This window comes from Amphibalanus amphitrite, unplaced genomic scaffold, assembly GCF_019059575.1.
Source record: "Amphibalanus amphitrite isolate SeventyFive unplaced genomic scaffold, NRLGWU_Aamphi_draft 000922F_arrow, whole genome shotgun sequence".
NCBI lineage: Eukaryota > Metazoa > Arthropoda > Thecostraca > Balanomorpha > Balanidae > Amphibalanus > Amphibalanus amphitrite.
Genome location: NW_024882416.1, coordinates 31,019 through 101,826, shown reverse-complemented (window position 1 = coordinate 101,826; position 70,808 = coordinate 31,019). Strand labels below are relative to the sequence as shown.

Sequence of the window (70,808 nt, the reverse complement as noted above, 5' to 3'; positions counted from 1 at the left end):
TTTTTTGTGCTCGTCCGGCTTTGTGCACCTCTTTGCTGATCACTGATCATTGGTAGTCGTAAATAGCCATATCGCTACAAATTACATGTATGTAATATTACATGTACCTAAATTATATACTAGTGCGGTCTGACATTGTTTTTTAGTGGTGCTTTTTAGGCAGCGAAAGTATATTGCGCATTCTGCAGTGCTGTTTAGTGCACAGACACAGTCTGTGCGCTGTTTAGTGTCGACAATTGTTTTTGTACATTCTGAAGATGGCGCAAGCTGAAATGTATTAATGAATAAGTTTAATCATGAATTATCAACAACAAAAAAATTAAAGAATGAGCATAAGGTTATTTTTCCATACTATTTCACAGACACATGGTTCGTTTTGCTCTTTCATCCTCTGTTTACGTTGTCAATTCGACTAGACTTCTCGACACGAACGTGTTGTATTGATTTGGTGTCCTGTCTGACGTCAGCTGATGTAACGTGACGTGATCTGACATGACCTGACGTGACATCACACCAGCTTTATGTGACACCCCCGCCTGCCTACAGCCGGGTCTGGACGAGATCGTTCAGAAATGCCGCGGTGTCAACCTGTTCTTCACCACCGACGTCGTGGCCACCATCCAGGAGTCTGAGGTGCTCTTCATCTCGGTCAACACGCCCACCAAGACCTACGGACACGGAAAGGTGGGTACGCGACCGGCACTGCGCGCCCGACGCCGTCCGTCGCCTTATGCATTTGTGTGTGGGAAGGGGGCTTGGTTCTCTTATACCCTTGAGGGATATGTGAGTATGCTAGCTCCGTAGCTGGGATGACGCAAAATATATTTTTTAAGGCTGCCTGCACCTTAGCCTGAAGCAACAGCAGTGTACAATAAGCTGAAGTGGCGCTGTGTCTGTATCCATGAACAACTGACTATTATTACTGATTCCGATTCATGCCTGGTTTATTGATGTATTTGACGGGAAGCGGTGTTCACTGTACTTAGGGCATCGGTCGTTATCATGATGGTGGCCGTTCGGCGTGATCTGTGGCTCTCCGTAATTTCTAGTCATCTTTGTCGTCAGCGATAGAGCCTGCTATCATAAAGTCTGGTCCGTTTTCAAAGTAGCCAGGGACCATTACCTGAGTGGTAAAGCCTTGCGTTATTGAACTCGTTATTGTAGGGAAGGCGGGTCATCGCTCAAAGCAAAGGCCATTAGTTGCAGCTCAGCTCTTTTGTTAGCTGAATTGTGCCTTATTTAGTGTGGCTTTGCCTTTTTATAGTAATGAAATTTAAAATCACTATGCGGATACTGTACGTTATTGCGGGAAGTCTGAGCCGTCTTTATATTTCATAGGTAGCCAGCCGCCTTATGGTCGGGGGACAATTGCGGAATTAATCAGTTGTAAAAGGTTCAAGATCTAAATACTGATACCTCTGTTGGATATCGGGGACATAAATATCGAGGGCATGCCGCATAGTTATTACAAAAGTTAATCTTTCGTTTTACTGTAATGTAGCTATAATCAGCATTCAGCGCACTACTTTCTGTAGCTAATATTAAATCCCATAATGGAAAAAATTGTGTGCGTAAAAATGACTATATGTGCAGTTCACCAGGATAAATTCTTATGATTTGCTAGCAATAACATTTTCCAGCAAATCTCGGCCGAGGCATTGTGTATAAGGAGGTAGGTATGGCAGCGCCCAGAGTGTGATCGATAAGCTGAACTTCGCTACACTGCGCATTTTATTAACCAACCACTCTGCGCATCTTAAAAACCAACACTCTAACCAACCACTTGAAAAATGTGTGCCGGACACTTTACATCAAGGCAGTGGATCGTATGCCGCAAATTGATCGTATGCCGCAAATTGATGCAAGCATACCACCGCGCCAACAACCGGTCACATTGCTCCGCGCCATGCTATTGTTCTGATACGGCTGCAGCCGTTTAGACACCAGGTGAATCCTGCATAATATTTGGCTGCGATCGGGCGCGTCCCTCGACCCCTCCCGACCGAGGCTGGTCAAGGTGCCTTTGTGGCATCACGGGCCGCGGACTCGCCACCTGCGGTCCCACGCCGGACTGCCCCCGGGGGCCGCAGATGCTGATTGCTGACCAACCGCGTGGAACGGTTACCAGTTGCTTGTACACGTGTGGTCGTGTGTGCAGCTAGGGTAAGAAAGTTTGAGAGCTAGAGGGAGCGTGTTGCACCTAGCTAAGCGGACTGCAGAAAAGGTCCGTGCTGGGTTGATTTGGGCAGATTCGAGATTTGGCTGAAGTTACATGCTCAGCCTTTTTTTTGAAAACAAATATCATCCTCGTTTCTTATTACTCTCATTGAACTGAGTGATCGGAATTCGCACTTTGCGAGGTACGATATTTTTTTTTTTGAACCGCAGTGGTACGCTGAAGGACTGATTGCCTTGGAGTTCAAAGTATAGTTATCGCTCAAATAAATGTTGAGTTGTGGTGACATCCGTTTTTTCTCAGCTAACTCACATCATATACTGTTTGCTTTCTGTTTACACCCATTACCTCGACCAGCAAAGCGTTACAGTTTCAATGCGACCGTCTCGAGTGGTTCTGGAAAAGCTTCTGAATGCCTGAGACACATACAAACACGTCTTGTTTGCTTCAGGCAGGGCTGTCAAGCACAGGATGCGACAGTCGCGAATATCCAATAAAAGTTGCAGAGCTGGGGAAATCAAGGGAGGCTCAGTTTCAGAACAGCCTGTACAGTAGGCAGTGATCACCTTGACCCATTTCTCCTTCAGAAAGGGGAATCATGTGGCGCACCAGGCCGCTGCTCACTGACGTTGCCTGTGTTCAGACCGGCTCCATTCTCAGTCGGCTATTGTTCACATAAAGTACCAAGTGTTGATGACGTGTTGGCGGCGCCAGGCCGCCCCGTCATGCATATGAACGACGCCTGCCATATGCAGTCGCAGAGCAGTATAGCAGCTCTGAATCTCAGTGGGCACTCGCCAACGGTCGCGGCCATGGTCCTCTGTTTGAAATTTAGATGCAAACCTGGAGCGAGAGTGCCCGATCGTAGAATATATTCATTGGTATTAGCGTGCACGTTGACCTGTTCGAGTACAGGGTGTTTCATAAAAAATGTCCTGATTTGTTTTGCTTATAACGAAAAATCTAATAGTCACATATCCATTCACAATGGTTCAAACGATTCCACAAGGAATGGAGATTTATTACATACATATCACGAACATGAATCATGCGTTCAGCGCCGCTCACAGCACGTTCTCGAGATGTCCTCCTTTTCGGAGCAGACATACGTCGGCCCGTTTCGCCACGTGCCCGATAACTCGGGCGCATGTGGCGGGCGTGATCACACGCACCTGGCGTCTGATCGCCCGCTTGAGCTCTCCGAGACTCCCCGGGCTCCCGCTGTACACTCTGGACTTAAGAAAACCCCACAGGTTAAAGTCGAGGGGTGTCAGGTCAGGGGAGTGAGGGGGCCAGGGAGTGTCCGTTCCGCGGCTGATGATCCTCTCTCCGAGACGCTCCTGGAGCCACTGGAGGGCCATCTTCGAGGTGTGCGGGGTGGCCCCGTCCTGTTGGAACCAGATATCGTCACCACCTGAAGTCGAGCCTTCTTGCACTGTGGCCCAGAAGCGTTCCAGGATGCGGACATAGCGTTCCTTGTTCACCGTTTGAGTGCACCCGTTGCCGTCTTCGAAGAAGAATGGCCCGATTATTCCGGTGGAGCTCATTGCGCACCACACAGTCACTCTCGGGCTGTGCAGTGGGACTTCCAGCAACGTTTCGGGTGGTGCCGAGGCCCATATACGGAAGTTCTGGGTGTTCACCTGTCCAGTAAGGTGGAAGTGGGCCTCATCGCTAAACCAGACCCCATCCAAGAAGCCAGGATTAGCGGCAGTCTGGTCCTTGAGCCACTTTACGAAGGCCACTCTCTGATGTTTGTCGTTCTCCGACAGCTTGTGATGCACTGTCACTTTATATGGGAACAGTTCGAGGTCCTTTCTCATTATTCTCCGCACCGTTGAGTGGCTTGTGCCAACTTCTTGGGCGATTTTCCTGATGGACTTCTTGGGGTCCCCATTGACTACGGACTTCACCTTGGCGATGTTTTCGGGGGTCCTTTGTGTCGTTGGCCGTCCACTTTTCCCTTTGTAGCAATTGAGGATAGACCCATCTCTTAGAAACTTTTCTTGCAAACGCAGGATTGTTTTCGGGCACGGTGTGAATCGGGTTTTGAAGTGAGCCCTAAACTGTCGCTGTGTTAGAATGATAGAACGTGACGACCAGTAAAACTGAACCAGTTTTGTTTTTTCTTCCTTGCTCAGATGCTTCATGGTGAGAAGTGAGCTAAGGTGCGTGAGGAAAATTTCCCGTGCACGTGCTTTCGATTGCATTGAAAAAAAACACTTGATTGCAATTAATAGGGCACCCCAAAATGCAATCAAAACCAGGACATTTTTTATGAAACACCCTGTACGAATTGGTTCTAGATGACTTTTAGCATATATTCTCGCTTCTCAGTCGTTTCGATATGTGGGACACATTATCCACCACGATTATAGCTCACGACCGAGCAGAACCATGCTCAACTCGAAAAAAAAAAACATTTCCGTCGTTTGTAAGTCAAACATCACTAAAAGGTAACCGATACACTCGTGACAAATTGTAATGAACCTTTAACCTAATGCGATGAATAATATCCAATGATCCGTGATAGACAACTCGTGATCTGTAATCCATGACATGCGACCCTGTGACCCTCGCCTGATCAGCCTTGATCGATGACCCGTTGACCTGTGACCTTTTTGCCGCCAGGGTCGGGCAGCTAACCTCAAATACGTCGAGTCTGTGGCTCGGGAGATCGCCAAGGTTGCCCGCGGCAACAAGATCGTCGTGGAGAAGAGCACCGTGCCCGTCAAGTCGGCTCAGAGCATCGCCGACATTCTGAAGGCCAACCGGAACAGTCAGAACAAGTTCCAGGTCAGTGACCACCTATGATCTGGGGTGGAATTTGTCATAGTAGGAGCAATAAAGTCTCAGAATGTTATTAAAAGCCTTATGCGTTATTTTTTTTTTTTTAGATTTCTTGGCCCTATGGGACAGTCATGAACGATACGATGCTAACATTGCTACCTATGAAGCGCGATCATATTATTTGTTACCCTGTTCAGTGCGGGAAATTTATTGGATATTGACCACGCTCCTCTAGTCCCAATAAATGGTTATTAAGGACACGGATGTCTCCGCTGGACAAAAAAAAAAACGCAGTAATTTATTGGAACAGGCCAGCTTTCAAATTGCTCATGTGGGTCCCAACTCTGGACGCATAATGATCTTTCTGTCAATGCGCCCTTAGCCCCAGCAATCGGTTTTAATTATTTAATCATTTATCTAAATCTTAGCTTTGGTATAATGTTACCTTTTGCTTTTATCTGTTACCCAGAGTTGTGCACTCTCGCGCTTCTGTTGTGTGCCTCTCTCACGTGCTGGCCCGTCCGTCAGGTGCTGTCCAACCCGGAGTTCCTAGCCGAGGGTACCGCCATTGAGGACCTGCTGAACCCGGATCGGATCCTGATCGGCGGCGAAGACTCCCCCGACGGCTGGAAGGCCATCGAGACGCTGTCATCTGTGTATAAACGCTGGATTCCGGCCGACCGCATCATTACTATGAACACCTGGTCATCGGAACTCTCCAAACTGGTCAGTAGAACAGACAAAACTGAAAGCATGAGCAATACAGTCGGTAGACCAGAGGCAGACACTACAGTAATATAGTCAGTAAAACAGACATTACACCCGACCGCATTATCATCATGAACACCTGGTTATCGGAGCTCTCCAAACTGGTCAGTAGAGCTCTACATACTGGTCAGAGCTTTAATAGCTCGTGAGTGGAGTTATCCAAGCTTTCAAGTCTCTCTCCCCTCTCTTTCTCTCTCCCTCTTGAAGTTTGGGTTCACGAGTGACTTATATTTATCGCAGAGGTCTTAAAAGCACAGTATATGCCAATGCTCATATGAAGTATGCATTATATTATACCAGATAGAGACAGACAACTGACAAAATAACGACAAATAACAGCACTATGCCGCGGCACTTCTGATATCCAAGCTACCTACATCGCCATTTTCCACCAGTGTGCCGGTCAATACTCGCCCATTATCAGCGGCTCGACCTGAATGTCCCACCGACCACCGTGTCGCGACCGTTTTGGATGAGCAGTGTCGTCGTTTTAACACCTTGTCGCACATGCGAGCTGAGTACCTCTATCGTGCGAGCCTCCTCTCTCGTGGTGGACCGGGTTCGGGGAGCCGGGAATGTAGGGGAGCTCTTCCTCTGTCATATAGTATCCCGCTCGGCATCGATGCGTCGCTGAGGTAGCTCTTCGCTAGAGCAGTCCGGTTGGTGTGCATAGCAGTCGTAACTCGCCGGGCCGCCGGGGACGGCTGATGTACGAGGCTCTATCGAACCCATGCGAGGCTCGGTCGGACGGGGACCGGGTTACGTATGGGGTTGTAACGCGGGTGGGCGCCGCCCGGCCGGCCAGCTCCGATAAAACGACATCAGTGCCCATCCCCTTAGGCATAAACTAAGACGTGCGACTGGAAAGAATTGATTTCTGTTTCAGGAATCCAGGTATATCCGCGAATATCGGCGTAGAGTGGGAGGTATGAGAAAATGATTGTTCATGACATTCCGAAATTCGCAATATCTTCTGTTGCGTTTTTTTGTTATTGCTATATAAGTTTGTAATTGTTATTGCGAATATGTTCTGTTATTGCTGCGCGTTTCTGAGAAGGCAGCGGTTCATTTAGGTGTCTCCGGGAGCGCTGCCTCGCCTGACCGGGAGCGATGGTCTCTCATGCAGGCTGGGAGATCAATACACTGTTCGCGGTTTGGAACTGGGTGGAGACCAGTCGGACTGACACGGGCAATATAAAAATCACGATGAAAGGCCGTGGGACGATTGGTCTGACATCCGGTAATGCCGCAGTCGCCACGATAGGGGGTTGGTCGGGTTCTTGATAACACTGTTATAGCAGTAGGATGGTGTTTTCTAACTAAACCTATCACATAAATTTTAACTGAAATAGCGGTGGTGTGATAGCATGTTATAAAGACAGAAATTAATCGCTTCTCAAGTAATCGTTGACTCCAGTCAAATTTAGACAAACTTGTTAATGTTAATTGGTTGGTTCGAAGGCACAGTTTTTTTCGATGACTTGCTCCTGATATCGGTACGTAAATATCTCCTTTTTAGTCACAACCAGGTACATTGTAAGTAGAATATTTTAAAGTAGAAGCAGATAGTTTTAAAGCTTTTAACCTCACCAAAATCTTTCGAAACCGACTCACCGACAGGGATTGGTGCATTACTTTTTACCAGTGGCGTACTCCTTGGAATATCTAATAGAAATGATAGCACTTTGCTAGTTGGACTTCCGAATATACCTACTCAACTCTAAGTTCGATCTTATGTAAGTTCTTCTGAAGGTGTTGAAATCGACAGAAGAGAATCATCAGAATCTATTCATCATCGTCAGATTGTTTTCTGCGAAGAAGGGTTATGGTCTGCTGCCGTTAGGTATACCAGTGCAGTCAGGAATCCTCATCGACAGGCAGACACGTATGTTAAACATATGTTAGAAGTTGCTTTACACGACTCCAGGTTATAAGCCTACCAACAAACTTTGTTGCAAACAAGGCGCCAAACCTTCGGGATTCTCCAAGAGTTTGGTACTTATACCGCCCGCCAACAAGCGAATCGACGAAAAGAACAAATCTAATGGTTAGACTCATCTGAAGAATCAGGGGGGGGGGGGGCAGCGCGCCGTTCGGGGAGGCGCGCTTCAGTGACGCTCCCTCGGCACTGCGCACTTCTTCGCTCGGGGGCTGTGCTCCTTCTGTTACACAATGACGAGCTATTTGTATGACAGCCCGGTGTGGGTTACACTCGCCTTACAGGTAATTCGTAATGAGCCCGGAACTGGACTTTGGGAACTCTTCGAGTGCCGCCGCTTTTTTGAACGGCTCGCTAGTTATGCAATGGTACTCGGATGCATGCAGATGCATTCACAAATAACCTAGCTAAATAACATACTAATTGGACGGAGTGCGCACAATGGTATATGGAGCGGAGTCACGCTGTCCGTTTTCTTTGTAAGTAACAAGATTGCTTTTGTCGGGGTCGTGCTTGGTTGAAAGTCAAGAATGTAGAGTGGAGTGTTCTTTTCAGGTCTTTACTCGCCAGGATGTAGCAAGCTGCACTCATCAGCCTCCCGGATAGCGTGCTGTTATGTTTAACGTGACGTGTTCATCGCAGTGCGAACCGGTACACAGGCCTGCGCACGCTTATTGCACAGGGGATACCATAAATGGTATTTTTGTTTTTTTTAACATGTCATGTAGCATGTTGTTTATATGCTCAAAACAGTTTTCAATTCGTTGGAACTTGAAATTCACACTCATATTTTTAGATCAAAGAGGAACTGTTGTAATAACCAATGGCGTGTTTTATTCCCGACGCCAAGAGTTTCCTGTCGTTGAAATATCAGCTGTGTGGGTATTTTTCGAGACGAATAATAGGGCTGAGTCAGAGAGTCAGTTTGTAATGTTTCCGTTATTTTAAAGAGTTAAGCGTTGTGAGGAAAATCATCATTATGATTATATTATAAGCATATTTAGTGACCGAATCCTCAATAAAATCTGAATAATTGACAAAATAACAAAATTCGGGTATATGTATTTGATTGATCACAGATCTTCGTCAACCCTTAACGAAGATCTGTGATCGAATATACCCGAATTTTGTTATTTTGTCAATTATTCAGATTTTTTTGAGGATTCAGTCACTAAATATGCTTATGTTTCCGTTATGAGTTATGACAGCAATCAACAATATGCCATTATTACATACAATATATTGCTCAAGATTACTGAGCCATTAGCGTGTACTCGTATTAACAACATCAGTGCTGGACGATCCCTAAATATTACCTCCAACCCACGCGTGTTTTTTTTTTATACCATCACGCTCCAGCCTCGTGACCATGTACCAATTTCCCGTGAATCTCCACAGGTGGCTAACGCGTTTCTGGCGCAGCGCATCTCGGCCATTAACGCCGTCTCGGCGGTGTGCGAGGCGACGGGCGCTGACGTCGGTCAGGTCGCGCTGGCTGTCGGAAAGGACAGCCGCATCGGACCCCGCTTTCTGCAGGCCTCAGTTGGTGGGTAGCCAGTACTCAGTAGTGGTTAGTAGCTGTGAGGGTGTTGACGTCAATTGGAGGCTAAACTGTGTATTGGTATCAGAAATGTACCGAATATGTGCGCCTGTGAAAGGTTTGTCGCCAGGGGTTATCGAGGCGTGATCAGTAAAGCCGACAAAAGCTGCACCTCATCGGATGGCACCCGTTCGGCTTTACCCCGCCGTTATGCATGGCTAGCTCCGGTTATAGAGCCAGACCAATGCATTCACATCAGCTTACTTGGCGGGAAAATCCGATTACATTTTACATATGCAACAACGATCGATGTGGGGTCTATGACCTGACCAGGGATCATAAACTGAAAAATGCAATCTACTTTTTATCGAGTCACGCCAAAGAAATATCGCAGCGTGTTTATGAAGATTATTCCCACAAATATCACATATCCTCTTTCTTTCAATCTTACTTTCCAGATCTCACCCGATCCGTCCTCATCTTCTATCGACCAAGCTCTCTCTCTCTCTCTCTCTCTCTCTCTCTCTCTCTCTCTCTCTCTCTCTCTCTCTCTCTCTCTCTCTCTCTCTCTCTCTCTCTCTCTCTCTCTCTCTCTCTCTCTCTCTCTCTCTCTCTCTCTCTCTCCCTTCCTCTTTTACCCCTCCCCTTCTCTCTCCCTCTTTCTCTTCCCTCTTTTCCCATCCCGGGACTTTTCCCGATCTCTTTTTCTCACCTCCTCCTCCCTCCCTCACACCGCCATGCGCGGTCCGGGCCGGTGCCGGGGTGCTGTGCACCGTCCGGCGCTGACCCCAATGCCCCTCTTAGTTTGGCTGACCTCAGCACGTATCGCTGACCGTGCCCGCCTCAGCTGGTCAGTCAGCGCCCTGCTGAGCTGACTCAGCACCGTCCTGCTGAGCTGACGAAGCTCGGGCAGGGTTTGGCGCGGGCTTCGTAGAGTGGGTTGGAACTGGACAAAATAGCCAGGGTAGTATGCTGATTTAGTGGAGTTGGGTCAATATGATGATACATATAGTGGAGTTGAGTGTACAGAGCTTGCAAGGACTTTGTGAGAAGAAAGAGTGAAAGTCGGTATACAAAAGCGTAAGCTGTGTGATGGTTAACTATGATTAATATGTTTTGCCGGATTTTACATCGGGCTTGTAAAAGGCGATCTTTTTTTTCTCATCAACTTGTACGCGGCGCTGATCACGCGACGGATTCTGAAGGCTCTCTCATCTTCAACGACTGTGTACATACGCGAACGGAAGTGATTGATCTCTCTCCACGAATGTCGAGGGAAGAGGGAGTCTGGCTTCCCGGAAATGTTTCCTATGAATGTTAGTCTGTCTTCGCCTGCCGTTTGAACCTCACTTCTTGTCCGGGTCTGGGGTCTGAACTGGGCAGGTCAAATGCTTCAGAGGCTGGCCAATTTCCCTAGTCAGTGGCAGGACGTTTCTTAGAGGGCAGCGTTTATAATTATCGAGTGAGCGTTTGTTATCGAGTGCGCTCGAGTGGGAAAGTTATAGCGACTGACGCCAAGTTCTATGCTTAGTGCTGATTGTGGGGGCTGCTGCTGACATATGCAGACTTTCCCTGTGCTTGCAGTTGTCTTTGATCTTGTCTCTGCTTGGACTGTGCCGGGTGGAAATGCGACGGGGCGTTGACCTTTCGCAAATATATAAATGCTGCCGGTGTATAGCTCGTTTTTAACTTCGACCCTCACTGTAAACATCTTTTTTATCAAAGCACGAGATTTGCTAGCTGAATTACTTAGAAAACTGTTAAGCGCACATTGTACTGGAGATATGAATAATATTTTCCAAATAAGTTGTTGATATACCATTCTGTTAAACGCCGTGCGATTTATTGATTAGTTCAATTATAATTTCTGACAAGTCGTCTTTCCCTGTGGGGCTGTATATATAGGTAAATACGAGCTAGGAGTCTGGGAAGTAAGAGCCAGGAAGAAATGATTTTGAATAAAATTAACCGTCTGTGATATCAATGTGCGCCAGTCAGTTTTCTGAGTAATTCAATTCTCGTGCTGTGTCCAAAGCGTTCAAAGAGACGATTGGAGTGAGGGTCGAACTTAAAAAAACGAACTATAGGTGAAATATTTTCGCATACGGTGCTAAGTGCTAAAATAATCGCTAATGGTAGATAATTGTTGTTTAATGAACGATGGAACTTATTAAGCTACTAAGCGTGTTTTTGTTTCGTTTGTTCACAGGCTTCGGCGGTAGCTGTTTCCAGAAGGATATATTGAATCTGGTCTACATATGTGAGAGCCTCAACCTGCCGGAAGTGGCGGAATTCTGGCTGAACGTAAGCACCTTCCAGGACACTGATACAATGTCGACGAATAATGACTGCATATACGATACCGATAGCACGTCATTAGACCCATATCCTGGTGTGTCCAGTGGTCGTAACCATAGTTACGCGCTATGAAACAAGCTTTTATGTTAATTTAGGTGTATAATTGCCGCAAATTGCTGATCTTTGTTATGATCTCTAGGTTATTTCCCTTATCCCTAGGCATAATTTCGTTATGTTTTTTGTTTGGTAAATTACAAAAGATATAATGATATCGAGTTCTATAGCAAACTGTCTCTAAAATAAAGCAGGACTGGCGTTTCCTAATTATTTGACGTCTGTCGATATTCCGTTACTGGTGGTCGTACAACCGCTGTACCGTTTTGTAGATTTATGATCGTGGGACAGCGCATACAATGAAATCTAAGTAAACGATAGGTGAACTGAGCCATATCACTGAAATGTTATGTAAACGTTGTGATAAACTGATCTTAACCCGCGCGGGGCTGGGGGGGGTAAATTTTACCCCCCCTCGCGAATTTTTGCGATATCTCAAAAACGGCGGCGCGCAGCGCCGCCAAACTTTCAGTACCTTTTCTTACATCAATTTGACACGTTCCCTGAAAATTTGAGCGAAATCCGTCGGAAAATTTTTGAGAAATTGACGTTTTAGTGACGTCATGTTCGCCATTTTCGCCTCAAAAACGGCAAAAGTTCAAACGCCGCTAACATCTTCATTTTTAAAGGAATCAAGACGTAACAAAAAAGGTTATACGTAATTTTACTTTGTCTATCAAATGGCTATCTCGGTTTTTTGAAAATTTTGGATTTTGGCCTAAATTTTTTCAAAAAACTGACTTTTTTGGGAAAATCATTATAAAATCCAAAATTTTGAGTCTATCGAAAAAACCGGAATATATGTCAGAGAAGTGGTCAATGTGCACCTACATACCAAATTTTAGAAGAATCGGTTCAAAAATGTGGGAGTTATTCAAAATTTTATGACGTCACGACACACAAAATTTTTGAAAAATGACTTTTTTGGAAGTTCTAGACCTCGTACGGAAACAAAAATAGCACCATTCGATTCACCGTGAAAAACTGCATCAGATAGACACCTTTTTAGGCCTTAACAACCAACTTCAAAATTTGACCTCACTTGACCTGACCTTGACCTGACCTCGACCTGAAATTCATCCAGAGGTGGTCCATATCACTTATTGAGTGTGCCTATTGAATTCTATGAGTAAAATGACCCATAAAACATGTGTCGCACATGCCCTTTTCTATATTTTGTTTTTTGGTGACCTGACCTGACCTGACCTGACCTTGACCTTGACCTCTGAATGATATTGTATGCAACGAATATTGTCTTGGTAGCCTAAGAACACCTTTTGGGCGATCAGTCTCAGTCCATGACTCCATTCTTCGGCAACTACGGTGCCAGGCCGATACTGTAGAAACTTGCAATTTGTACCCTTGACCTGACCTTGACCTTGACCTCAAACTTTAAATTAAGTACATGTTTTTAGTAGTTCGTGATGAGAGCTTTCGATTGGCGTTTGAATTTTCCAAATCGGACCATTAGTTCGGGAGATAACAGGGGGGGTAAAATTTACCCCCCCCCCCCCAGCCCCGCGCGTTCGGCTGGAGACCCCAGCCCCGCGCGGGTTAACCGACGGTGTACCTAGTTCTGACGTTAACAGATATACTTGTATCATTTAATAACATCCAATGTTTCGTCATCGTCACAAACGTGCCATTATTCATTTTTTAACACTATTTCAATAAAGAACGTCATTCTGTACTTGGGGTTAATAATTTTTCTATATTATAAGGCGCAGTATGTAATTTGCACGTATTTCCGCTGAGTTTAAAAGCAATATCAAGTTCACGGGATTTCCTGCGGACTCACCTGTTTTGTCAGTGAAGAACACTGTAAAACTCCGCCGCTGATGCCTGCTTTAGACTTGTGCATTGTTCTGTGTGCTGTAGGTCGTGTCTATCAACGACTACCAGAAGCAGCGTTTCGCTAAGCGGATAGTCAACTGTCTCTTCAACACGGTGTCCGGCAAGCGGATCGCCATCATGGGGTTCGCCTTCAAGAAGAACACAGGCGACACACGCGAGTCGGCGGCCATCTACGTATCTGCGCACCTGTTGGAGGAGGGCGCCCGACTCGCCGTCTACGACCCCAAGGTGCGTCTCGGGAGAAGGGAGGGACACTGGCCGTGTAGCCTACTTCAGGCACAGCTAAGGCCCGGGTTTTAAGGCTGAAACAGACTTTCCGCAGTCAAAAAATCGCATGCGAGAGCCTATTCAAATGCATTAACTCACGCTTGCATCAATCGTACGCACCTCCCGCATGCGATTGATGCGGAAAGGGTTATAATGTATTTGAATAGGCTCTGGCATGCGATTTTCTAACTGCAGAAAGAGCTGTTTCAGCCTTAAATACAGCATCCAAACATCATTCAAACCACAGTAAGAGCTTTGTTCTGACGGTGCCTTGCCGCCGTCTCGGAACCTCCAAAAATAGTCGCTGACTTTCCGCCGCTCGGCTAATGCGCCATATTTCATTTTGTGGTGACGCCTCGCTATTTGTTAGGCCCGGGCTGCCGCCACGGATGACCGTTTGCTTTGACATATTGTGTCGGCGGGCCGCCTGTGGGCGATATACGATACAGCGGATCACTGGACCTCCCAGTTTACCAAACACCAGCCAGTCCTTATATTCCCGTAATTACTGATAGAGCCTTCTATTTACATGTGTTTCTGGGCAGGAGTTATTTTGCATCGCCAATGCCAAACATCACATTGAGATGGCTAAGGGAAATTTCTTAGTTGCTCTCCTTCGATCCTTTCGTTCCTTTTTAGAATCGTTTCCTGATTTTCTTGTGAGTCTTTTCCGTCAAACTATTTCAGGCGTCTCCGGTGCGGTCAATGCCAAATCAAATAACCTTTTGAATCCGTGTATGCTCTGTGACCATCCACTCTGGGACGATGATTGGAATTGAATGGCGTGGCATTTGTTCTCCAGTTAGGTCTCCTCTCTTGTGTGTATAAATAGCTAGCAAATCAGCTGCTGAATCCGTTTTCGGATCCGGATGACAGGTTGAATCGCCGTTTGGAACTATTCAATGAAACATTCAGCGACTTAAATAAGACACAAATGGCTAGGCCTCAATGGCGACCACATTTTAAGTTCAAGAGTCTAGACATCCACCTGACTATGTTCCTTAGAGCTTAAACTGGAGCCGGTAACTTCTGCACCGCCATCATACCAAATAGTTTTTGCCAAAAAAAATGTGATGGTAGTCCGGTTGTCACTAGCTGGAACCAGATAGTTCCGGCTGCGGCCAGTTTTATGCCTGCTTACCAGTCACCAATAGCAGGCAGCTATTGGTCGATCCACAAGTACTATATGTAGAGAGACAGACAGTTGCCGGACTTACGCAAAGGTGGGAGTCCGGTCGCCTTAGAAGTGGACCAAGTCTACTATTCAAGCTCCAAGAATTCATAAACTTAAATGTCGGCGACTTTACTTCTCGGTTACGCTGGAACTTGGAAACAGGTTTCTGAAGTAATCCACTATCAATTCAATCCGTGTCTTCACGGATGTACCCACTAGAGACTTCAGTAGAAGTTTCTACCAATAGAAAACCAGCATCTAAGCTATGCTGGTCACAGAGTTGATTGTTCTATGAACGTTATACCTCTGGGTCTGAACTTACCCCCTTCTCTCCCTCTCTCCCCCCTCTCTCTCTCTCTCTCTCTCTCTCTCTCCCTCCCTCTCTCGCCCTTCTCAGGTGGAGGCTGACCAGGTGACTCGTGACCTGAACAATGTGACCGGCACGCCGGATGTGGTGCGAGACCAGGTGGAGGTGTGCTCCGACCCGTACGAGGCGGCCCGCGGTGCGCACGCGCTCGTCATCTGCACTGAGTGGGATGTCTTCCAGGTAAGAGAGAGGGACGATCAAACGACCCTTGTAGGAAAGGGTCATGCATCATTTTGTACAGTCAAGTTACTAAAAGCTTGGTTGTGATTTTTTATATTTACATTGCAACTATTTCTGATCAATTATGCTCGTGAAGTAACCCATATTATATCTATGTAGATGCATTTGTTCTGTCCGAGTTTGCGCTCTGAGCCTAGTCTGCAGCCTCCACTCTGAGCCTAGTATGACCCGACACCCGGCCCTGACGTCTTACCCGGCTCCACAGACACTGGACTACGCCAGAATATTCGCCGGCATGCCCAAACCCGCGTACGTGTTCGACGGCAGGAAGATCCTCGACCACGAGAAGCTGACCAAAATCGGTGAGCGTCAGCCGTGTGTGTAAAGGAGCGGAGGAGAAGACTGTGATAGCGGAGACAGTAAAGGCGGAGAATGTTAGTCAGAGACCACATTACTCAGCTGTGACGTTATAGCTGACAGTGTTGCTGCACTTTGGGGACCTGCAACGAACTTTTGTTGTCACCAACTATGGGAAATAGTACTTATTAGAAGTCGTGAATTAGGCCAGACTGGCCAAGTTTGCTGGAACGGAATGGATCTTGGGGTAAAAACAAACAGGAAGGGATGAGTTTTGCCTGCAGTATTTTGATTGGACTGCACATTTTACACCCGGTACATTTTGCAGGTTTGTGTGAGTGAGTGAGTTCTTATTCACCGTTATAAGTTGTTCTTGCGATTGGCACCTGTTTCCCTGTCGTCTACCCCAGACGGAGTATTGCATAGTTCGACCCCTGTTTGTATCCAGTGTATGAATACCTCACTCTTTCTCGCAGGGTTCGAGGTGGAGACGATCGGTAAACGTGTGCGAAACGTCTCCCAGTCCCACCCCGCCGCCATCACCAACGGAGCGGGTAGCGGGGACGGTGCCACCGGACTGGACTCGTGTGAAGACGCCACCGGTCCGGACTCCGAGATGACCTTATAACCGACTCCGCATCTACCACGGGATCACCTAGACGGCGCGAGACTGTGTGCCTTGACACCGGGGGAAGCGCTGCTGGCCCGGGCGCCTCAGCACCAGGGGAAAGGCCGCTGGCCTCTGAACTGGAGGCCTGAGCTCGGTGCTGACCTCGGGAAAGGCAAAAGGGAGGTCAAAGGCAGACACGGGAGCACTAGGCCGCGCAGGAACGGTTGGGTGTTAGTATTACGGCTCACAGAATTTGGTGTGCCTCGTGGTGTGCTAGCCTCAAGCCTGTGTGTTCACGATGAAGGCGGTGCCTTATAGATATAGCTGATGCGCTGCACGGCCCGATGGATCAGGGTGGATTGGCGATTGCACAACAGAGCCATCTATCGACAGCGGTCAGAAACTGCGCTTCTGGCGCCGCTCGAGAAACGATGGAGGGTAATGTGTTCTCTTTGTCCTAAAGTGCACTCTGTTAAGTTAGCTTTACATTCACGGATGGATGGCTGTATGTTAAGGATATATTTATGAACGTGGTTGGGCATTTCGAGAGAGCCTCGCTGGCCTTCGCTGTTCTTCGATCGCTGAGACTGGCCCTCCCGTAGGTGACAACTGGCAGTAGGCAATGGGCATTAAGCACGGGCCTGAGTTGAGCACAGGCACGGGCCAAGAGCGATAGGACGGGCGCGAAGGTGAGAGTGTGAGCGAATGCGTTCGGGCTGTCGGGTTCTCACATACACCAGCACATGTTGTGAAAGCACGGGTGTGCGTTAGTAAAATGTCCCATCATGCCATCGACTCAAGTGCCTTAATTTATCGCGCGCCCTTCGCGTTATTCGTACATTCCTTGAGATTTTGTTAGCCATCATTTTAATTATGTTGCTTCTCTTTATGGCATACCCCTATTTTATATAAATGCTTCTTTTATATGTGTGATAAATAAAAGACATCCGCGGAAGTGCATCTGTTGTTTGTATAGATCAATACTTTTCTATGGCTCTCTGGCCACGTGGAGAAAGTTATTCGTGTCGTTTGGTGGCCGAAAATATGGTGGTGTTACAGTGTCACGTGTTGGGTGTTATGCCTTGGATGCTTCGAATTTAGCCTCCACAAATTTCAACTGTACCACAAACCACAAAATCGTCCTCTCCTGACCAGCGAGTGAGGCTCATAGGAATTAACCATATCCCATACCACAATGAAGCGAGTACCCACAGCACGAACCTTATATAACACGTTTCAAATTTGTTTCAGACGCCGTCCAAGCCTTTCATCATTCACTGGTGCCACAGCTCTTGCGTTCTTGCCCTAAACTGGCTCGCATGGCGTTGGCCGTCCCGCGACAGTCCGTAATGCATCGTTGGTTTTATGTTATGTAAGTAAGCAAAAGGACAAGCGATGTTATATCGGCTGTCTTAAAGGCTCATATGCCGCCATATTGTCCTCATTGACCCTTGAAAGTTGAAGTTTGGCTTACGGACGATGGGACCAAGTATCCGCAGTAGTCGTTATCACTGCTACGTGTCTATAGTGCTCATATGGTACGTGCAAGTACGATTTCGTTTGAGCACGCTCAAAATGTGATATCACATATTTGCGGTTTTACGATGCAGAAAAGTTGCAATGAAAAGACCATAAGTCGTCTGCTGTCTGCCTGAGCACCGGCACCGCTCGCCAATAATCTGACCCGGCTACTGACGAACTGAGGCCGTGACAGTCCGTCTCCGGCCCGTGGCTCCACGGCCACCCACCCACTCTGCGAGCAGTGCCGTTATCTGATACCATTATCATCGCTCGGCTTTTTCCTAGAGGTGCGCGCGCCCGGACAAAGCTCGGCGACTGCCTGATCCGTGCGAGACGAGCGGGGCGGCTGTTCCTGTCGAGTTATGGTCACGGGTGAGAATGCAAACAGACAAGTTGAACGAAAAATAAGTTATCAGTTAGTTAGTTAGTTTATTGACACTTGAAAAAAACATTATACATACAATGAATATGGATAAAACTCAGATGACAGGCGTGTCCACCAAAAACACATGTCATATACTTCTATACGTACTAAAAGGTTGCTTAGAACATAACACAATAAACAAAACGTCATCGATCAAAACACTCGAACCGATCTAAAACCATGTGACAAAACCTTGCTAAATCTAAAACGTTTCCCTCCATAAGCGCTTCTAAATCCCTAAAATTCAGGTTGGGGAAACTGTCCCTAAGAGGCTCTGTTTCTGGGCAAAACAACAACACATGCCGCTCTGTCTGAACCGCGCCACACATACAAAGCCTCTCATCTGCTGGCAAGCGTGCCCACCTTCCCGTTTCAATTCTAAGCCTATGGGAGCCTAAACGAATTCGAGTAAATGCGGTACGCACATACTCGGGAACATTTTTATCATACATTGGGTGTCTCTTGAGGTGGGGATTAAACTGACAGTATGTGACTCTTCTCGAAGATGTCGATCCACAAATCCTGGTCTGAGTACTCGCCAGACTGGCGGCTCGAAAAGACCCAGATTCATATCGCATTACAGCATCAATATACTTCCCGGCCCCTGCGCCTGCTTGTCTCGCTAAATTTAGTGCAAAGAACGCTGAGCTGGTATTAAAGTTTTCACGGGAGGTCAACTTATCGATGAATTTCCTTTGGACTTCCTTGACAATAGCGGTAGTGTCTGGATATTCTATTTCCGCCAGAACTAAGTCCGTACATGTCTGGTTGCGAACCGACAATAGCTGCTTTAGCGCTGACAATATCGGTGAAATAACTGATTTTATGTCGTTGCACAGCCAGCTTTCGCAGCCGTATAACACTGAGCTGCTGAGGGCACTTTTGAAAACTAGCTCTTTGACCGAAAAGGGAGCCTCTGCGTTTTAAAGAACTGAACTTTATCAGATGGCTCCGTTTGAAATCGATATGTGCTTTAACTTGTTTCTGAAGAGAGGCGTTCATGACAGGCGTACCGAGATAAATGTATTCATCGGTATGTTCAATGATGATATGCTGCAGACAGAACGGGTGGATATCCTTCGAGTTAACTACCATGAATTTAGACTTTTGAGGATGGATTTCCATACATATTGATTCAGCTTCTCGGTGAAGCAGTTTTAACTTGTGTTCCAAAGCCTTCCTTGACGTCGCAAGGACAACTGTGTCGTCCATGAAAAGAAGACAATGGAGGTTTTCGAGAAATCCATCTCTTCCATATCTTTTAATCGCCCTCACTGTGCTATTTATGTAGAACGTAAAAAGTGAACAGCTGTTTGTCGCCCCTTGTTTTACCCCTGCCGTTGATGCAAAAATTACATTACCTAGGGAGTTCCTTGTGTTTTTTAGACTGTTTGCTAGAGCTGTCAGATATTTGCCACCGCATCCCTGATCAGCCAGTTTTTGCAAAAGAATATTCCTATTCAGTTTGTCGTATGCCTTGATATAATCTATGAACGCTATAAACAATGTTTGTTTGGTCCTCTGAGCATAATCGATGATTAACCTGAGAATGAACAACTGTTCGGCACAGCCTCTGCCTACTCGACCACCCGCCTGTTCGTCATCTGGTTGAAACCAGAGCTCAAAGCGATTTCTTAAAACACCATCATAAACCTTGGCTAAAGCTCCCTGGATACTAATGCCACGGTAGTTATTGGTGTCGTCCATTCTTCCTTTTTTGAAAATTGTGAATAGTTTTGCAATCGACCATTGGTCCGGATATTCCCCTTCAAAAACCATATTAAATAACTGCGCTAAAACATGTAACCATTCACCATCGAGCATTTTGAGAATTCCAGGCGGTATTCCGTCTATACCTGCAGCTTTATCTCTACGAAAACCTTTAATGACGTTGTTGATTTCCACCACACTGATGGGATCATCCAAAATTGGCATGTATGCACTCGTTTCAGGCACTGACTCTCAGCTCTGTGTCAAGTGATGTAGGGTTTAAGAGTCTCGAAATGGCGGCGGAACACTTCATCGCTTGGTTTACTTTTATCGTTATCTCGGAACTCGATCTTTCCTTTCCAGTTTATCGAATTCCAAATCGCCTTTGCATCATTCTTTTTCAGCAGAAACTGCCAGCGAGATTGAGCATCGTGGGTCATCCCACCTGACTCATTGTGAGTGCGTTGGTCACTTCGTTTAGCGGTCAAGCAGGCGCTATACAGTGTGTCTGTCAGCCTCTCACAGACCCTATCTACCGTCATTGGCTGGTCTGCTTCGGTGTCGTGCAGCTGTCGCCACCAAAGAGCGGGTTCCGGGAGAGCTGCACTGAAACCTTCTCCGCTGATGGAGTTAATTGGCACCGCTTTACGTGCCACACCGTGTCCTCTCCGTTCCGGATATGTGCCTAACAGAGCTGCTCTCTCTAGCGTGGCGTCTGGGGACGGGGGAGGACGCCATAACCTCACGGACAAAGCGGCGTGGTCGCTCAGAAAGGGCGCTCTCTGGTCCACGACAAAGTTTTCGATCAGATGCATGAGCGACGGTGAGACAAGTAGCCAATCCAATTGCGAGATCCATTTTTCTCGCTTTCTGAACGTTAGATTTCCATCAAAACACTTTCGTCTATGCCTTAAATGATTAACAGGGTAAATATCTAAATTCGAACACATGTTTAGCAGTTCGCGACCATGGGCATTTTCCCCTAGATCAACATTTTGAGAATACGAAATATCTTTTGCGATATCATCTAGCTTGCACAGCGATGGCATTCTACTATTGAAATCACCAATGGCTATTATACTACATTTACTGTCTAATATTTGATTCTGAACGTCAGCGAAAGAAGCAGGACTAAAATACGGTGAGTCGGCTGGTGGAATATAACAGGCACCGATATGTACAGTCTGTCTTAAAAGTACCGCGCAAAGTGGCGGTGGATCCATCAAGCCTGACCGAGAAAGGGCCTGTTTTAATTTAAAAGTCACCGACCAATTGACCTAGGGAATGGATAAGGATGTCAGTTGCTTCAGTGACCCAAATTTAGCAGGCCCTTGCTCAGTCAGGCTCGATGGATCCACCGTCACTTTGCGCGGTACTTTTAAGACAGACTGTACAGTATATCTAAAAAGTATGTCCCCTGGTTTGGCTCTCCCACAGGAGGCGAATCGGTAACTTGGCTGAATCCCAGTTGCGGCACCCGGCCGCCAGGGTCGCTGCCGCGCGAGCGGCCTTGACCGCTCGCATGTCATTGGCAGTTCGGTCCCTCCCCATCTATACCGAGGTGGGGAGGGGAGAAGAGCGGAAGAGAGGGGAGGGAGCGGCTTTCGCTCGGCACTTGGCGATACCTGGCTGACCCCGCGCTCCCTCGCTGACCTTTGTCCTGCCCTCAGGCGAAGACCGACTTCCTGGCCTGTAGCGGCCCAGCGGAAAACCGAGCTCGCGGGGCGCGACTCCATTGGCCCAATCTTATAAATGGAATGCTGTCGTATTCACGGCATTAGATTATATTAATAGTGATACCAGCAGTGGATGTGGTAAAATACAGTCCAAAATAAACGAAAGCACACGATTCGTGCATAATGCGCCCTCCCCTTCAAATAAGCCCGCCCACTTCGATAGATGGTGTAGTTTCTTAGGGCGTAAAAGATGCAAAACACTACCTATTTTTTTTAGCTCGGCCACTGGGACCGACAATATACAATTGACTGAAATGCATGAAAACCATTTTGCATTTAGGTAATAGCCGTTTTCTGCACCCAAACTTTAGCCAGTGACACCCTGTCCATTCTAAAGCGTTTATAAGATTGGTCCCAGCACCCGATTTTATATGAGGAAGTCGTTTAAAAAGTATCTTATTTCTAACGAATTTATTATTATGGCCACTTTTACAGGACGTCTATAGAGCTTTGACTTTCACGTTTCTTCCTCGTTCAGGAGAAACGTTTTAACCCTCACCGGACCTTCAGGTTTTCTGAATACCGAGGGGACGTTGGGGGTTGGAAGTGAGGAAACAACCCCCTTCGCCGATTCGCCCCTTATTGAGCTAGAGCCTCACGAAAGAAACGATCGTGTGCGTCGTTACGAAATGCAGCGATTGGTCTCCGATTTAAGGACCAGGGTCAGCCGATGACTTCGGAGGTCAGGTCAAGTGGCCCAAGGCACAGGTTCGGTTTTTGGTAAATAACTTCGCTAAAAATGATCGCAGATCCGCGATTTTAGCAGCATCGTGTTTGTCTAGCTCAGGCGTGTCGAATGGTATACTTTTTCTTCGGGTGAGATCAACTTAACCCTCGCCCGTATAGAGGGGGGGGGGGGGGTCGAACGGACCCCCTCCCTCGGTTTTTCGCGAATAACTCGCGTAAAAAGCGGCCGATCGCGACGAAACTTTCAGTACCCTCGCGTTAATCAATTTTACACCCACCCTGAAATTTTCATGACCCTGACCTTAATGACCTTTGACCTGCGACCTACTTTTCGAGACCATGTTTGGCCGGAATCGCGATTCGGCGTATGTCGGCTCGCATTAGCGGCGCGTTTGCAGTCTTTTCGTGGTTTTAAGCGTTCAAACATGGGATATGATCTTGCTTCCATGCATTAGGGTGGGTGTCAAGGTCACCGGAAAGTCAGGTCAGGTCATTGACCTTTGATGACCTCGGTTCACTTTTTCGAGTTTTACATGTTTCTAGGCCAGTTTTAGGAGCTGAATTCGAATTTAGCAGCCATATGAACATTTACGAAGTAGTTTTGGTGCCCTCGTAACATGTTGCGAAGCTGTCAGAGGCGGTTGCCACCTACTACGAATACCCTTACTGGTTGACCTGACCTGACCTGACCCGACCTGGCCTAAATGCATGAAGACATCATCTGCGATCAAAACTAACATGATATTCGTGATCAGCACCCCGAAAACCCCATAGCAGCCACGCTTTACGACTTTCTAACAGGTCCCGATTTCCCCGACTTTTGGGTCATTGACCTGACCTGGAAAGTCAACCGATGACCTAGAACCTTAAAATTGGGTATCATCGACTTCCTCTCGTCACGGCCAACACGCTCGTTTTTTCCGCGAAGCTCTAGCTCGATCAGGGGCGAAACGGCAAGGGGGGGGGGGTCCAACGGACACTTATACGTTTGAGGCTGGAAAAACACCAATACGGGCGAGAGCTAAGGTGTTAACCTCGGGTCAAGGTCAGGTCACAGCCCGTCAGGTCATGAAGCTGGTCAAAGGAGGTCATGTTGCATATCAATCGATTCGGCAGGTCTTTTCATGTCCATTAGTGGCTTTATCGACTCGGTAGCTTTAGTTGATCGGGAGTTATTGACGAAAAACTGATAGCCTTAGTTACGTGATAAATGACGTCACGCAAGATCAACAAAGCAAAATTGAAGCATCAGACCTTGCAAGGAGCGCATGAAATCACGATTCCGTGTGCTTGATAATTTGAGATAGTTGTATTTAATTTAGGACCAAACTAGCAATTTCCATATTCCCCTGACTTTTAATGGTGAGAGACTGACCTGATCTCAGGCGACCCTTCAGAAAATCCTAGATATGCATTTATACAAGTTGTGAGACCTCTCGATCATACTATAAGATCCTGTAAGTTTCATCTCCCTATGAAAGCTCTGCACTGAGGGTGTTGCGAAGTTGGAACATTTTAGCACAGTCCTAAAATGTTCATTTTAGGACAGTTTAGGACAGTTTCACACAGTTCATATTAGGACTGCTCATTTATGACGTCATAGATCAGTGACCTGACTTGACTTAAAAATGCGGTTGGCGTAAAAAAATCCGACTTATCAAATCCCGACTAAAAAAATCGACTTATAATCCGGTTAATCAAATCCCGACCATGCTTTTACCTGGCCATTAATGTTCTAGCCTTACAGGTGATTGTTTGAACGCGAAAGATGCTGAATCTTGGTTAACCCCATACTTATCGTACGATAAAGAACGTCAGTGTTAGACAGTTAATTAACAATTTTATTTAGGATAGTTTAATTCAAGTGGGTATAATCCGACTTGACAATTTACTAGGAGGGTTTTGCAGCGCTATTAGTTCGGCATTTAATTATAAATCATTGCTAATTTCGATCCGGATATCGTTATTCAATGCTGGCCTTTGCGTCCTCAGAAAAGTTGTTTATAGTCATGAAGGCTTGCATTGACCCATAGGTACTTTCCATTTTTCAGCACCATTATTCGCCGTAGTTGACCAGATGTTTTTCTTCAGCTCTCCCCTGAATCCTTTGGCTTAGACCTGGCCTATCACTCGTGCATCGCAAGACGCACCTACCACACACAAGTTCATGATCCCCACGAACCCACATCAGCGTCCGTTCGCTTGGTGTGTGACCCCTTGACCTTTGGCCGCGACAACTGCCAGCTTGCCGGAGCACCCCTCCCTACACGCGCTGCCCCGCCCGCTCCCCTCCCTCCCCCTCCCCCCGGGGTCGTGTCACGAAGGTTCGGGCTTACGCTACTACCGGCCGCTGCGCAGCTGTCACCTAGCGCTTGGGAATGTGTGGTCTGGTGCGGATTCAGCCAACTACCGGCTCGCGACACCAGCGCCACGTAGTGGCGACGGTACATTCTTTTTAGACACACTGTACATCAGGAATACATGAGAGTTTGAACCAAACTTGATCATGGAGCGACTGCACATCACAAACGCAACACCACAGTTTGTTTTTCACTAGGACAGCGACCCCACCCCTCATGCCACTATTACTACTCCTTAACACACCAAATCCAGCCACCGAAAAAGTGTAACTACACTTTACTTCTATCAATACTACGATGTCGAAACCATTCATATAGCTCAAACACGCTTTATCCTCGAGCTTTGTGAGGTTTCCATTTATGTTCACAGACAGCACGGAAAGTGACTGAGTTTTATCCGCGTTACTTCAGAGACTGACGTTTTGGAAACTGTCGATCACGATATCGTCTACATACACCTTTCTGTCCCTATGATCGTAGCGCACGTTTTTACCTTGATTTTCTGGACGGTCCTTTTCCCTTTTCGCCACGCCTCGCAGCCGATCGAATTCTTTGCGGACAAGCGGATGAATATCCTTCTTCACGTAGATGGATCGGAAGGCGGCGCCACTCGTTTTGAGCCGGCGCGCACTGTCCAGCACATCTTTCCTGTCGTCGAGGTTTTTCAGAATGACTTTTATTGGCCGTCGGTAGGGTCGAGCGCCGCCTGTTGGCGGGCGCCTGTCTTGCTGCTGAGGCTGAGCTCCCAGTCTCACTACGCTCTTCACTTCTACGTTTTGCTGGCCGATGGTAGACAGCACCAGTTTCACCTTGTCGATGTCGGTGGTCGCCGCCTCCAGCTGCTCCTCCGGCACGCCTGTCATGATGACATTGGCCGCTCTCCGTTCAGAATCCATTGATTCCAGCATTCTTTGGTGATGAGACAGCGTTTCAGCCATCTTGTCTCTGTCCTTCTTAAGCTCCTGGATTTGCTTGTTGAGGGCTTCTTTCTCCTTGCCCCACTTTGTCAGCATATCATCCAGTTTTGCTTCAATTCTGCCCATTTGGACCACGCTGGGGCCGGCGGCTGTTTCCTCCGCCGGCTCATTGATGAGAGTCCGCAGAGCGAACTGCAGCTGGTCTTTATTAAGCTTGCGGAGTTCTGCCGGTGTCAGCCTCCGCACATCTTCACTGGTCGAGAGGTCCTTATCAGCCATGGTCGTCCAGTGGTGGCTGATGGGGACAGGTGGCGTCCTCTGCACCTGATGGTTTATATCGTCGCCGCCAGAGCGCTGACCTGTCAGCCGGTCCGACCCGCTCTCTAGCGGGGCGCTCAAACACTTCGACTGATGGGGCTACCAATAGATGGCTCCCTGATCGCCTCTTGTGCAGCCACGTCTGTGTGGCGGGCGATTCAAACAAAGCGAACACGGAGACAAAAGTGGCGCGGGAGCGCCGACTTCTATCGGTGCTCAAAATGAGCTTTGCAAGCACCTTTGGTGCAAAACTTCTTTCGGTGCTAAAAGCAGGCGTACTCACAGAGATATCTGCCACTGGTATGTGTCTGCTCCAAAGCTGAATACAGTGGATTAGACGAAAAACCACGGAGCTCACGAACACTCGACCGCCATGGCCGCGCATGCGCACCCTACAACCTACACAACCTATCACAACCTAACCTATCACATGACGATCCACAGCCTATTTTCATCTCATAAGTAGCAACACAGCTGCGAGCACTGTTCGAAGCTCATATACTCGTACACCCTGGAAGCTACGTAGACCAAGTCTGGAATCATTTGCAATTATTGTCATTATTTTTGTTACAAATAGAAGAACCAGACGGTTCCAGTAATTCCAGTCATTCAATAGGTTCCTCCAACGTCTTCACGGCACTGACAGCGCCTCGCTCAAGCGTAAATTCTGCGCTGCTGGCCGCTGGGGCGCCGTTGTGTCGGGAGTGGGACTACAGACTCTGCGGTCGGACTTTCCAGAGTCTCGATATACGGGGAGTCCCATATCCGTCCTCCACTGGAGTTTGTCCGTGTTCTGTGGTGTACATACCTGGGGGAGAGCCGTCACGCATACTGCTCAGCACAAAGTCTGGTGTCACCTGCTTGACAAACACCGTTGAATTCAGGGGCAGTCCACCGTTCCATGCTTCTATCCTCAGGAAACTGAAATCCTTCTCCTCCACGCCACAACCCCCCTCCGGGCTGGACAGGCAACCTTATCTCATGCGGGCTGCTCCCTTGGAGCGGCACCGCTGCTCCCGAGGGAGCGCACCCCGTAGCCGGGTGCAGTGAGTGCCTTGGGGCTCGGGGTGGCCTGTCTACGGACGGGCTCAGCCCCGGCGACTCACTAGGGTGCCTGCCCAGACCAATGTCTCCCCCAAATTCCTATCATCCTTCCGGCTCTGCAATGGTCTTGTCGACCGAAAGGGCCTAACCCAACAAAACAAACAAACAAACAGGGGCAGTCGTAGCGGACCTTTTACGCTAAGCATGACTTTCCATCAGGGCGCGGGATATCAGCACATAGCATTAGCTCTATGGAAAGTGGAAAAGTACCGGCCTGCTTTTTAGTTTCCACGCTCGCGAATGTAACTCCCTGTCCCAGAGCAACTCATGCGCTACTCATAAGACACTTTCCCTTCCTATCCGGCCGCTATTGGTGAGGCTAACATGAACTCGCCATGAGTCACCGAAACGAGATGAAATTCGGAAACTCAAGTATACCCTCAGCTGACCCCGTTCACCAGCGCACTTCATCACAAGTTTCGCCCCTTCTCTGATCATCAGACGCTCTCTCTCTCTCTCCCACCAACGTCCCCTCCCCTCCCCTGTCGCACCAGTCACCACCCGTCTCCAGACGCCAGGAGCCGGTCAGTGTCGACACTCGAGCGTTTCCAGAGTCACGTCGCCCGGTCAGCTGACTCACAGGGCGTCATCTGAGGTCAGCGCTGAGTCAGCCTGCTGACGTCAGCTGTCTCCAGCCGAGTTGGGGGGGGGGGGGGGGGGGTCCAGCGACGGGTGTCTGGTCGGGCGGAGTGGGTGAGGGGGGAGCAGAACGGCGCGTGCAGCCACCGACTCAGGACTTCACTCAGAACTCAACAGTCTGGTCAGTGCTGATCGGTAATGATACGGTTCGCACCAGGGTCAAGGAGGACGGCTGTACGATGCGAGTGAAGCACCGGGTAATATGGCAAAATGAACATTACGTAAGAGGAATGTTAGGGCAAATGCTCACCCCTCACAAGCGCAGCTCTTCAGGGTTGCGAGCAGTTTCTTGGGTTTGCACGGTGTCCCGAGCAAGAAACGTGTTCCCGAGCAAAAGTTAATTACATGAGGTCTAAAAGTCCGGCTAACAACCACAAAACAACAATTTGGGAGGGCAGGTGTAACCACTCCACCCATTTTAAATAAGTTTATTGGTACGAAGAATCCATGGAAATATCAAAACATCCTTAGTTTCATTGCAGTTGTGACGCATGCTCCTCCTATGACCAAAATAATCCAGCCACAGCTACTAAGTATAATCAATACACGATTCGCCCCGATCACTGGCGACCACTGTCTCTGCGCTCCCCGGGCGCGGCGCGGCGCGGCACGGCCCGGTCCGGGTCCCGGCCCGCCGCACTAGCACTCACTGGCGCACGCACACCGATACGGAGAGACGCCGATATATGGGTAGATAGAGGTCCGTCGGCGATGCGGAGACGACGTCGGCCGCGCCGGCCGCAGCTGGCTCCCGAGCCGCTTCGTTGGACGCCGCGCGGCCGCTACGAGCGTGATGCAGGCGCTAGGAGCGTCGCACGGCCGCTGCGAGTGCCGCACGAGCATTGCGAGCGTCGTGCCAGCGCTACGAGCGTTGCACGGGCGCTCCGAGCACCGCACGGGCGCTAGGAGCGTCGTGCAAGCGCTAGGAGCGTCATGCAAGCACTAGAGCGCTGCACGGCCGCTTCGAGCGTCGCGCAAGCGCTGAAGGCGTCGCATGACCGCTTCGAGCGTCGCAGGTCACCAGGAGCGCCGTGCAAGCACTGCAAGCGTCGCGCGATCGCCACTAGCACCGCACAAGCGCGAGCGTCGTGCAAGCGCTACAAGCGGTGCCCTCGCCGATCGCGACTCAGCAGGCCTCGCCTGGACACCGAATGCTTAGCGACAGACGCATTACAACAGACGACACCGGGGCTTCTTCTTCTTCTTGACCTGTCCGGGGAAACGAAGTGTCAGAATACTTTGCCGAAGGTGGGGAGTGAAGGACGTTAGTTTAGGAGGATGCCATATGTTGTAGGGAACGTCGCTGACATTCACTACTGAGAGGGTCATGGCCAACTGTTCGGAGAGATACAAGACGTGTGATTTGATATGACTTGTGATTTTAGAGCGCCCGGACTTCAGAGGTCATTGGCGCCCTGATACAGGGCCAGATACAGAGTGAGACATCTGGCAGTGCGCCAGCGCTGATCCACTGACGTCATTTATGATACTGCCGTAAACCAGCAGTGACGTTCAACAGAGATAAACTGACTGGGATCGCGGCTGGCTGTCGCGCCGAAAAACTCAGTTCACGGGGTGGAAACAATCCAGAGAATTGAAACTTACCTACTCGCTGATATTCAGGGGTGTGTTTGAGGAGGGGTGATAGTATGTTGGAAAGTTTACGCCATGTAGTGAAAATATACATCTTTCATACCAGTTAACCAAACGCGTGACCTGCCGACACGCCAGGACACATGCACCGAATTCGTAGACTACGTAAGCAGCGTGTGACGCTGAGATAAGAACTGAGTGTGAGCAATGAGCATATTTGAGGTCGTCAGTGCATCTGTAGTGTAAATGAATTTTGAAAGACAATTTTGCGGCATTAGATAACCTGATACTGTAAGTGCAGCATATCCTATTGTTTTCGCAGCAAGATGACAGATTCGGTGTTTTTAAGGCAGCTGTAGGCATGGGAGCATATCTATGGGTATTACGGAAGACCGACCAACGGACTTTTCGAGATATACCACAAATAACAGCAAATAACCCAAGCCAAATTTCACGATTCGCGTGACTCACGTTTTTCACGTCAACATGACACATTTTTGTCATTTCAGAACCAACCTTAGGAAGGCTGAAATCTAAGCCGATAACATGCATGCTTTACTCATATCTTATCGTAATCATGGGGATCTATATGAATATCACTGATGTCTCCCATTATTCTCAGTTTTCTTCACGCAGTACTATCATACCGGTCACCCACTTAAACTCCTAACTTAACCCCCCTCACTCCGTTACCCATTTACCCCCGACTCCCCTCCCCGCCCCAGCCCCGCTCCCGGCGCGCTCACCTGTAACGCGGCCCTGGTGGCCGTCTCAAACACCTCTCGCACGCCCTCCTTGCTCTTGGCCGAACACTCGAGGTAGGCGAACGCGTTGATCTTCTCGGCCATGGCGCGGCCCTCCTCGGGACGCACCGGCTCCTGTTTCATCTTGCTCAGCTCCTTCATCGTGTTCGGATCATTCCGCAGGTCCTGGTGGAGAGATGGCGTGTCAGCAAGGCGGGTGGAGACAACTTACTCAAAGTAAAAGAAACATCGAACAGTGAACACCACTAAGGGGCATGAAATATGCATGTACTTGTACAAAGAATGAAAATCTTAAGGAGAAAAATAACGTCGCTCAAGCAATACATAATACATATAATCATAAAAAGCAATCATTACAACTGAAACGACACATCATCAAGGCAACAAAACCAACAACAATTTCCATTCCCCCAGCCATTTTAACTTCAAATCAAATACATTTAACTCAATCACTCATTCCTTTGGTGCTAAAGATTCATTGAAGGACGTGAGTGGCGCACTATTGCCCACCTTTTTGTTTCCGACCAGAATGATGGGCACGTTGGGGCAGAAGTGTTTGACCTCGGGTGTCCACTTTTCGGGTATGTTCTCCAGCGAGTCGGGTGAGTCGATGGAGAAACACATCAGGATGACGTCCGTGTCCGGGTAGGAGAGAGGTCGCAGCCGGTCGTAGTCCTCCTGTCCGGCCGTGTCCCACAGCGCCAGCTCCACCTGGTGGCGACACGGAGAACTGGCGTCACACACCGAGAGGCCTCTGGCGGCGACCTCGCGAATCAACGCCACAGGACAGCAATACTTATGCTGATCGCCGGGAAATGAAACTATCGGTCGATTAGATCAGACAGTGGGACGACGAAATGCGAAACTCTACTCTATTGCGAACAAGTTATGAGTACTAATGCGAAAAGGTATCTTTTTTCAAAATCAAAACATTCCAACTCAAATAATCTTTCACACTGTGCATGTGCCGTTCACAGTAAAGTGCATGGAAATGTATTAGGTCGTTCAATAAGTAACGAACAATCGGTCATAACTTCTTTATTTCTTTATTTAACACTTTCAAACTTTCACAGATTATAGATCAGACATTTTTGAATGCAGCCTATGCCTCAAACCAGTCGCCGCCCGCCTGCACACACTTCTCCCAGCGTTCCGGCCAACGCCGGAATTCCGCCCGGAAAACATGTTTTCCGTCTTTTTCACCCAGTTCATGACAGCGCACCTGACTTCAGCGTCGGTCTCGAAGTGCTCACCATGGAGGCCATCCTTTAGGGGACCAAAGAGTTGAAAATCTGAAGGAGCCAGGTTCGGACTGTAGGGCGGCTGGGGCATGATATTCAGCCCTGTCACGCGATCTCCTCGCGCGTGGCGTGAGACAAGTGCGGTCGGGGGTTGTCATGGTGTATGGTGATGTTGTTGACATCCGAGGCGCGCCTCTTCTTCAGTATTGCTTTTCTCAGTCTCCTGCAGGACTGTGATGTAGCGGCCCGCTGTCCATAGTCCGCCCAGGTTCAAGAAAGCCCACCAGGATGACACCATGACAACGCTCGTCCGCACATGTCTCACGCCACACGCGAGGAGATCGCGTGACAGGGCTGAATATCATGCCCCAGCCGCCCTACAGTCCGAACCTGGCTCCTTCAGATTTTCACCTCTTTGGTCCCCTGAAGGATGGCCTCTGTGGTGAACACTTCGAGACCGACGCTAAAGTCAGGTGCGCTGTCAAGAACTGGGTGAAAAAGACGGAAAACGCGTTTTTCCGGGCGGAATTCAGGCGTTGGCCGGAACGCTAGGAGAAGTGTGTGCAGGCGGGCGGCGACTGGTTTGAGGCAAAGGCTACATTCAGAAACATTTGATCTATAATCTGTGAAAGTTTGAAAGTGTTAAATAAAGAAATAAAGAAGCTATGACCGATTGTTTGTTACTTATTGAACGACCTAATATATCAATTACCACACGATGACAGAAAAAATTCAGCTGACTGCAAAGATAACCCCCACGTCCTACCCGCCATCCCTCCCACAAGCTCGATGCCTGGAGATAAAGGCACGCGAAGCGGTACGCCCTCACCTGTTTGCTGTCGACCTCGATGTCGGCCACATAGTTTTCGAACACGGTCGGCACGTACACCTCGGGGAACTGGTCCTTGCTGAAGACGATCAACAGACACGTCTTTCCGCAGGCGCCGTCGCCGACGATAACTAGCTTCTTTCGTATCGCCGCCATGAATTCTGTCGACGGACAAATTCAGAGTTTCAGTTACGGTTTTATGTTTGAGTCCTGTGATATTTAGGACAGTGTAGGCCTGGAGGGTCGGTAGCGGGACATTGGCTGAGCGGGGACCGGTCGTCTTACACCGGTCCCGCCCGGCCGACCAAGACTCTCACACCGGCAAACGAACCGCTCTTCCGACACACAGACAGAGGCAGCGTCGGCCCAGCCATAAACAAATGGTGATAATTCGGGAGGGGTAGCAAAACAAACACGGCCGGGCGCCGAGAGAAGCGAGAACGATGGACAGCGGCCGGGACCCAGCTCGTCGTACGGGGATGACAGACGGGGGGGGGGGGGGCGAGGGGAGATGGGGAGATGAGGAGTAGATACAGGAGCACAGCATGGTGGCGGGCATTGCAGCCGGCCGATGGAGTGAGATTTTGACGGCTGGAATGTCTCATTAAATTTTCTTTTTCTGAAAATTTATAACCAGTAAAACGCCTTTTGGGGCGACTTTTTGCAAAACAGCTTGAACACCCTTGACTTTTCACGTGGCACGTGCCACGACGGTCACTGAGATGCATCAAAAGTAGTCAATTATGGGGTAAAAGGGATGGGGCTACCCAGCAAAAAAGATCGCAGGCCAATCGGTCTAGCGGTTGCTGAGATATAAGCGTCTCAAAAGCGTTACAGGCCAGGCTGCTGATACCGAGATTTTTCCATCATATTGAAAAGACTCGCTTCGCTCGCTGCGCTCGTAACAAGACAGTAGCTGTTCCTAATCCTACTGCAGCATGCATATGTAGGAAAGAAGTGTATAAGTGTACCACAATATACTAAAATTGCACTTTTGTTCGGGCTTCATGTGCAAATTCCTCACCAAATAAGGGATGAGAAACTAATCTTCAATCAGTCAGGGTATCAAAGATCAAACTACTAGAGTAATGATCAGAATAGTTTGTCAATGCCTACAGCCTACTGCAGGGTGCAGCATGCATTGCATATGTAGGAAAGAAGTGCATAAGAGCACCACATGAAGATACCTACTGAAACACTAATGTACCCACTGCATTATAACAGTATATAACCATGCATCAAACAAGAATAACAAAAGCTACAGTAGAGGGTAAACTCTGAGCATATACCACTTCACAATGCTCACAACGAATGGACTGAGGAGTGAGGTGTTCAGCCAGTGTCCCCAAATTGTATTTTAGTTTGACTATAAGGGGGAAGTTCCTCACCAAAAGGGGGATGAGAGTGAACTGTGAAGATTGTTGGTCAAATATGGCCAAAAAGAGAGGAAAACATTCTTAAGTAAAATTTTTATGCAATTGTGGTAGGTAGCATCTCATTCATGGTAGCATCTAGGATGTAAGACAAACATCCACACAATTATTTTGTGTGTGTGTGTGTAAACTGTAAAATTGCAAGTGGAAAATTGGTCTTGAAAAATGAAGATGAGAAATAAACATGATTTTCATTTGGTTGTTAATTCCTAACCAAATTAACAAATTTTGGAATAATGTGTTTAGCATTTCAAAATAGCTGAGTTGTACTGAACTCATGCCTTCAAAAACTACACATGAGTGAAAATATGAAATCCATGAAGGTGGTATTTGTTTGTAGAAAAGCAACTTGAGAAAGAACAACTACAATTGCAAGAGTGAAACTTTTCAAGCAATGGTCAGAGTAGTTTCTCAATGTTTTGATAGTGCCACACATGAAATTTCCAAGGATATGCATAATTACGAGGTTCTCACTTCTCATGTCGGTGCCTTAAATTCAGCTAACTGTGCTGAACTCCAATTACTGACAAGCTGATGCTCCCAATTAAACTTAGATATCCTTTGATCCTGGGTTCAGGCCTGATCCATGGCTACTGCCTTCCCTTCTGACTAATTGACTTGGTGAAACCAGTGTCCTTTGACTAAGGTACCTGCTGCTTTCCACTAGTGGATGCCTAGCAGATACTTGTGAGTAGATGAATATGATGGGCAAGTGAGCTATTACCTAGCTGATAGAGATTGCCTTCTGGTCATAATTGGCACTGATTTGACTGTTTGCCCAAATATGTTCGGTAACATTTTTGCAAACATTTTTTTCTGAGAGCTGGTTCCAGGAGTTTGCTATCCCCCAGAAAATTGTGTTCTCCTTCCAAATCCAGTGGTGTGGTTTTGTAAGTACCTAACAAATTATAAGATTGAGTTGACATGAAAAATATCAATATTAATGAAACATCTACACTGTCAGTGGAGACGGAGAGCAATGTTTGTGGAGCTGAGTGTCAGGTTCAAAGTCTAAGAATGGCATGATTTATAACAGATGAGCATACCGTGTGGGAAAATGGCGAGAGCAATGCTCAACTCAACAGGTACGGGTAATGCATCTTTGACAGTCTGTACCTACATTTAAAACAATCAAGCTTTATTTTAGGTCACAAATTTCTCGCCTTTAACAGGATATTTAAAATTCATGCCTGATAACTTTGTTAACAAATTGGGAAAATAGGGCATGGACTGGGAAAAGACAAGCGAGATCAACTGTTGATTTTGGACAAATGCCAGATACCTGTTGACAGCAAAATGAAAATAAGAATGAGCTCGATAGCAGTTACTTCAGTTTGAACTAAGGATCACACAAAGTTGGCACTGGTCATTCATCGAATTGCTCGGTTCAAAAATTCAAAATAAAAACGGAAGACACAAGCTATTGTGCTGAATGATTCATCGGTGACAAAGCCGACGCGCAACATTTTATCGGTTTCTTGAATTGTTAAGCAGCATCCAGTCAGTAGGACGACACCAGCATAATCCTAAGAATATTTTCCAGAAGTCCTCGGTCCCAGTTCTTGACCCTTACCTGAATGCTAAAGGAAATCCGGTAAAAGTGCACAAATCAATATGGCAACGGCCGCCTAAAAGCGACCACACCTCGGAAGTGTCCGACAGATGGCAGGAGAATCGCAGGATTCCCGCTGGAGAAGAGTCAACAAATTCCGCGGAAAGTGGAGCATGCTAGCAAATTTTAAATTCAAGAATCTCATGCTAAAACATAAAACTAAAACTTAAAGTTTTACTAAATTTGATTCGTAATCTACCGAACAGCTTCTAAATCATATCACCAATTTGCCTACCTTCCAATTACAATTCATGAAAATATACTTATTTTGTCATGTCCAAGGTGAATTGTAGATGCCTGAGATGAACTGGGAAAGACCGTACCATTGGTGGTTTGGTATGAGTCACGGAAAGAAGAAAGTGAGAGCTACGACAGGAGCGGCCACAGATTTAAAGTTATATTGACATGTTTGGATCATCAAGGCGAGTCAATCGATTGTATTTTGTCCAAAAAAGGTCAAGGTCACGTTTGGTTCAGGCCTGATCTCGGATGCTTTCTAATTATCTTGACCAGGGGTTCCGCTGCAGAGGGGGGGGGGAGGAGTCGTGAGGGTTCGGAATCCCCGATAATTTCACTTCCGTAGTGCCGCCCAGTGCATACCTACCTAGGGTGTGGATTTTTGGGTGGGAACCCGATCCTGAACTCGTCGTCGAGCCCCTGATCTTGACACAGTCACATTATTGGCGAAGCGTGATTCATAAGAAGACGCTTGGAAATTATTCTGAGGCCCAGGATACATTTGTCATCTACGCTGGTCGGATTTTATCTGGTGTCTTCCAACAAACGACACTACTAACTTAAGTACTAACCTGGGCCATCACCGCCGAAACATCGGTCCATCAGCGGTAGAGGTGGCAGCGGGATACGGATGTGAATCGCTCGCGGCTCCGCCATGGTCGGTGATCACCGCTGACAGGACGGATGGCCACTGAAACACCACGTCACTGGGGTCCGCAGCTGGAGCCGTGGAAGGCTCAGCAGTCAGACACGCAGCTATGCCCAGCCAGATGTCAGATGACAGTCGGGCGGATGTCGTGATGTTGATGCGATGATAGGTGAAAGGCCACTCATCAGCCGACAGAGGAGCCACTCTGGTTTTAGCGAACTAAACGGACACGGCCGCTGGTCGCATCCACCACTGCCACTTCTCTCCGAGTCCACACCAGCCGCCACCGGCGGGCAGGGATTATGACGCACGCGGCCGGTGAGCGGCCCTAATCCAATTGTCTGCTCTGCATTGTACTGCTTCCCAGTTCGATTCTCCCTCCGAACATATAGGTGGAACTTTTTTTACATATTAACGAGTGGTGCTCAACGTTTCACATTTGATGTAGGTGCTTGCTGGTCGCGAATTGCATTTAACTTGTAGACGGTTGCGAGAATGTTTTTGGAAAAATAGCTGTATCCCTTTTACCTAAGATTCTTATTTGAAATGTCTGCATCCCACAGGCATGTAAATGTTCGTGTACCTATGTAAAAAGTGTAATGTTTTGTTGCAAATATATCAATTCTACTAAATCGTCCACTATTTTTAACCTTCAAGAGTCATTATCGTCGGCAAGACAACGGCCCCCTCGACTCATTTGTGATGGTCGTCAAATATAATATACTAAATATCGTTTAGGTTGCAAGGTACATGTCTTAAAAGGTTAAATAGATCGGTAGGTATTTTGTTGTGAGGGTATTTTATGGGGACCAAATTTGTATCCAACACCAAAGCTGAATTCTCGACGGCAGACACCCCCTGACCTCCATCCAACGCCTCTGTCGGCGGGCCGGCGAAGCTTCAGTTGTCCGTGTCTCTGCCAGGCCAGGGAGGGCAGAGGGCACGGCATTGGTCCCGTTTGACATAGCATTTATTCATTTACCGAGCAGCGTGTTTTACATTTATAAGATACACTTCCCGCTGTAGGCCATGTAAGTACCTATATGTGGCAACGTGTTCGCTCGAGCACGTTTTCCCCAAGAGCAGTTCGTTTATCGTGTTAAGCGTATTTTAAATAACAAAATAAGATTAAAAACGGATACAGAGCTATTTGTGCCAGTGGCTAGTTTAATCCCTATCGCTACTATCCCAGCTTTCATGAATCGCATATTTCAGAGTCTTCATTTACATGGTGCTAAGCACATACGATAACGAACAAACACAGAAACGGTCACCACAATGACGTAGCATCATTATTCACGTCACTACGATATTTATGACAAACGGCAACAAAAGTGTGAACAGAGAAGAGTATATCGTCACCCCAAAGCAGCGACCGGCCGACGCCATGGCCCGTAGGAAGGCCTCCTCGCTCTTTCTCCGCTCTAACTCCTCCCTGTCTCTTACGGCACACTCCTCTGCCGACGGCAGGCTCACGCCACTGATATGTCTCTGTTGGAGCACTGGCGGCGTCAGACATCTATTCTGCTCCGAGAAGCGCGTCACATTATAGCCGGCACCACGGAGGGCAGTCATCAGCCGGTGTAGATCGCACGTGCACGGCAGCAAGTTATCCACAAGGACCAGTCTCTCCTCAGCGCATGGGGAGAGAGTAAGAACATCACTCAGAGCCACCGCGTGGACCCGGTTTCCTCGCATCTCTAGCCGTCCAACAGGACCGGTGATGTTCAGTCCACCCAGCTCTCCGATCGTGACGTTGGTGAAGCTGATCACCTGCACCGGTCCCACACCTTCCATCCAGTGGCGATCCATGACACCCACCTCCCCACCGATCACTGTCAGCCGCGCGGCCCGCTGGAGGCCGCTGAGTAGGCCAGCCGGCAGGTTCTCCAGCTGCGGCTGCCGCACCACCAGCACGTCCACATCCCGCAGGCCTGAGAAGGCTCCGGCGGCCACCCGCTGCAGTCGCTCCGGCAGCAGGAGGTGGTGCACTCTCTGGAGACCAGCGAAGGCCCGCGGTTCCAGCGCCGCCGCCGGGTTACCCCCGAGACTGATCAGCCTCACATCAGCTGAGGTACTGAATGCGAGTGGGCGGACACGCCGCACGCCGCTGTGACCCACGTAGAGGTAGGTGATGTTGCGCAGACCGCCCAGAGAGAATCCAGCCAGCTCGCCGAGAGGGTTTCCCTGCAGCGAGAGCCGCTCCAGCGATAGCAGGCCGAGGAAGGCGAACGGTGCCACCCGACGGATGCGGTTGTTGTCCAGGTCGAGGGTGCGCAGCTGGGGTAGTTTGATGAAGGCGGCGCGTCGCAGTCGACGGATTCTGTTCCCGGCCAGTGAGAGGTGCTGTACGGTGGCCGGCAGCCTCCGTGGTGGAGCGGTCAGTCCTGCGTCGATACAGAGGACCTGAGGAGACAGAGAACACCAGGCGTCAGCTTGGAGAGGACACCGGTTCCACCGAGCCTTCAAACGAACGTTTAACCGAATGTGTGATGATCAAACTTCCCATCGGTTAGATCATGCAATCAAGAGAACATATACGGCTAACCGTGAGTCTTGTTCAGCAACCGTACACTTTTATCAAATAATTGTATTTCGTAACATTTTCCGGCTTTGCTGGTTGCAACAATAAACGACATTTCTTCGAATGTTACATAATAAATGTACATGAAATGCTGCATATGCACAATCATTACGGTATCGGCCCGAATTCGCTACTAATGGCAGCGGATTCGCCGGACAGACATCCGGCGAATCCGCTGCCAGAGCAGCATATTTGGGCCGGCTGAATGTCTGACTGCCAACGGCAGATTCACGAATAGCAATGTCTAGACTAGACTAGAATAGAATATCTAGACGGTAGACCAACCTTATCTTATTCTTGACCCCTTGTAGCACACTGGGCGTGTTATTACGTTGCTGCGTTATGTAAGCTGTGCTATTTTACTATGACGTATTAGTATTCTCAGAAGTGTAAAAACTTAAATTTGCTTCGTGGATTCAAATGCTCATCCCATTGCTTATGTGCTCACAGTTAAATGAACGTGTACCTACATACACTGTAAGCAACGAGTGCACCAGTGCATCAGCATGAGGTTTTCACACGACCATCATAAGCGCCAAGCGGATTACGTGTAATGCGCAAATCCTCTTTTTGGAGGGCCTCGACAAACGCCTTGCCAGGGTAACGATGGGACTTCATGGCACTTACAGCGCAATTAACATTAATTACTGCCGCTCCACTGCCGGCATCTGTGTGCGTACTTAGGAGCAGTGCGGGTTAATTACGACCGCCGCCGGCCAAGTGTGGGTGCCGGGTTCGACGTGCTTGGTCGATGGGTGGGTTCGCTGGGTGGCTGGTGGGTGACTGACGGGTGCGTGCTCGGTCGGTGGGTGGTGGGTCCGGACCACAGACCAACTGCCGCAGTGTGGTCACGGGTACGGCCGCCGATGCCGACTTCGGTTACCATGTGGTCAGCCGGCCCGTGAGACGGCTCCCAGGGAACTAATGCCATGGTAAACCACGCCTTCTGTGCCTCAACTGGGGCAGACGGCATCGTGACGAGCTGACCGCTACAGACTTTATCAAAACATAAGAACACATGGCATGGAGCTTTGTCACCAGCACACTGAGCAGCTTCCCAATGCCCGTATAACAGATCTGTCCTTCAGAAAGCCAACGGGACCAACACGGTGATGGTGCTATTTTCACTCACACCTGTCCGACCTCTTCCCCAAGCTCGCACCACATACGAAAGGTACCTATATGGCTTCCTTACGTCGAACTGTGCGGCCGGTGTCATGGCTTCTCGACATCAATAATATAGCAGCAACCGTATGCGAGGGAAGCATATGCGTTTGTGTTGATATGCGTTAATTTCACTATATGATGTGAGCATGCCTGACACGAGTCAAGCTGTACGTTATGAAGTCGTGTGTGGGGTGTTTAGTCGTGTAATTTGTTGCAGTTTTGACCGGAGAGTATTTTGACGTTATTTATTAGTAGTGCTGTGTTCTCCGTCGAACTTACGATTGAGATGATTATCCAAAGAAGGGATCGAACCATGAGGGCACTAAAGAGTCGGACATGACTGTCACCAAAGTTCGTCATCGATCAGTCAAACGATCCATTTCCTCACTGCTGGGCACGGACACCCGAGGCGTCTTGCCTGCGTGTGTGTTGCATGCGCTGTAATTCAGAATGGACGCCCTCGCCCCGGCTCACCACCGTAGGTGTGACACTGATAAATCGCCCGAGGCGGTGCGTGCACGCCGTGCACGTGCAGCTCGCAGAAAAACGCAACGGCCGACCGTTAAATCCAGCGAGCGCAATCAATTTATTGACGACACAATTGATTTGGCACACGGTGACGCTGTAAAAACAGTTCCGACTGGGCCCACGCAGCTGTCAGATAATTTCGGGCCATTGTCTGCCGCTGGCTCCGTCGAAGTTCGCTTGGTGACGGAGTGGCAGGAGCTTACGCTTGGCGTCGGTAAAATTATGCAGCGTCATCGGAGCTGTCATTAAGTGGAAACAACGCCGGGCGTGCAATATTGACCTGCTGAGGAAGGGGTGTCGCGGCTGGTAGGATGGAAAGCGACACTACTTGGCACCAGTGTTCGCCACGGGCCCCAAAATCCCCAGCCCAGCCCGGCCCGGGCCCATGGGTTCAGAGCCCGGCCCAGCCCGTAGCCCGCTCTTGGCAAATATTCCAAGCCCAGCCCGGCCCGGCCCGTCAAAAATAGCAATCTAGTTATTGTCTTAGTCTATTGCTATAATAAGCATGATTGATTACACTATTTTGAGAACAATTCAAACTGCATGAATATTAACATGGCAATCATGACTCCCTTCTTTTCAATGAATATAATCATTTCAAGCACCTATGGCACAAATTTTAACAGTAACAGCAAGCACCTCAGTCAATTAGGTCATGATTACACACCTATAAAAAGTTTACATGATTATATTAACTACATTCTATGAGTAAAGTTATCTTGCAAGCTGATGTGTGTGAACATTATCATTCATAATTGGTGACTCTAATGCATACTTGAAGGAAGAATTTGCAACATACTCTATGCTTCCCAGCACTTACCAGCAGAAAAAAAGCTTGACTTATGGGAATTGATGAATCTGTCTGGGATTGACCTTGCTGTTAAATTCACTCCATAGATGCTGCAATATCAAAAGCCTGAGAAAGCATACAAAAAAGGTGACACTCACTTAAGCACTGTCTTCCAAAAAAAGAGAAAATCCATCCATTTATCAGCAAAACTGATTTAATCTATTTTCAATTCATGCCCACGTGTCAACCGAATCTCTGTGGACAACTATCTGCTACTTTCCTTGCTATTTTATGTTAGGCTCTTTTCAAGATATGGATATCGCTAGCAGCGTAAGCAGAAAACATGAGGGCTGTTCACGGGCCCTGTGTGCGGTCGGACCGCACACAGCCTCGAAGCTCCGCCCACTTCGTCCCTACGTCAGCCTTCCGTCACCGCACACAGCGATCGCTGTGGCCGGTCGGGACTGGCCACAGCGAACCGTCCACCGCACGCAGCCGTGACGTCAGAGCCGCCTACCCATCCCCTACCCCCACGCCTGCTGGACGCACCGCACACACCGCACGCAGCAGTGTGCGGTGCCCGTGAACACCCCTCTGGTAAGCTTGAAATTTCATTGGGTACTTTTGCGACTTTTACGCATCATCATCCTCAATCGAAAATGAGCGAACACTTCTTGATTGTCGCATCTGCGGCAGGTAGCGATCCTGACCAACTGTATAATAAAACATATATGATCAAGAATCAAGAAGAATAGAATCAAGGTTGTTTGGGCTCTGGAAGAAGACGTCGAGGTCTATGTTGTAGCCCATTTCTTTTTTGAATCACGCGTTTTTCTATATCAGTTTGATTTCTCTTCGGTCAGTCTTGTCTGTCTGCCCGATGTTTGTCGTATCTTGACTTAAATTGGTTAGATGTTTTTGCCATCTTGGTGTGAGAGCTTAACAAATTCCATTTATTTATAACTCTTTGTGAGAAAAATCTTCCTCTCTTCAACGTCCGGTGGTGGGGCTTGTACAGTTTGAGGTAATCTCGCTCTGTTCGGTTTCTAACGTTAAATAATTGGGTGAGGTCACACTCGTGGAGCTGATGGAGGATTTTGTGGGTCTCAAGTAAGTCTCCCCGTTCTCTTCTCTCTTCTAGGGTGGTAAGCTTAAGCTGTCTCAGCCGCTCTGGATAATTTAACCCTTGCAGTCCCACAACTCTTCTTGTAGCTGCTCTTTGAACTGTTTCAATCTTCTTGATATTATATTTCTTATATGGAGACCACACTTGGGGACAGAATTCAATGTGAGGGCGAACAAATGTTTTGTATGTGAGATTAAACATTGCCGGCCTCAGCTTTTCAAAGGTTCTCCTTACCATGCCCCAACTGGCATATGCTCGTTGGGTGCATTTGTTGATATGTTTGTTGAACTCGAGCGAGGAGTCAACAATAACACCCAGGTCTCTTTGTTCGTTGGTGTTCTCCAGCTTAGTACCACCGAGCATGTAGACTGGTCTGTCGGACATCATTTGTTTGGTGCCGATTCGAAGGGTCTGGCACTTAGAAGCATTGCAGCATAGTTTCCATTGACGAGACCAGTGCTCAATCTCTTGGAGATCCCCTTGTAAGCGCTCCACATCTTCATGTGACTTGATGTGTCGGTAGATTTTACTATCATCAGCAAAAATTTGCACCTGGCTAACTATTTGATCCGGCATGTCATTAATAAACAGAAGGAACAGTGTGGGACCGATCACTGAGCCCTGTGGGACGCCACTTGCTACCTTTGCCCAGCTTGAGTGGGCTCCGTTGACTACAACTCTCTGTTTCCTATCGTAGAGGAAGTCTTCAAGCCAGTTAAGCAGCTGACCGCCAATCCCTGATCGGTATAATTTATGACAAAGTCTTGCATGTGGTACGGTGTCAAAAGCTTTTGCAAAGTCTAGATAGACAATGTCTGTAGGTACCTTTTCATCAAGGCTGCGGCTGCAGTCTTCCAAAGTGGAGAGGAGGTTTGTTAAACACGACCTTCCGGAAACAAATCCGTGTTGGCGTGGGTTCAAAATGTCGTTCTGCAAAATATGACTCATTATTTGTTCATTGACGATTCTTTCCATCACTTTACTGCATATGCAGGTTAAACTAATTGGGCGGTAGTTTTGGGCTTCAGTTCTTGATCCCTTCTTATGGACTGCTGTGACGTATGCCATTTTCCATAGACGAGGGACATGTCCAGTGTCCATCGAGTTTTTGAATATGATCCTCAAAGGTACTGCTACATTTTCTGCGAGTTCAGCTAGGAGACGTGGGTGAAGATCATCTGGCCCTGGTGACTTGTAGGACTTAAGCTCTTTCAGTAGCTTGATGATATGTTGAAGAGGCATTTCAACTGAATGTAATTCGGGTACATCTGGATGCCGACAGTGGGTGAAAGGACACATTTGCTCGTCTGACAGTGAGGAGAAGAATTCGTTGGCGTAAATCAAGTCAGAGTCATCTTCTAACGTGAACACATTCTTGAAGTGTTGGTTGAGGGCAGCGGCAGTTTCTTCGTATGTTGATGATGGGGTTCCGTCTGCCTTGGTAACTTGCCCTACTGGCTCTCGAACTTTGTTTTTGGAGTTACAGTACGCATAAAACAGCTTGGGATTAGTTTTGATCTGATGAAAAAGTTTTTCTTCGTGCTTTGTTTTGATGTTACGTAGACCATAATGAGCCTTTTTTCTTGCCTTGATGTATTTCTTTCTATACCTTTCCAACTCTGGTAGCTTTAACCTCTCTGCCCTCATGTAGGCATTCCAAGCACGGTGTTTCTTTGTTCAAGTTTTTGTTTTGTTTTTCGTTCGAGCTTTCAGACTTCGTGATTTAGGTTTTATTTTTTATTTGTTTAATTTTGTTTTCACCTTGATACTTACTAAAAAAACGTATTTATTTGATATACTGTTGTGTATACTACCTAGATGCCGCCACATAAACATAGCGCCGCCGCCATGATTGCAAGTTTTGTTGAGAAGGCGCTGGTTTGTTGTGATTTATTTTGACAAATTTATGGACATTTAAAGAAGCTTTCATCGCGAAATACTCTGTAGAGTTCCTCGTTACGTACAGTGTGTTTTGTGAGTATCCTTTTAAGGTTCTGTTCGTTAAAAAGCCGTCGGTGAAGGAAAAAAGACTGTGTTGGAATTGTCTCACTACAGTCGGTGACACACCAGGGAAATAAGCTAAAATTAGAGCACTCTATTTATTGCTCCCGCTACTTCACCGTCTCCCATAGGGTCCTGTGTTGAGCTGGTGTCGAGGCTCTAAAAATGACGCCGATTTTTGCACCCTTCTCACGAAAACCGCTCGGACCGCCTGGAAACCAATTGTTCCGCTCTAAAAATTTCATGATCGACGGGAAAATGAATGAGGAAAAGATTGGTCCTGAAATAATTCTGAACTCCCTGTAGAACATATCGAAATATGGCTGCAAACTAGGAGCATGCCAAAATCGACAAAACATTACAAATAAACTTACCGGGATTTTTTATTTTCCATGCATTTGCGTATGAAATCAGTCGGTTTTTCGGAAAGATCATCTTCTGTTTAATAAATAATTCCACAATTGCAATCGAGAAAAAAAAACATTTCCGCTGTGACAACAGTTTTGGCATTGTGCCAGTAGTGTGGCGTGCGCGGTGCTGCGTGGTCGTCGGGGCGGAGTTGTGAGTATTTTCGGTGTTTTAAATGGTTGATGGCCATTTGACCCAGCTTCATATTATTTCCTACAAATTTTTGCATCAAATTATTGCTTTGAAAGACCATTGAAACCCCTTATCTCTTCATGAAACACGATCATATTCATCGTCGACGAAAATGGCGCGGGACTCTATGTGCATTCCGATCGAAATAAATCGTAAATTAAATAATATTCGATGATAAGTATCATTTTCTAGTGACACATTTTCATAAAATAAGGCATAAACTTTGCAAGGAAGTCAACATTGGATAATTGGATTCTTATTTTGCTCACATATCCTTGTAGTAGTCAAATGGCTCAATTGTTAGATAGATGTAAGCATATGTTTTGGCTTGATGTTTGCTGTGAAACCACCCAGCCACTTGCTGGTTGAGTGGTTTTCTGATAATTACCTGATAATCATTTCTCCTTTTCCTTTAAAGAAACTAAAATTCCTTTCAAAGTAATCCATTTTAAGGAAAGGCGGCTTGCTCATTGGCATTTCATGTTCTTGTTTTGTTATTGCAGGCAGTATTTTGATACAATAATGCAATATGAATTTTTTGCAATAATAAAACCTAAGACAAACTTAGTTAATGCGTCAATCAAACACCCAACAGAAAGATTGTGAGTCCTTGTGACGTGAAGTAGAATATTCTATGAATGTGTTATATAGAATATGCCAAATATTAAATTAATTATTATTTGATACTGATAGCTGAGCAGGTGAATTATGCCACAATATAATTTCATTTTCTGGTTTTGAAATAGCCGGCAGTATTTTACTTCAACAAATGTAATATACATAGAATACATGTTGTTACCTATGTTACCTATGTTAAAAGTTTAATAACAGCCAACAGAAGGAGCTGTTTCAGCAGATAATGTTTGTACCTTATGCATTACCTTTCTTTTCTGCAGGACCATGCTTCCGCTGGGTGGTCGACATTTGCCTCCTGAAGAAGTTGAGCAACATGAAGACCACCAGATGAGGTGTCTGCAGTTCATGTGGAACTCTGCAGACTACAAGTGTTATGTCAACCACAACCAAAGTGCTGTGATCATGGAGGCATGAACCTCATGACAACACTTCAGATTTGCAGTTGAACCAAAGTGTGATTCAAACCACCTGTGGCATCTCACTCAATGTGTGAACAGTGTGATTATTGTGCAGTGTTCAGCTGCAACTAAGACATTTATTAGTGACTTGTTTTGCAATTAGCCACCAAAAGCATTTTTGGGCTGGCTGCTGTAATTTGGTTGTGCACTGCGCAATAGTGGTAGTGTTTTGTCACTTGTCAAGTTGTCAGTTGTGCATGTTGCATGTTTCTCTTCCCTCGGCCCTCATTATCAGTTAAGTGGTGAATTGGCATCACTCAGTCTCCCCAGATCTCCATTGACTGTCTGTCAACCACCTAACTTGAGATGGTATTTGCTAATAGTGTCAGAAAAGAAGTGATGGTAGACATTTTTAGGAATATGAGCTCCGTTTCATGCGTGTTCCAGTGGTCATTTTGTCACATGTCCCATAGTGTAATAAATGGAAACTGTTGTTCCCTTTTGAAGGTACTCGCGGATGCAGAAAGCGTTGGACCTAATTATTAAACGCACCCTCCTATCAGCGACGCACGAAATCGACAAATATCATCCTTTTTAGAACAGGAGGAAACGAAAACTTGTGAACATAGCTGTACCTACAACAGTGCGTAAGGAATTGAAATTCTGGGAGTTTTTGAAATTCGGAGAAACTCAAGTTGTCGACAGGTATGCCCCCTTGCACGTCAAAGACCGCCTAAAATACAAACGTCTACAAATGAAGGCAGTATTCGTATGTTCGTTGTAATTGCAGCAGCCTAGCAACATGTATTGCGGTCCGATGGCGAATTGCACTCGTGCTCAAAAACTATGCCGGTAACTGCCAATGCACTTAGGTCATAGGTGAGGAGAGGAAGGGTTATGTCATATGTCAACATCATAGAAATGGCTTCATCTGAGCTGTGCCTATTGTACATAATTCAACCAATCTATGCATTTCGTTTCTTGCAATCTACGCATGCTTTCACTCCAGCTTCAGAGTAATCATCCCATATTGTACGTCTTAAGATATTGATTTCTATGGCGGTTTGCAATTACTAGCCACGTCTCACCTCAGTTTGGTGGCCCCGCATCGGCCCACTCGGCCGCTCTAAAATTGACTTACGGAGGAGGATGGTGGCTTTTATTTTAGCTTCTCCGCCGACTGCGGGGAGCGCCGTCGCCGAGGTAGGAGCAATAATTAGCTTATGTTTGGGACTAATTTCCACGCTTAATTAACATTTTAATGTTATTTTAATTAATTCATGTTAATCCTTGACGCATTCTCTTTCTATTGATACCATCCACCGGTCTGAGAATTACTGCCTTGCTGCGTAAGGGCCGATAAAAGATCACGCTTTTAGGGGTATCTCTTCAACATGGGGCAGGAGCAATAAATAGAGTGCTCTAATTTTAGCTTATTTCCCTGGTATGTCACCAACTGACTATCGCCATATATAAGTGTTAACTGTTAAACTTAATGTAGCCCTGTAGCCCATCATTGTTGAGTGGCTTCTTAGTTTTTGGAGTTTTAGTGCTAAGTAAGTTATTCTGATGGCTACATTTTAACTTTTATTAACAAACTAATGATGCTAGAGATTCTCTGATCTTTTTGGTTGCGGAATTTGTATGAAAACCCTCCTATGTGTGACATGATGTGATATTGGATAATTCTCAAGATTCCCAAAATTCAATATCAAGTAGGTTTTCTTTCACATTGCTTAAATTTGGTTTAGTTTTTGTATTTTCCCAGTGGGTTTTGTTTGCATCAGTTTCCAAATTTTCTTAAATTGACATTAGTCGCAAAACCCATAGTGCACAAAGCTCTTGGCCCGGCCCGTCCATAGCCCGTTAACTAATGATATTTGGGGGCCCGGCCCAGCCCGTAGCCCAGCCCGGCCCATGGCCCGTTGGGCTGGCCCGGCCCGTGGCGAACACTGCTTGGCACTTGGTCATATGCTTGCATGTATGGGACTTGCGACTTGCGAGCAGTGAAACAAATAAGTATGTTGCTGTTTAATGTTCATTTATAATGACATTGAATGCCGAGCATAAGAAAATACGTACAAAAATTAAAGAAGGCTACAAAGCACTCTACATTTTTTAGACGTTTAGATGTAAAAGCTCTAAGAATGAAATGCGTGGAATCTCATCTGGCCTTTCTCTTACTCATTTTCCTCAAAATATGAGACAAGAGAGTCATTAAGTACACACAGTCGCACGAGCCAGCAGTCAGAAGCAGCCATCCTAATTGCGTGGCGATCCCAGCAAACGAGGCAGTCGGGTCACGTACAGAGCGGGCTTTCTCCACTGAGTTCATTCCCAATGACCAGCAAACAACCATCGAGGCGCCCATCAGACACATTTGTCGTCAGAGAGGCGCAAAAACTAAACACGAATAGTGCACATCATCGGCTGTATGGCGCGCGTGCTGGCGAATGAACGAGTGATGACCTTTGACCTGAGTTCGGCGATGTGCGTGCCGTCTGTTGTGGGTCGAGCGGCGGTACAATCACAGTTGTGAGACGCAATCACATCTGGTTACCGTTAAAGACACAGTGGGAGGGACGAAGAGAGGAAGAGTCACCGTAGTTGGCTGTCGCCTGATTGGATGTTGAATTGAGACGAGATTTTGTTTTGTATTGGACGGCTTTGAAGTCTCTGCCTAGTGCCCGACTGACTTCAACAGTCAACGGAAAACAGCCTACGGAACTCGGAAGCATTTATTCCGTAACATTGGAATTGGCATTAGCTAAGACACACACCTTCAAATCAATGTAAATTCATAATACCTATGAAAAGATAATTATTCCTTGATGAGTTAAAATCTTCTCAAATTGACAACAACAATATGGTTTCCGAGTAGTAAAAATTGTAATGCTGGTTAGAACCGATAGCGGGCCTCATCTTTTTCGGTCTGCCCTTATTGGGTCAACAGGGTCATCAATGGGCCATCCTTTTGATAACCACATAATACGATTATCTATTGGGTCTTCAGGTAAATTAGTATTATTGTGCGTCCATCAAATACACCTATGCATTATTTACACAAGCCCTGAACGTATGAAATTGGGACTGAATTGTTCGACTAAAATTAAAAATGCCTACAATTTGTCATAACGACAAAATCAGGCTTAAGTTGACCATGATTAGCCAGCCATGGATAGTGTGGGGATAAATTATGTTAAATGTTCTCGGAGCCACGCTCTACGCCTGTTCTAACAACACTCGCACAAACAGAACTCTGAGCGAAGGTCATCGAGGTTTGGTCAATACCGCGGCCGGGTCAACGCCGAAAAGGAGACTCGATTCTCTCTGTCACACTGTGCTCTATCAATGTCGTGAATTAACACGGAAATTGGGGGACATAACCCAATTATCAGAGACCAGAATGGTGGAGCTAGAAAGCGGCTTCCATTTCGCCCAAAGCGTCTGAGTTCTACCAATACCAGTTATTTATATCAGCTCTGGCGGCGGTTTTTGATTAAACAGCCGTGGCATGGCCTTACAAGCAGAACGAAAGCCACGGACACGATGTGATGGATTTGGAAACAGCGGGAGACGTGCCCGCTGTCTTGGGCTGCGCAGATATGCATCCGAATGCCAGCCGTTATCAGGAACTCGTGTCGGGCTCGACAGGAGCCGAGATGATTCTCCGATATGGTTATTGGTGTGGGTCAGGACTCACGCATCCGCGAACACGCACAAGGCTCACGCATAATTCGACCGTTGTTGGCCGTCGTATTTACGGGACCCAGCTGATTGTGGAAGCGCGCCAGTGTTCATACAATCTACATGACAACAAACAATGAATAATTAAATTATTTGCAAATTCCTGGCAATGACTAAATGGTAAATAACATCCAATGTGATAATCTGTATTAAAATATTGCTGTGTTCTTTGAAGTAGCGATCAAACCAGCCGTCTATTTGAATTGTGGCTGTGTTTTAGATCAGCGCCTCTGCGCGGGAGTGAATGAGAAGACGAAACAACACCTACAACTGACTGGTGTGCGAATGTGTGGGCGAGTGAGAGGCGTCGACTACCGGTGCGAGCACACAATTCTCTCAGAAGACGACAATGAAAGCTATACACCCCGCAGAGCCTCGCCTGGACCAAGATTGCTTTAGTAATGGCCTGGGTGGCCGTTTCCAGGTCACAGACTGCCAAATAGGGGTCAAAGGGGACGATCGGTAACCGCTGGTGACACCGGAAACCTAGCGAATCTGGTCTTAGTGCTCAGTGACTCGTTAAAACTTATGATTGTGTATAATAAAATGTGCCCAAACTGAGATATCTGAACACGTACCTATCTTAAACACGAACTGATTTTGATGGTAAAATAGATATGTTCGACAAAGAATGGTAAATACATTTACATTACACAATACGAATGCATAGAAAAGCATGCATTTCGGATTTTGCGTTGAACGAGTTGTTAAAGGGACCCTCCCACCTTCAAAAAAGTTAATGAATTGGCACGAAAGTGATGTCGCTCGGTTCAGAAAGAGCGAAAACGAATATCTACCAAATTTCATCGAAAAATATTCACCGGTTTTCAAGATATTAGACTTTTACTTTTGTTTACTTTTTGGGATCTCCGCTGTTCCTAGCGACTTTATTTGAAAGTGCGGCATTTGTTGCGCGCAAAGCAGCATATACCACCGCGTGCTACCAAACGTTTTAGTAAAAGATTTAAAATCGTTACATCTCCGCTGACGTCACAAATTCTAAGGGGGCATACCAATGCACTAGCCCCTTAGAATCCGAAAACTGCAAGTTTGAAATTCCATATCTCCGAATTAAAGCATTTGTCGATGTTGCGAGTGCCCAAACCGGTATTTGCAGGCCATGACCACCAATTTGGCTATCTCAACTCAAAACTAATGTTAAGGTGGGAGTGTCCCTTTAATGCTGTTTCGGAAAGAGTGGAGGATATTCATAGCTATGAAACAGCAAGTTTATACTGACCTGAATTTCGCTGGGACAGACGCAGCCGTCTGGACAGAAGCCAGAGACTTTACTGGACCACAGAAGGACAAAAAGCCACCAAAGACGGACGGCAGGCGGCATCACTGCAGCTCCGATTCCATATAAAACGTCACATGTTACCGTTCGGGCGCGCTCACATTAGGTGCTTGGTATTGTTGGACACCACTGTTATTGAGTTATTGACGCCATTTGACTGGCATCACGGTACCGCCACATGGTAATTAATCCAAATCGCAGCCACCTACTTCGTAAAATTAATCAATGCAAGGAACACTTTGATGCCGCTGAATGTTCTGGCGCCACCTGAGAACCTACCTATTCTTGAGCTTTCTGTGATCTCATATCACTCAAAACGAGAAAATATCCATAAACGGAAGGTTTTTGACGAAAACTTCGTCACCACCTCACGAGGTCGGACTCCGGCCTTCAACTTCTCGCAATCTCTCTGCCGTATGTCCTGTTCCTCACTGATCCACCGTCTGTATGTGGGTCCGGTTCAGTACGATCGGCCCTTCCCACCGGGCACCAAACCGACAGAGCGGACACCGCTAGACCGACTGGCGCCCGCCGCCGCCGCCACCACCGCTGCCACCGCGCCGCGCCGCCGCCGTCACAGGGTCGACGGCTGTCGGCTGACCCCTGACCTCGTGAGAGCGGCGTCACCCGGCAGGTCGTCACCGCGCCCGGCAGCTCCCGCAGAGCGTCATCAGCGGGAACGGCGTCATCCGTCGAGGTGAGCGCACGACAGAGACGGACAAACCAATCGACTCCATGTGTGCATAATGGTGTGGGTGTTCGATTCAGTCTCGGTCCTTTTGAGCCAGGACGGTTTAATTCGAGTTGGAACTGGAAACCGCTTGGTAGCGATGACAGCGAAATATCATTTCTTTTGGTTTTGGTTTTCATTTAATTATCACACAATTTATATTCCATAGTTTTGATTATAAATAAATGCCTTTATCATGATAATATAATTAATCTCTCATGTACACACACAGGTATAAAAATTCCATGACATGTTGTCGTTAGAGGGAAGTTGATGCCACCGAAGCCTGCCGTCGAGGTCTGTGTGGTTTATTGTTGGCGTTTGACGGTTTCACTGCCGTGTCGAGTGTCACCAGGGCGGCATGCGATCTGCCATCAAAAGGTCTCAGGGGTCACCGATACGGAGTGGACACGTAACATGCCACGCCCGCCGCCAGCGCCGATACCTCATGCGATAATCTGCCAATGCCACTTCAACATCCTCGTTTCCAAACTCGTGTTTTCGCTGCAATATGATTTACCTGTGTACCGAGTTACAACCTGCCATTAAACTCTTCGCAGGTTATTGCTGTTTGGAGACTGTAACCTTTCTTTTCAGTCGTCCATTTTCCCCGCCTAAAAAGCTTTTCGTTCGCAATTAATTTTTCAAGTGTTTGAGCGTTTTCCATAATTGTATCACGCACGTGCTAGTAATTGGGGTGCAAGAAGGGACTTGGAAAATTTCAATTTGGCTCCCCTCACTATTATGTGCTCAATTATCATTTGCACAGAAGGGAAGCAGGATGTACAACAACCCTACACCATCAGGCCATTCCACTGATGGAGATCACAGTCTGTTACGCCGCTGTTCACACGGTTGTACAAAACGGTATCTCTTCGAAACGGTGGAACCTGTAAGTACAATGTGCAATGCCTATGCATGCACTGAATTCGTCTAATGCCGAGAGCGGTCGACACTAAGAGACTCGACCTGCGGCCGAGGCGGAGCGGCCCCTCGCGTGCATTGCACACCGTGCATTCTCTGCACAGCGCACTATGCACTCGCAGAGTCCGATCCGGCACTTCAGATTCGCATACCGTGCAGGCGTATCCAATTGCATTGTATGTGCGACGGACAGGCTGCATTGTTCTGAGCGGATTTGTTCCCACGATCTCAATGACAGCAAAAGTCACTTGGCAGGTTTTATTGTGATGGTCCATTCTTCTCGAGGCACTATATCCAGACGCAGTCCATGCATGCTTCGCTGGTGGTCAAATCACGCTCCGGGCCAAAACGAAGACGGCTGGGTATGGAACACCCCATATATTTGCCCATGGATTTCCCATAGCAGTTGGCAGTGGCTTAATACCAGCTCTTATTAAAAAAATGCGTTTTGTCCTCTACTTGCAATCGCTGCATAGTGCATAAGGCAGTGCTGATCGGTTGGCCGACCCGCAAACATCTGCACTACACCGTTTACGAAGGGTTCCCGATGACGGCCGTATACGCTTTTCTCGGCTGTGACGATCGAAGTCTGTCTCAGTGTCTCAGTGACTCAGTTCCCGCGCCCCGACTGGTGAGCTGAGGTGACGGGTGAGGTGACGGGTGAGGTGACAGGTGAGGTGACAGGTGACCGCTTAGCCGCTGACAGGCGATGGATAAGCTGGCAGCTGGCACCGTCCGTGCCCGCTCCCGGAGATAGCGTTTGCTGGGGTCGGACCAAAAATACACACAGCAGGGCGCTCCACTTCCGCCGCTGTTTCTTCCAACTCAAGGCGACCCGTTCATAATCCAACTTGTGTTGCTATAGTTGCAATGCACTGTCATATCATTAATGCATAATCGATACATGAATGACTTTGCTCATGCAACAACAATCAATGTATCCATGCAATGAATGCTTTCATACACGAACACTCAGTAACCATTTCTTGGATTGATAAAAGATGATAAATGTGCAAAGTAGGTAAATGATCTCTCGTATAACTAAAGATCGTACCCCTGGGTACGAAATACGAAAAGATTAACGAATACCCATGCAGTTACCGTCTCTGCAGTGGCTAGTAGCAACAAACATTGCAACACCTCGTGCAGAAACTAAACTCGTTTTCAGCGATGCATCTCATTTGGAGTTTTTTTACGGTACCACGAATCAATTCTCAATCCAACCGGTGATGAGGATGACTATTTTCGCCTTGATGCAATTTACATCCTCACTATGAACGTTTGGTAAGTTATTCCCGTATTCATGATAGCTCGGAAACTTGAAAGCCGATCTTTCGCTCTTTAGTCTTGTTCCTGCACCTCGCAGGAATATGCGGGAGCCGTGAGAGAGGAGAGGGAGAAAGAGAGCGAGAGGCAGAGGGAGGGAATAGAGATATATGGCGAGAAGGAAAGAGAAAGAGAGAGAGAGAGAGAGAGGGAGAGGGTGGGAGATAGAAAGAGAATCAATACCATCACTGATCACACCACTGACTTCACATCCCGCCTTCACCGATCTCTGGAATCCGCAGCAGCTGAGTCAACTTTTCACTCGTTCACTTCATCCTTCACTTATCCCCAACAGCGGCAGACGAATTGGCCGAGTTTCCCCAACGACGGCGTCCAGTTCACGAACAAAGCGTCATTCAACCAGTGCCGTTGGAAGAGGACGGTAGAAGTCAGCGCGTCTCATGGAAATGAGCGGTGGAGAGGTGGACGGAATGTCAGGCACGAGCACGACTGTTATAGCCTTACCTGGTTGAGGATATGTTATGGTCGATGGAGGTGCGAGCCGACCTTGATTATAGCGACTGACACCTAATGTGGCTAGGAAAAAGTGAGTACAAAACCGAGAGTTTATCACTAAGGTTGGCGACATATGTTGGGCCAAGGCAGCCTGAGCCAGGCTAATGATACCTACCGACCGAGATTATAAAAAAAAACAGCTGAGCTCTGAGGCGGATCTGTTGTGATTTATTCATAATTTCAGTTAACTATAGAAGTAGCCAGAAGTCCAACTAGGTACAGAGCCACCTAAAAGTTGTGTGGAATCTACATCTCTTCACCCGTCCCGAGTCCCGAATGTGGTCGCGGAAGCATTAGTTCTTCAGCTGGGTATTGCGGCACAGCATAACTTACGGCGCTGACTGCCAGCGCCATCTATTAGCAAGAAACGCCATGTCAAATGCCAATAGGTCGGCTTTCCCGAAACCTACGCAAACTTGCTTATTTGCGAAAGCATGCAAGGTAGGATGAACGGGAGAGGTTGAGTGCCCAAATTGCTGGTCGGGTGTAGCATTTTGCTTACATACCTACTATATTTCTTCTTTTCAAACCACGTCGTAAGCTGGTAGGCGTCATGCCACGAATGGGGGTTCAGAGGGATATGTCCCGTTCTTCGGTTGTCTCGCGTCATTCCGTGGGCGTCACGCGTGGCATACCGCGCCACTACTTCACACCGACCCTAGACACAATGAGCCGGTACACAACAGTACCTCGGCACACACAGACACTGGACGCGCCCGCCCCGGTCCTAACAGACGCCCTCCGCCAGGTCACGTCTCTGGCGCAGGACGGCCGGTGGACAGAGCCACTCAGCAGCGGCTCACCCCGCCACTATGTGCGGAGTCACGAACGCAAGGCGGCGCCGGCAGTGGGGGCGGTGGCTCGCTGAGGTGATACTTTCACGGTTATTGTGCTAACGGGGTAACACATGACAGGTCGTTGGTCTCGTGATGCGGTCAGCACATGAACCGCGGGGGTTAAGTGCGCAGTCACATGACAAGGTCATGCGCGGCCGCTAATGAACGCAATGCGATATCGGGGATGGTTATTTAGACATGTGCCACGACTAGACAGGGGATTGGGCGAAAATTCCCTGCCACACTCTTCAACATCCCAAATCTACCTTCTTTTAGTTCCAGTGGGGATCTGGCCAGAACGCCAGAACCAGGGGCCAGCCACCTGTGTCGTGTGACTCCAGCCCGGCACACGCGGGACACCGTCCAGCCGTGCCAGCACCCCCAATCATCCGCCAATTTGGCGTCCACGGGGCTGGGGAGGCACACACGCAGGGGGTGTGTGGAGGGAGAGCGTGGGGGGGGGAGAGCACCACGACCGCTCGTCAGCGTATTTGTCCCGCGCCACTGTCAACGCGCGCCATGTTTGCCGAGATAGCTGCGCACGCCAACAACAATACTCGGCCCGTGTACTGGTGGGCGGCAGACTGTTGTTCATCCGGGGCCGGCGGAGAAGGCGAACAAGAGACGGGAAGGGAAAGGGGGAGAGAGAGAGAGAGAGAGAGAGAGAGAGAGAGAGAGAGAGAGAGAGAGAGAGAGAGAGAGAGAGAGAGAGAGAGAGAGAGAGAGAGAGAGAGAGAGAGAGAGAGCACAACACGGTGTCACCAAAACCTGAAAGCATCAGGGAAATCCCATCAAGAACTTGACACGATTCTTTCCGTGAGTCCGCTTTATCGACTCTACTGTCATCCGTTTCCTCCTCTCTCGCTATCTCATTCCAGCCACTTCCAGTTTTAGATCATTGATGTATTTTAGAGTCGGAATGCAAATACGTTCACGTCAATGAGTCAAACCCGAGTTCACTGGCAGCACCAGGTCCGTGAGACAGCGGCAATAATCGCCAATCGACAGTTTGTTTCAGAACGCCATTATCAGTCAGAACCGAACATAAGCCACATCACAGCAAAGTACGACAGCGTACTGCTCAAACATCAGTTCTGCATTGAACATAGCCGGTCACCTGGCGGGAGAACAGAAAACTACTGGTGGCAAATCGCGGCAAGAAATGGGCGAAAAAACGTGAGCGTTTGGAAAAACGAAGGCGTGAATTCAGAGGCCAATTTCGTTAAGCAAGACGCTAGAAACTGAAGCATACGATTCAAGAGTGCGGTTGGATTCTTGATGCTCCTGTTCTATCCAAATATCGGCTGTATTACAACCCATAAATGAAGTTCGCTTATCGCCACATTTGCCCAGCCAATTTCCATCCATAGGCAGCAACGATGAACAGCAAGAGGCCAGATCGAAACAGAACACACCGAAAAGGTTGCGTAAAAGAACATGAACACGGAAAATGCCCAGGACTATTCCAAACACCCATCCCCGCCCATGCTACCACTGCTCACTCACCATTCGCCACAAATTCAGCTTTGTTCCACTGTTCACCAAATCTCCACCTGAGGCCAGCACATCCCACACCAACACACATAGTTCCACCAACACATGTATTCACGCCCGTGAGCCGGTGCCCAGCCTGGGCCCGCGTCAGCTCGTGCACAACACAGCGCTCGGTAAAACGGATAGCAACGCTAAATGAAAAAAAAAACTCGAATACACTGAGCAGCCCGAACTTCGGGGCGGACGCCGGGCCCGGTTTTTGTGTCAAAGAACAGAGCGATAGCGGGGGAGAGAGACGGTCATCTACGCCACTACGGGGGTGCCTGGGTCGGCCGGCCGGCCGGGGGCGGGTGGTCTGCGGTCCGCACGCGGTCCGTGCGCGCAGGGGACCGCTAGTGCGGGTCCCGACGGTCCCGGTCCCGGTCGCGGGACCTGTCGTCGCGCCGGTGAACCTCTCGTTCTTCTCCTCGGGAGCGGTCCTTCTCCCGGTAGCGGTCGTCGTAGTAGGAGCGTGCCGACATGCTGGAACACAAGAACGAGAGCGGCGGCAGTCAGTATGACGTGGCAAGTCCCGAACACTGAGCCGTGCGGACTTTAGGTCGAGGACTTGGAATTCCAGGGCGACAGGATAGCAGAAATCTTCTTAGTGGAGCAGACGCCCTTGGTCAAAGGTCAGACGATAACAGCGGAGGAGAGAAGGGTCACGGATCAGGATCAGATGTCGATGGAAGAGAGAAAACTGGAGATGGAGAGCCCTTGGTCGGAAGAAAGGTAAATGGAGGCAGTGTTCAGATGTCTGGGGAAGTGCGTGAAATTCGCAAACGTTCGAGCGGCGGTGCGTTGCGTTCAAGAACCCAGAAGACCGTCTATTTGTTAAAAAAGGTCCACATCATGCAAGGAGAAGACAACGACGCGACGAAAGTTGCACGCATAGTTAGTGAAGCAGAGTCTACAGAGTGTGAAGAATCACTCTAGAATCGAATGCTTCTTAAAAAATGACCCGTAAAAATAACACGATACATTCACGATATGCCAATATCTTTCCTTATCCTCATATTTACAGTTCCTATCCCTAACGCTCTCGCAAGGCAAACGGGGAGGAAAAGGCACACAACCACACACGGGTAACTATAAAACACGGTAAGGACTGTGTACGTTAGTCGCTAGTGGCGCGAGCTCTGCTGGCTTAAACGCTGATCCAACGGGTTAAATGGCTGTTGGCATGCCTTTGAAAGGCCTACATCTTCTAAGGTGTGTGTGACACTTACAAGATTGTCGTCCCGGCAAATAAGTAGATTAATGACTACGATCTAGCCTTCCATAGTACGGATTTCTATACAATAAGCACACTGCATCTACCGTAATAATGGAGTTAAACAAGGATATTATACAATCCGTGATAATTGGAGACCAGCGGGTAGGTGTAACGATGGGTATGGGTGGGTCCGCGCGCCTGCCCCGCCGAGTGGCTGTATGTACTTTGGTTCGATGATCTTCTGCCTGGTCATGGGCGGATAGCTCGGAGCTGGGGCGCCTCCGCGGCCCGACATCGCAGCTTGCCGAGACGCACTGCCGGGTAGAGCAGCGGCGCGTTCTCAGGCGCGCACGGCACACAGCACGGCACGGGATACACGGCACGGCACAGGACACAACACGGGACACAGCGCAATACAGAGAGTACGGCACGGGACACGTCATCAACAACATTCCAGGCAAGGCAAGAAATACGGCACGGGACAGGACATATGGTGGAGAATAGAACACGCGGCATTCAACACAACGGAAAAAGTCACGCTAAATTGTGCCTGCACATGACATAAAACATGGGACACATGACAAGAAATACACGGCTAGGGACACAAAAGGCGGAAAGCAGAGCCGCTGCCAGGCACCGCACTCGCAAACATGGGAAACATGGGACAGGAGGCATACAAATCAATGGGGGCATGATGTAAGTACGAGCAAAATACAGAATATGGTGAACGCCGAGAGATCACCACGAAGAATCACAATGGTAAACACTCGAACAGCAGTGATCATCCGTGCTAAAAATTAGGACTGCACGCCGTGAATTGGATCTGGCAGCGCGAGAGAAAAACTTTGCTGTGTTGAAGATTATTCAACTGGTCTACCGCAACAACTAGCTGATGCCCTAATGATTCTCGGTGTGACAAAATAGTTGGTCCGTAATAATCGAAAAAAAAATCAGGATAAAAACGTCTTTGCTTGCTCCCATCCACACTCCTTGACTTCCCATAGATTTCACTGCCGTTACTTCCGTATAACATAGCGCCCTGTAAAGGCCGCCCCACACTGGACCTCGCATGCGGGTTGCGAGTTTTTGGGTTTTCGGGTTTCTTCAAAATCAGATAATACAATCTGGGCTGAGTGACCCACACTACCATCTAACAAGCGAGTCTGCATGTTTTTAGCTTGCGAGCGACCTTGCATTGCATTCCAAAAGTTGATTTTGAGTCAACTTTCGATTTTCCTCGCTGCGAGGTCTGCGAGTTCTGCGAGGTTTGCGGGTTTTTCGTTGGAGCCGAATTTCGGTTCGTGGCGCTGGTATTGCGACTATATGTAAGTTTCTGAAGGTGTACCGGCTTCATTGCATTCATGAAGTTGCCATAAGGAAACGGTCTAATCACTCTATGAATTAGTATTATGCCCGCAAACTCAAAACCCGCAAACCCGCAACCCGCATGCGAGTTCCAGTGTGGGGGGTGGGGGGGTGGGGGGCTTAAGTGTCACTGATAAGGGAAGCGCTTCAACAGTTTCCACAGGTCCCCTCTTTTCCTAGCCACTACTTAAAGGGACCCTCCCACCTTCAAAAAAGTTATTGAATTGGTATGAAAGTGGTGTCGCTCGGTTCAGAATGAGCAAAAACGAATATCTACCAAATTTCATCGAAAAATATTCACCGGATTTCAAGAAATTCAAGACTTTAACCTTTGTTTACTTTTTGGGATATCCGCTGTTCCTAGCGACTTTATTTGAAAGTGCGGCATTTGTTGCGCGCAAAGCAGCATATACCACCGCGTGCTACCAAACGTTTTAGTAAAAGATTTAAAAATCGTTAGATCTCCGCTGACGTCACAAATTCTAAAGGGGCATTCCAATGCATTAGCCCCTTAGAATCCGAAAACTGCAAGTTTGAAATTCCATATCTCTGAATTAAAGCATTTTTCGATGTTGTGAGAGCCCAAATCGGTATTTTCAGGCCATGGCCACCAATTTGGCTATCTCAACTCAAAACTAATGTTAAGGTAGGATGGTCATTGGTCACTTTAACTAACACTTATCCATTCATTCAGGGAACAGGGCCAATTCTCTAGCACATATTGCTAGGTACCGTCATGGTTCGTCATACTCTTGTATTGGACACAATTATTCTTTCATTGTAGTAACTTCTCACAGCTAGTGAAGAAGACGTCATGCAGGCAAGCGGTTAATGAAGTAAATCAAGACGCAAGATGAGCTCGATAGCAAAACACTACTTCTACGATCAAAGTCAAATACTATTCCCAAAAAAATGTTCTGACAACTGCTGCCTGAACCAAAGCGTTCGGCAGACATCATGCATGAGAAAAGATAGAAGATTAAGCAGAAAAATAGACAAAGCCACAGATCTACCATCGGACTCCTCGCATCCTCCCTCCCCTACTCACGTCACTTTGATCCTCCCACCCTCTCCCCCACCAGTCTCACCTCTCTCGCTCCCTCTCTCTGTCGCGGTCGCGCCTGTCGTCGGCGTAGCCGCGCTCACGGCTGCGCGACCGGTCCCGGTCACGATCACGGTCACGATCACGGGACCGGGACCGCTCGCGCCGCCGGCTGCTGCTGTGGTAGCGGTCTCGCTCACGGGACCGAGAGCGCTCTGGGGGAGCGGGATACGGTGGTCAGGTGTGCTGCGATGGAACCGGTGAGGTTCGCTCTTCGTTCGACATCAGTCCAAACAAAGATAACAGATACAAAATTGAATACTCTTGATAACGTAAGGTGGAAACACACAGATAATCCTTGCAACGTTTAACATGAAAATCAATAGATCGCGGCAGCACTAATATAAAAATGTTTCAATGAGTGCTTAGCTCAAAAGTAAACATCATCTCCAGTCCCTTCAGAGTTTCGCGACCCACCTCTGTCCTTGCGTCCGTAGCTCTTGGCCTCGATGCCGTGCAGTGTGTCCTGCAGCGAGCTGATGAGGATCTTACAGCGCTCGTCAGACGACACCTTGGACTGTTTGATTAACGAGATAGCTGTCACCAGAGTCTCGATGGCGCTCGCGTACTCCCCTGCCGGTGCCAGAAAGAGGTCAAGGTTTGCTGGGATTCAGTCCCTCACACGTTGACGACAAAACACGTTGGTAAGTAGGGAGGCAAGCACACTTTACCAAAACGACGAAGCTTTGGTAAAGTCGGGCAATCAAGTACCGGAGAATGAAGCCCCAGCCCCGCAGCAAACAGTCCCATATTTCCAAGTAAAGTAATTATTACTTACCGGCCGAGGCGTCTGCGACGGCGCGGGCGATCGCCGAGGACGAGACGGTCCGGTTGCGGTTCATGATCTCCTCGAACTCTGTCTCGCTGATGGCGGGGGCGGGGGCGGCGGCGGGCGGCGCGGCGGCCGGCGGGGCCGCGGCCACTGGTGGTGGCGGCCCGTAGCCGGGCGGCGGCTGCGTGCTGGCAGGGAAAAAGGCCGGGTTGACGTGCGGCGCCGGCGCGCTGACGGCCGGCGGCGGCGGCCCCGGAGGAGGTGCCATGGTGGGCGGCGGCCCGGCGAACGGCGACGGCTGCTGCTGCGGCGGACGGCCCCAGTCCTGGCGCGGAGGCAGCACCATCTGCTGCGGCGGCGGCTGCGGAGGCGCCGGCTGCGGCGGCGGCGGGCCCGGCAGCATGCGCGGCGGCTGGTGCATCGGCGGGCCGGTCATCATGGGCGGCGGGCCACCGCGCGGCGGCGGCAGCGGGCCGGGCATGCTCATCGGCGGCGGTCCCATGTTGGGCATGGGTGGCCCCGGCGGGCCGGGCGGGCCGCGGTGGCCGTGGCTCATCTGGGGCGGCGGCGGCCCGGGCGGGCCGTGGTGCGGCGGGCCCATCGGCGGCATCGGGCCGGGGCCGGGTGGTCCCATGCCGCGGCCGAAGTCGCCGTGCGGCGGACCCATTCCGGGCGGTCCCATGCCGGGCGGGCCGAGCGGCGGGCCCATGCCCGGTCCGCCGTGTCCGGGCGGCCCGCGGCCGTGGTGGCCGTGCGGCCCGCCCGGTCCCGAGGGGCCGCGCCGATCCCGGTCACGGTCCCTGTCCCTGTCTCGGTCCCGTCCGTGCGACTGCTGCTGCTGCTGCTGGTTGGGCGGCCGGGTCCGCGACTGAGACTCAAACTGGGGAGGCGGACACAGGCACAGCGTCAGTACGGTAGAAACTAAAACAAAGTAAAGAGTGGCTGATGAATCCATGTCATAAAACCACCATCAGTAAAATGCTGTTTAGCAGAAAATAGTAAAAAAATAGTAAAAAAAGTGTAACCTGAAGTATTGAGAAAAAAATAACTTATTCTGAAATGAGCATTACATGAGTGTAACATACGAGTGCAACTATCCACACAACTACATGTACACATAGTAGTTCTTATTCTGAGCCTCCCGAGTACGAGCCCTTCCCCTCTACCACTTTCCCATGGCCACTCACGTGCTGGAGCGCCTGTTTGTTGGTGTAGGTAACCACCGGATGCTGGCCGTGCAGCTCCTTCTTGCTCAGCTTCTCCATGCAGGCCTGGTAGCTGCCCTCGGAGCCGATGAAGATCATGCAGTAGCCCTTGGACTGGCCGTTGATCCGGTTCTCGTAGAACTTTATGTCCAGTAGGTCGTTGACGCCAATCTCGCGACATGCTTTGTAGATGTCAGCGTCCGTCGTCCACTGATAGGGACAGGGAACAAAATAAGGTCAGCCCCAGTTTGGCATTTTTGGAATCATTCTCAACTGCATCTCCGATAAAAAATAGCCAAACTGATCAACAAATAATTTCAACAAACCAGACTTTTAGGATGAAAATGCCAACCCAATTCAGAAAATGCAAATATAAAAATATTCAGCAGCACCATCGACTCAGCAAGCAACGCAACTGCTCATCTCTATCCGTCTCGGGTTCGGCGTCACTCACCCAGGTCAGGTTGCCCATATAGAGCTGGTAGCGTCGGCCGCCACGCGAGTTGGTCGGCTTGAAGTTGGTCGTGTTCTCCGGTTTGCTGGGCGTGCTGCCGTTGCTTCGCTCGCCACTTTTGGCTCCATCACCGTCACCGGTCTCGGCAGTGACGACGTCATCGTAGAGGTCGGTGTCGCCGAAATCCTGCCGCCGCCGGCACGGGGATGTGTTAGACACGAGGCAGCAATATCCATCCACACAAACAAAAAGGTAGTACGGTGTAGGACAGAGGCAAAATGAAATGGCATTTTGATCATTTTGAGACAGGGGATCAAAATGCAGACAGATGAGCGAAATATGCAGATGTAACGTACTAAAGCATCATCAGGGAGCCTAACTTATCTAGGATTATTGTTGTTATTGCCAAGGAGGCAAGAGCATACCATTGTTCGATTCATATTATATCGCACAGAATATGTCACGGAAAGCGCGTTTTAATTTTGTTGCTCGCAGATATCCGAATTCCCTCAATGCCATACCCATCGATCAGTCGGGCCACGCTCACGATAGGAATCTGTACAAAAACTCAGCACTGTTCGGGTGACAGGGACTCAGCACTGTTCGAGTGACAGGGACAATTCCAGCATTCGACTACGCCGTCGCACCCAGCCCACTCGACCTCTCCCCCACTCCACCAGCCATCGAACCGAGTGAGAACAGCCCCGTCCGAACCAGAGAGAGAGAGGTGACAACGAAAACAGTCCCAGCCCTACCAGAGGCGACGGGGACAACACACGATGTGATCACGCCAAAACTACAGTCGATCGGACAAGCTACAGCGCAACCTAACCGGCAGCGCCAAACTCGACAGAGGACACTCGAGCATGTGTCTAGTGGCCAGACACAGCCTCCCAGCACCCGGCCAACACCGTTCCAGAGGTAGCGGCGGACAAAAGTTCGCCGTGTTCGGTCGGCCGGCAACAGGACAGGGCGAATGATCACTATCTCACCACCAGCACAGAGGCGCTGATATGCGACTGGCGTTGATGAACGACTGGGGGTGCCGCAAGCGCAAGCGAAGGACAAATTTGCAATCGACATTTCAACAGATCACTAGCACAAACTGGCTAGGTTTAATATTTAACCTTCATCGCACACCGCAAGGAAAACGACTACTGGAAGAAGCGGCTAGGGATGCAGCGGAAATCGGTTCTTAAAACAAAAACAAAACGGTGTTTAGATTGAACGAAACTAAAACCGCTAAGACAGAGACAACCTAAAAATCGTCGAACCAACAAACAACAGTGGCCATTTCTTTCCCCTCGACTCCCAGATTTCCCTGGACAGCAGCCGGCTGATTTTCGACGAGCAAATCTACATTTCGAACCACTTACGAGTTACGACGCTCAACGGCATGATATTACATCTCGTTTGGATCAGGTCAGCAGACGAGGCAACAAAAGTAATTATTCGGAAGGCATCAACGGCGCAATAGGGCGTTCCGATTTCCACTCGACTTCGCAAACTTACACTTCTTCAAAGATATAGTTAGTTGGTGTTTGGTAAAACCCATAATGCCTATTTGAGCTATCCACTATGGGCGAAAAAGTTTCAAGCGAAATGAAAGTGGTCAATCGACCCGGTCACCGTTTTCAGTTCGTACAACAGTTGTACACTTCGCCCAGTTACTTAGAGCAGCATCGAGAATTCCGCCGGCATTAGAAGCTATTATGTACCTTTCCGTAACGAATGCTCGATAAACTGAACATGACAGAGAACGCCATTTTCTTGATCCAACGGAAATCATAGCAAAGGTGCATAATATGTTCGATCAAAGCCAATGAAATGACTCATTTGCCTTATATAGGCAGAATTCAATTATAAGAGGATAATTATGGCAGTGCAAATAAAATGAACATGTAGCCACACCACAGGCTAGAAAGCTTTTACTTATGTAAGCATTCACTCACAACACAACATGAACAAAAGTAGTGTTCATTTAACACCTTGAGTTTCTTATTCATTATCATCAACTTCTGTTTTATATCATTTGTTAGGATAAATGACTAGTTACTGAGCAAATGAAGTCAAGGAAATAGAATAATAAGTAAGACATAAATTTGCGACCTAAATTTGCTGTACAATGGGGAGCCACTAGGGCCCTTACGTGGTCTATAGCAAAACATCTAATTCTCACTGGTTATCATACACAATACATACTCAGGTAATATTAAAAAAGACTGGCCTTGAATAATAACAAGTCGACATAGTTATTACATTGGTGCATCATATCAAGCATTTTAACTATTGCTAACTCAAACAACACTAAAACAATCACACATAAACAAGATTGTTTACCGAAAGCACGACATATTCACACTTCAACGTTTCTAGCAGCAGGAAAGCACCAGAAATAACACATCAAAACGTCAGGCAGAACACAAAGTACTTTACCTTGATGTTGAAGTCGTCAACATCTTCATACAGATCTAAATCGGCATCACCCATGGCCACACTAAGCGGGCTGCGGGCGCTTTAACAGTTCGGCAGGTGGCGCGGCAGGTCAGAAGGCGGGCGTTCTGGGCGGTTCGCAGGATGCGGCGCGGCTGCCTCCGGCAGGGGCGCTCCGACGCGGTCTCGCAGTCGGTCCGGCGGCGCGAGGGAGCACTGCGCTACCGAGACAGTACAGCACGGGTGAAGTCACGGGCGGGCGGGTGGTCGGCTGCAGAGCCGCTGCTGACTTGTCCGCGTCTTAGTCACAGCAACACAGCATACAATATTGTGTGATAATGGCGCTCTGTCCCCTCTCTATACTAGTAACAAACAATGGGTGCAGTTCACATAAGGGCATCATAAATGCACCACAGGTTAATCATCATTGTGCACTCAACAAAAATGCAGTGAATAAATTGAGGTGATGACTGGGTATCCTGATTCCCAGAGGCTCCACAAAAGACCTGGAATGACAGGCCAAAAGAGCTGCTTCCAAGCTGTCAAAGCTAGCGATCTATTGGTCAACATGTTAACAACGATTGCCAACTTGTTTTCATCTCATTCACACATCATCCACTCACTGTTCAAGCACACCAAAACACAGGATGGAAAAATACCTATGAGCACACATAATAAATGGGAAATACAAGCCATAAAATGACCACGGTTGCACACCTCAGGTCCACAAGCATGTGATATGGCATCTTTGAGCCAAATAATCATTGAATCAATTCACTGTGAATATGCTACTTAGGTAGGCCCATAATAGCTCTATGGCCCAGACACATATATTGAAAGCAACAGACTTATACATGAAACGATCTAAAAATAAAGAAGGCCTTGCCACCTTCAGTTAGCAATTATGTATTGCATTTTTTCAATTTCTCAATGAATTACTTGCTTTCAGCCTAATTTAAAAATAAAACAAAATTAACAATTAGTTAAGTAAATGAATAAAGACAAAACCTACCAAAACATGTCTGGCATAACACAGATTTAACAATGGTGCAGTTAAACTTTTGTTACTTTAAGACAATCATATTTTAGTACCACATGAAAAATGCTCCTAGATAGAGCTACCACTTTGACATGAAAGGTACCTTAGGTACCTACAATCATAATATTAAACTTTCAAAGCATGATTCTTCAACATATCCTCCTCTCCCACAATCAGAATGCTGCATGAAAAGAACCTGTATGACACATTGACCATGATAGTTCAGAGTTCAGGCTTCTCACTATGAATATGATACATGGGTACTGTCATGCATACAGATGATTTTAGATACATGTACACTCCCCAGTGACAATGTCACCATGTTACACAACTCAGCAATGCATGCATATGAAACAAAAACACCTAGAAATAGTATAGAACCTCAAGAAGATCATAATAGCACAACAGTCACTTCACTTCTAGAGGCCTATCCATTATAATGCAAGCTGTAAACCCATATTTGCTCTTATATTTAGCCATAACAGTATTTTTAAAATACCTAAAATTTAAATGATAGACCTCCAAAGCAATTTTTATTCAATAGGTAAGAACAGAAACTATTATTGACCATGAAAACAAAAGGTGGGCACCTACACCCACCACCACCACCATTTTCTATAGCAACAAATATATTGTTTCTATCAAAAGCATTATAAGAAAAAAATCCAATAAATCTTCCTCAACAAAATCTGATAAGAATGTCAATAAACTAGCATGTTCTGGTTCACTCTCTGTGAAGCATCAATTTCGTCGGTAATGATTTATAAAAAAGAAAATATGTGCCAAGTTTGCATTATAATTAAAATAAAAAATTCACAAACACTGCATATCAAATTCAAATCAGCAATGAATCTACAACACAACAATCGCAATGCAGACCCGGTCAACTCGTGCCACACTGACAAGAAATTATGTTCCAAAATCAACAAATGCCCTGGATAGGATATATCTCTCAGTCAATTCACTATCACATACAGTCCTGTTGCAGCAACAAGTATTGTCAATGGCAAAAATAATAAGTTTCCATTTTCCGGCCTCTAAGACAAACTTAGACTAAATTGGCGCAGCTTTGAAAATGAAATAACACAACAACCAAAAAGCCAATTGAGTAAAGAGTACTAAAAATGTGTTAAAAAGATGAAAAAGGCATCATAATCAAAACAAGACTTACCTTATCCGAAACAATTTTATTTCAACCGAACATCTGCAATTCCACGCGACAGACAACACGTCTGCCACCCAAAATGGCGACCGCGATACGCGTCTTTACGCCAAACAATTGAGAGTGGGTAAAAACGCAGACAAATTTTGAAGACGGCTTTATTGATAGTTGTTATGTGTATTACTGCCCTTACAAACCTGAAACTGACAGGTTTATTAAAAAAACTTAATTGCCTATGCTGATTTGTGAATTGATAGCATTTATGATTTACTCATGTAATAGCCATGCAATGGTAGCTTGTGCAGTAAATTAGGTATCTGTGCAGTAAATTATCTGTGCTGTGCAGTAAATTATCTTTTTTAGGCTCTAAGGGAGCCTAAAGGTTAATATCAAACTGCCTTAGAGTATAAAATCCTCGGAAGATTAACCCTCGCCGGCACAGGCCATTTTGAGTCCTTAGACGGCACAAGGGGCCAAGGGGGGAGGGGGGTTGGTACAGTCGTGTACAGGTTGATGGTCCGCTACTCTTTAGCCACCGGGTTCCTATGGCTCAGCATTGGCAGCAGCCGCCTGGTACCGGTAGGCTGTGCCGCATGACCCTAGAGTGAAGCGGCACAGCCTACCCACACTGTATGACACCGGCTCGGGTCGCCTGGTAGAGCGATTTGACCGGACGCTGCGTTACACCGGCTGGGGGGAGGGGGGTAAGGGTCAGGCCTGTCTATTTGGCTCGGCTCGGTGGATGAGGCGGGCTGGAGTGTGGTGTGGGGCGGGTGTGATGTGGGGAGGGAGTGAGCGGACCTGGGGCTGGGTGTGCGTGGTCACTTGTCGCATAGAACCGATCGTAATCCACCCTCCAAAAATTCGCTTTAGAGATATTCACAAAACCCAGGGGGGTTCAAACACCCATCTCCCAAGTGGGGTTCGGAAGGACAGGTAAGGATCCATACGGTCTCCTCATGAATTGCAGCAAAAAAAAAAAACAGGCCTGTCACCAAATAATATTTCTGAAAAGTGGACTAATCGCATAGCCTCGGACACAGAAATAAACATCCAGCACGCGAAGCGTCTCGAACCGGGCCTCTCACTACCGGTCAGTTTGACAGTCTAGCACTCCTACGCTGAGCTACACCGGATGGTGGCCACGGCTGGGGCAAAGTCTGGCCGGGCGGGCGGCAGGGCCGGGAGGTCGGCAGCAAAGTCAATGAATGTTTTTGTGGTTTCGGGTGCCGGTCGCTCTAGCTTGGTGGAATGATGATGGATCATTGGCAAATCTTTCAACGTGGAGTCCCGGTTCGAGCCTCATCGGGGCTCCGGCTACTTTTCCGAGTTGGGATCTGGTTTAATTTTAGTGGTTGCGAGCCATTTATACGGTTTTATAACTACATGTCAATTGTCGATTGATTGATTAATTGATTCATTCGTTCATTTAATACATGTCGACATTTAGCATACGAATTGACATCCAGGGACCAGGATCAATCCGATCACGGATCAATCTTCCATTTTCATAAGCGTATTGCCTAAATTATAAATATCATGCATATATGTGGCACAAGACCTATGGTTGCCTCGATACCGTGCCAAATCACGTTTTGCACAATGCACAAGTAAATTATATTCGCTGGGTCTTCCGTGCATTGTGCTTAGCAAAAACAGGAATGCAATTGTTAAGCGACGCAAAATGTGCAATGCAGCAAGTGACCACACACACCCGCCCAGCCCCCATGGTCCACCAACACGCCCCACACCACTCGCCAGCCCACGCCAACCACCGAGACGAGCCCCTCCCCCCGCACTGGTCTGACGCGACAGCTGGTCTACAAAGCGCTCCACCCGGCAACCCGAGCCGATGTCAAACGGCGTGGGTAGACTGTGCCGCTTCACTCTCGGGTCATGCGGCACAGCCTACCGGTACCAGGCGGCTGCTGCCAATGCTGAGCCATAGGAACCCGGTGGATAAAGAGAAGGGGACCATCAACCTGTACACGACTGTACGACCCTCCTCCCCTCGCGTTTGGCCCTGATGGAGCTAGAGCTTCGCGGAAAAAACGAGCGTGTTGCCCGTCACGAGAGGAAGCCAATGATACCCAATTTTAAGGTCCTAGGTCATCGGTTGACCTTCCAGGTCAGGTCAATGACCCAAAAATCGGGAATAGGGTAGGTAAGGTGCCTAATTAGCGACCCCCATTCGAGTTGGGACTTGGGGGCCCCTGATACTAAGACCGCCAAAGACCGTGTAAGTAGCGCAGTCTGGGTGATTGTGGTAAAATTTCAATGGTCCTCAAAAGGCCTCAAAGGGCCCTCAAATGGCGTCACAGGGTCCTCCGATGGTCCCGTAGGGCCCTCAGTTAGCGTCAAAGGACCCTCAGCTGGTGTCAAAGGCCCCTCAGATGGCCTCAAAGGGCCCCCAGTTGGCCTCAAAGGGCCCTCCGCTGGCCTCAAAGGGTCCTCAGATGGCCTCAAAGTGCCCTCAGCTAACGTCAAACGGACCTCAGAAGACTCGTGAGGACACCAAAGGGCTTGTGAGAGCACGTTATGGGCTTCTATGTAGCCATACTTATCTCCATAAAGGCCCAATGCCGGTTTCTGAGAGACCTTGCCAACCTCTGAGGGCCCAAGTAACGACCAATGAGGGATCAGCTGCAATGGCTCCACACCCGTCTGTGATAGCCCCACGGCCCACACCAGTGTTTCTTAAAGTCCCCACAACGGCACCTGCGACGCCCCTCACGCCACCTTAAAGCGACCCACACCAATTGCCCACACCAGCGGGCCTACATCGGCGACCCTGAGTCCCCACACCGGTGCCTCTGAGGACCACGTACCAGTGACTCTGAGGGCCTCTTACCAGCCTCTGAGTGTCCTTGCCAACCAATGAAGGGCCACTTTCCACTTTCAGACCACTTTGCAGGGCCACACACATGCCAATGATGGCCCCACCAGTGTCGCTAAGCCCCTAAGACCCCGCAACGGCGCCTGTGAGGGCCCGACACCAGTGCATCTGACGGCCTTTCACCGGCACCTCTGAGCATACTGAGCGCGCCACATACCGGTGCCTCTGAGGAGCTCGCTCGCTCGTAAAATACCATGCACATTAGGCACACTCATCG

The 70,808-nt window shown here is 48.1% G+C and overlaps 4 protein-coding genes across 9 annotated transcripts in view; 1 reads left to right on the top strand and 3 right to left on the bottom strand.

Moving 5' to 3' along the window:
• LOC122368094 (UDP-glucose 6-dehydrogenase-like) overlaps positions 1–17,394 on the top strand; it is a 28,775-nt gene extending 11,381 nt beyond the window's left edge. For both annotated transcript variants that reach the window (XM_043341730.1, XM_043341731.1), the window contains 9 exons: positions 547–684; positions 4,808–4,972; positions 5,495–5,692; positions 9,072–9,219; positions 11,423–11,517; positions 13,504–13,707; positions 15,318–15,467; positions 15,733–15,829; positions 16,301–17,394. In XM_043341730.1, coding sequence (XP_043197665.1) covers positions 547–684; positions 4,808–4,972; positions 5,495–5,692; positions 9,072–9,219; positions 11,423–11,517; positions 13,504–13,707; positions 15,318–15,467; positions 15,733–15,829; positions 16,301–16,452 — 1,347 coding nt within the window. In that variant the 3' untranslated portion in view covers positions 16,453–17,394. The remainder of the gene's footprint in view (positions 1–546; positions 685–4,807; positions 4,973–5,494; positions 5,693–9,071; positions 9,220–11,422; positions 11,518–13,503; positions 13,708–15,317; positions 15,468–15,732; positions 15,830–16,300) is intronic.
• A 10,841-nt stretch (positions 17,395–28,235) lies between these two features.
• On the bottom strand, positions 28,236–35,389 carry LOC122368086 (ras-like GTP-binding protein Rho1). Its single transcript, XM_043341722.1, has 5 exons — positions 35,284–35,389; positions 32,278–32,438; positions 30,718–30,918; positions 30,190–30,372; positions 28,236–29,059 (listed from the first exon to the last, which is right to left on the bottom strand). Exons 2-5 carry the CDS (start codon positions 32,431–32,433, stop codon positions 29,021–29,023), a joined length of 579 nt encoding a protein of 192 aa, XP_043197657.1. The 5' UTR covers positions 32,434–32,438; positions 35,284–35,389; the 3' UTR covers positions 28,236–29,020.
• A 1,777-nt stretch (positions 35,390–37,166) lies between these two features.
• LOC122368085 (insulin-like growth factor-binding protein complex acid labile subunit) lies at positions 37,167–51,812 on the bottom strand. Its single transcript, XM_043341721.1, has 2 exons — positions 51,026–51,812; positions 37,167–38,614 (listed from the first exon to the last, which is right to left on the bottom strand). The coding sequence occupies exons 1-2, from the start codon at positions 51,125–51,127 to the stop codon at positions 37,505–37,507; spliced, it is 1,212 nt and encodes a 403-aa protein (XP_043197656.1). The 5' UTR covers positions 51,128–51,812; the 3' UTR covers positions 37,167–37,504.
• A 4,487-nt stretch (positions 51,813–56,299) lies between these two features.
• On the bottom strand, positions 56,300–67,788 carry LOC122368084 (cleavage and polyadenylation specificity factor subunit 6-like). Of its 5 annotated transcripts, none has more exons than XM_043341717.1 (9): positions 67,705–67,788; positions 65,498–65,715; positions 63,062–63,247; positions 62,590–62,817; positions 61,409–62,282; positions 61,048–61,203; positions 60,617–60,785; positions 58,388–58,477; positions 56,300–57,430 (listed from the first exon to the last, which is right to left on the bottom strand). In XM_043341717.1, exons 2-9 carry the CDS (start codon positions 65,549–65,551, stop codon positions 57,301–57,303), a joined length of 1,887 nt encoding a protein of 628 aa, XP_043197652.1. In that variant the 5' UTR covers positions 65,552–65,715; positions 67,705–67,788; the 3' UTR covers positions 56,300–57,300. The 5 variants fall into 5 exon arrangements, with proteins under 5 accessions (XP_043197652.1, XP_043197653.1, XP_043197651.1 ...); XM_043341718.1 differs by having other exon boundaries at positions 65,498–65,710; XM_043341716.1 differs by lacking the exon at positions 67,705–67,788 and adding an exon at positions 67,509–67,555.
• Between the last annotated feature and the right edge of the window lie 3,020 nt (positions 67,789–70,808).

What these genes read in the sequence shown, in the direction of transcription:
- LOC122368086 (XM_043341722.1), bottom strand. Translation starts at nt 32,433, where the DNA reads ATGGCGGCGATACGAAAGAAGCTAGTTATCGTCGGCGACGGCGCCTGC. An exon ending in TCGAGGTCGACAGCAAACAG is followed by an intron (nt 30,919 to 32,277) that starts GTGAGGGCGTAC and finishes TGTCGCCACCAG; the next exon opens with GTGGAGCTGGCGCTGTGGGA. An exon ending in CCACCAGGGCCGCGTTACAG is followed by an intron (nt 29,060 to 30,189) that starts GTGAGCGCGCCG and finishes TTCCCCGGACAG; the next exon opens with GTCAAGAAGAAGAAGAAGCC.
- LOC122368084 (XM_043341717.1), bottom strand. Translation starts at nt 65,551, where the DNA reads ATGGGTGATGCCGATTTAGATCTGTATGAAGATGTTGACGACTTCAAC. An exon ending in CGTCGCAGACGCCTCGGCCG is followed by an intron (nt 61,204 to 61,408) that starts GTAAGTAATAAT and finishes TGGCACCGGCAG; the next exon opens with GGGAGTACGCGAGCGCCATC. An exon ending in CTACGGACGCAAGGACAGAG is followed by an intron (nt 60,786 to 61,047) that starts GTGGGTCGCGAA and finishes CCGCTCCCCCAG; the next exon opens with AGCGCTCTCGGTCCCGTGAG.
- LOC122368085 (XM_043341721.1), bottom strand. Translation starts at nt 51,127, where the DNA reads ATGCCGCCTGCCGTCCGTCTTTGGTGGCTTTTTGTCCTTCTGTGGTCC. An exon ending in TCTGTCCCAGCGAAATTCAG is followed by an intron (nt 38,615 to 51,025) that starts GTCAGTATAAAC and finishes CTGTCTCCTCAG; the next exon opens with GTCCTCTGTATCGACGCAGG.